General features: G+C 61.8%; 1 protein-coding gene across 2 annotated transcripts; it reads right to left on the bottom strand.

Annotated features, from left to right (window-relative positions):
- Positions 1-10548: 10548 nt before the first annotated feature.
- On the bottom strand, positions 10549-56160 carry WNT7B (Wnt family member 7B). Of its 2 annotated transcripts, XR_012375342.1 has the most exons (5): positions 55804-56160; positions 35194-35420; positions 19124-19395; positions 11595-13089; positions 10549-11178 (listed from the first exon to the last, which is right to left on the bottom strand). XR_012375342.1 is itself a non-coding variant. In XM_073882825.1 (4 exons), exons 1-4 carry the CDS (start codon positions 55884-55886, stop codon positions 12610-12612), a joined length of 1062 nt encoding a protein of 353 aa, XP_073738926.1. In that variant the 5' UTR covers positions 55887-56160; the 3' UTR covers positions 10549-12609. The 2 variants fall into 2 exon arrangements, 1 of the variants encoding a protein (XP_073738926.1); XM_073882825.1 differs by having other exon boundaries at positions 10549-13089.
- Positions 56161-68907: the final 12747 nt, after the last annotated feature.

Below are 68907 nucleotides of genomic sequence, written 5' to 3'. Positions count from 1 at the left end.
TACCAATTAGCATATGCCTAAAAGTTCTCAAAGCCTTCCTGCAACTTGTTTTTCCTGGGACGATCTCACTGAAGAACATTCGAGCGCAGTTTCCTGGCTTTGACTTTCCACCGGGACTTTGCTTCGGGACCTCCAGCTGAGTGCGGGGTGATGGGACTGGAGCTGGGCCGCTCTGTCCCAGGCCAGCCCTGGGGGTTTGGGAAGCCCAGCTTCAGGGAGCCTCTGTTTGGGGTGGAGCCAGGGGACCCGTGCAGCCTGTATGGCCTGGGGCAGACCAGGTCCCTCTCTGAGACTTGCACACCTTCCATGGAACTACAGAGTTGGCCTCCCTTCGTGGTTTTCCAACACTTTTTTTAAAAATTTATTTTTATTTATTTGAGAGAGGGAGAGAGCCGGACAGGGAGGGGCATGGAGGGAGAGGGAGAATCTTAAGCAGATTCTGTGCTAAGCACAGAGTCTGTTGCAGGGCCCGATCTCACGATCCCGAGATCATACCCTAAGTTGAAACCAAGAGTCAGATGCTTAACCTACTGCACCGCCCAGGCGCCCCGATTTTCTGACATTTTTAACAGGGGAGCCTCTTCGTCAAATTAACGCTTCTGTGGAAACCTATCAAAACCGGCCACAGCAGAGGTGCCCTGCGGCGGTGGGTCTGAGGGCCAGAGCCCCTGCACAGAAGCCGGGGCTCCTGGGGCACAGGAGAACAGCCACGGGAGGCACGCCCCACCCCACATCCTCCTGCTCTGCCCCAGGCCCCGTCACCGGGCCGCGATGACGAAAAGGCAGCCGTATCCCATCCAAGGGTGAGCGCGCTGGCAGAACCAACCAGAAGCCTGGGGGACGAGCTCCGTGAGAGGTCGGGGGAACAGGCCGCTTCTAAGTGTGGAGCCTGGAAGGATCTCGGAGTCGGTGGCCACCACGCTGAGCCCTGAGGAGCAGGAAGGCGGCCACAGCCATGCAGTGGTCTTTGAAAAGAGCGTCCCAGTCAGACGATACCTTTCACCCCCACAGGCAGGCCGGGGGACGGGAGGAATTCCAAGGGTCCTGGGCAGACCCTAACCAAGTTGGAGGTGAACCCGACAGCCCTGGGCAGGAGGGAATGGGTGGGGACAGAGCCGTCTCGAGAATGATAAGAGACACGGCTTACCAAATGTTTACTGAGGCAACACCTCGAGGGAGGACCCACGGAGCCAAGGACCGTGGTGACCCGCATGGCTTCTTGATGGCTCTGGAGTGTGAGGGATGCCAACCCAGGCCTGTTTCGCCCCATCGAGGCCCTCAACTGCCTGGTAGCCCGTGATGCAACAAGAGCTTGTGTTTCTCTCCAAACCCAAATTCTGGGTGCGGCAGTTTCTGGTCTGCCCTCTGCCTTGGTGGACTTCTCCCTGCTTTGCCCACTTCTCTTCCGGGAGGGTCTGTCTTCATGGAGACTTCACGGAGTCTATCAGCCTCAGGGACATCCAGGTTCTAATCCCAGAGCCTGTAAGTGTTTCCCTCTATGGGACATGTGATTAAGGGAGGGTTTTGAGACGGGGGATGACCCTGGATTGTCCTCGGGCCTCAAATGCCATCACAGGGGACCTTCTGAGAGGGAGCAGAGGGGGGTCTGGTGCACACGGAGGAGCAGGGCACACAGAGAGACGGGCAGATGTTGGCCTTGGAGGCTGGAATGACACGGCCATAAGCCAAGCATGCTGGCAGCCACCAGGAGCTGGAGCGGTCCTCCCCCTCGAGTCTCAGAGGGAGGCAGTCCTGCGGACACCTTGACTTTGGACTCTGGTCTCAGAACCCCCAGAAAGTAATTGTCTGTTGTTCAAAGCTACCCTGGCTGCTGTCATTCATCAGGGCGGCCCTGGGCAAGGCGCCCAGCACGCAGGGAAGCCAAGTTGCCATCCTCCTGGTGCAGCTCAAACATTCCCGTGCCTCTCCCTGAGGCCGTGAGCCCCCTGGGGATGTCCTCCTCACGTCTGCTTCCCTGGGACACAGCTCGGGAGCTGACAGGGAGCAGTCAGAATGGTGCTCCTCAGTAGGGCCGTCTGCCCCCCCCACACACACCGTTGTTAACGGAGGGGGCCGGGGGACTGCAGGGAATCCGAAGCAGGGGAAGGCTTCCGCAGAGCAGGAATTTCTAGAATGCCAGATTTCCAAGCCGGAGGCCCGTAAAGAGAGGGGCCGGCGGTCCAGGCCGGAGGGACACCAGGCTGAGCAAGGCGGGAGGCGGGAAGTTGCCTGGCTAGTTCCGTAAAGGACAGCAAGGGTGGGTGGGGCCCCGAGAGGCTCCTGGAGCCGCAGGGTGGGGTCCCCAGGAGGGAGCGCAGGGTGGGGCGTGTGGGGACAGGCGAGGCTTCCTCCAAGCCAGCGTGGCTCAACCAAGCGTGTGCTTCAGGCCCCAAACCCGCCACCCGAGCCCTTTTAAGAATAAAAACAAATATTTGTGTTGCATGTTGTGTGTGTTGGGGTCTAGTTTTCCTCTGGAGGCTAAAAATAGGTGCATCTCAGCGTCCCTGCGGGGATTCCTCCCCCTGCGCCCCACCCCGCGTTGTGCAAGGCCTGGCCGGGCGCCCCGGGGCTCGTGCCAAGTTTTGACTTAACTGCCAGTGACAGGGGTATGAAGGTATCAGAAGATGATTATGGGATGAAGGTACCCATTACGGCTGCGCAGGAGGCAAGTCCTCGCCGGCCAGCCACACCCAGGTGGGCAGGCGCCAGGGCCAGGGGCACGCACCCCTCACCCGACAGCCGTCACAATCAGCCACCCGCCTTTCAGAGTAAACGGACAACAATAACATGGCCTGATGGGGGTAGTGCAGGGCACCGGGTGCAGAGCGGGGCATCCCCGAAGAAGTGACCTCAGGGCCACCAGGAGGGAGGCCGGAGGGCCCCAAGGAGGGCGGAAGGGAGGGGTGGGTGAAAAGCCTGAAGGCCTGTGGGGGATGGAAGGGAAGTGGGGAAATGTGATTGGCCAGTTCAAGGGGTCTGAGCAGGGTGGGGGCCCACCAGACGGCCCAGGTGCCCCAGCTGCACAAGGCGGCATTCCAGGGGTACAGCTGGAACATGAACCTGGGGGTCCTTGGGGCGGGGGGTCGGCCAGGCTGCAGGGAGGAGTCCCGGGCAAGAGGTCCCAGGGAGTCCCAGAGGGACAGACGCAGTTCGGCGGGATGTGCTGGGTGCCTCTGGTGGGAGCCGATGGCCAAAGAGATCAGTGGCCACGGCAGCCAGAAAGACAGACAGCTTCCTGGCCATGAAAGCCCCGCGAAGGGGACAGGAGGGGACCCTGGGGTCCCTGAGGCCTAGCCTCAGTTGGGGGCCAGCCAAGGGCAAGAGGCCCCCAGGAGGAGATGGAAGGGCACCAGCTGAGGGGGACGCTTGAAGACCAGGGAGAGGCTGGGACCTGGGGCTTCCAGGCCCTGAGCCAGAATATAGTCCTGGGGACCTCCATAAGCTGTAAAGTGTAGTGACTACACGAGGGCAGGGCGCTGGTGTCTTCCCAAAGCGCTGCATATTTCTTAGCAGCCCCGATGCCTTCTCAGGTACCTGTCTTCCCCGGAGAGACAGTCAGGCTTTCACGTCAGGGAAGGATAGGGAGGGGTCTGCCAGGCCCTACAGCACCCCTCCACTGATGCGCCTGCCCAGTGAAGGGGCCCCTGAGCAGGTGGGAGGTGAAGGGGCTCCCCAGCATTAATGTTTGCCTGTCAGCTTGAGGGGCACGTTCGCCCCTCTGTTCCTCAGCTGGCCTGGATGGTGGGGGGGGGGGGGGGGGGGGGGGGGGCGGCTGCTGACTTCTGCTGACTCATCCCTGGCCATCCCGTGGGACCCTCCTCACAGTCCCTAGGCAGGCATTCTCGTCCTACCTTACGGAGGGGAAACCGAGGCAGAGTGGGGCTGAAGTCCCACAGGCAGGACGTATGGGACCCAGAGCCCCAGCGTGCTCCCAGGCACAGCTGCCCTGGCCACTCCTTTGATCCACAGGCTACACGGGGGTGGCGGAAAAGGGCAGGTGTTCCTCCAACATCCCTCTGAGCAGCAGGGGGGCCTGCGTCCTGGTTCCTCCTGATCCTGCACGAGCCCTGGGGTAAGTCCTTCCCCACTGCCCTCAGGGGACAGCCGGGGTGCCCAGCCTGGGCTGAGCCTGGAGTTGGCCTCCTCTGGCCTTCCCCTTTCTGGGGATTCCTGTCCAAGGCCTGGGACAGGAAATGCATGGGGAAATGCTGCTGATCTGCCTGCCACACCCACCCAGAATCCTCTGCTTCTCCCACGGCACTTCCCACCTGGACTAAGTCAGTCGCCCCCTCACCCTGTCTCCTTGCTTCCTGGCTACAGGGAGAAGCCCCTGAGACCTTTCCCAGCAGAGAATCCTATGAGAGATGAAGGTAGACCCATAGCCCTACCTGCCAAAAACCTTGCAGTGCCTGTGGCTGGGAGAAAAAGCTCAAGACCTCACAGGCGCCCATGACCCAGAGCTGCTGTCTGTCCAGCCACTTCCCTGCTCTCCCTTCCCTCACTCTGTTCCAGCCACGGCGACCCTGCAGCTCCCCCAGCCTGCCCCTCATTCTCCTTCCTCCACACCTCTGGCCTGGCTGTCCCTCTGCCTGGAAGTCCCTCCACGTCTTCCTGGTCTCCCTCATGCGCTGGCTCATCCACGTGGCCCACTCTGACCCCGCTCATCTGACGTAACCTGCCCTGACTTTTTCCTTCTGCCATGCCAAATACTTGATGGTTCGTGATGTTTTCCCATCCTCGGTAGACGCTTTTTGCCTAGTGCACCCTCCAGACCATCGGCTCCCCCCCCTTGGTGGCTTCCCCAGCACCTGACACATGGGGGTGCACAATATTTGTGGAATGCATGAACAAGGGTGAGGCAAAGAGCGTCTCACCTCCAGAGGGAACTCCAATGTCAGGGCAGCCTTCTCTGAGCCTGGCACAGTCCGCCCTCCTCCCCGACCCAGAACTGTGATGTCTCCCAACCACAGAACCTAGAGTCCTGGACCCAAGCTGCACAGCACATACTCTCCAAGTCTGAGAATCGTGGGATCAGAGTACCAGAGAACTGCATACCTCCCTCTCCATTACATGGAGATCAAACCATACTTGGATTCCTCCAGTGAGTGTCAGGAACTCCCTCTTTATATAGCTTTGGCTGTGAGAAAGTTCTCCTAATATGGCCTGAGGCCTGTCCCCTGCTGGGCCTCCCAAGGCTGTCCCAAAGTCTCCTCAATGAGGCGCTGGCTGACCCTGATGGCCTGCAGGCCCCTCCATGAGAGAGGGGCCCTTTGAGTAAGGGAGCACCCCACTCTGCATTGGGCACTCCCTTCGTTCCCAGAGAGAATCAGCTCAGCTATGTTGCCACCAACTTCCCCGCCTCTCCCAGAGTGCTTGTCACTGAGATTTAATCGATCTCTCTTCCCTGGGAACCCAGAAGGGGAAGCGGGTGTTAATCACCCCGCCCATGTCAGGACACATCGACAAGGCCATCCCCACTCTCTCAGCAGGCAGGGTGTGCCCTCCCAGATTGGATGACAAGGAGAAGCTCAAAATCCTGGTGTGGCCTTGTTAGCCCAAAGAGGCCAGCCCTGGGGGTGGCCTGCTCAGGGCTCACCCAGGCTGGGCCCATCCTGGCTCTGATGAGGACCCTAGGATCAGCCAGTCCAAACAGAGCAACTGAGGCCCAGGGAGGCCTCTCCTCGAGTGTTTTCACTGAGCCGGTGGGACCTCATAAAGCAGCCCAAGGCCTGGAAAACCCTTGGTAACCAACAGCCCTGGCCCTCTGTAGAGCCCAGCAGAAGGACGGGGAGGTGGCCAGGAACGGCCTCAGGAGGGCCCCCGGTGCCCAGCCCTCACTCCCCACCCCCTTCACAGCCCGAGGACCCTTATTTGAGATACTTTTCTACTGGAAAACCGGGGCTCCAGACAGAGTGTCAGGGAAGCCAGCTGGTATACAGGCCCTTTGCCCAGAAGGCATGGGATTCTGTTGGCCACACGGGGAAGGGTGCCCGGAGTGTTCCTGCCAGATGCTGAAAACTATGAGGGTCAAGTGCAAGGTTCCCTCGTGGCCTTCCAGAGCCTTCTGGAACCTTATCAGGTGTGGGGCGGCTCTTCAAGCTCTGTTCTCCCCCCTGCCCAGCCCCCCAAGCCCCAAGCTCCACCATCCACAGGCCACGTTAGAGCCTCTCTCCTCCAGCCTCGTGCCCGAAGCATCGCTTTTCCTTCTGCGACCCTCCCACCTCCTTTCTTTCTTCCCTTTTCTTCTGGGCCTCGGCCTGGACGCCAGCTCCTGTAAGGAGCCTTTGCCCTCCACCCCAGCGTCCACCCAAAGCTGGGTTCCACGCTCCTCTGCATTCCCAGACCCTACTGCCCTCCGCCGCAGCCCTGGGTATGGGGGCGCTGAAGGGGCCTGTTTGTTCACCCTTCTGTCCCCTATCCCAGCCTGGGACTAATTAAGAGAAGAGCTCATCTCACATTCAGCTCTGGAACCCCCGGGGCGTAGCCAAGCGCTGGGCACTGAGGAGCTCAGCAATGATGGACAAAAGAACGTGTGAATGGTTGGACGCCGTATCCTGCCCTGCTCGGTGGAAAAGCCGGGGGCTCAGGAACCAGAAGTGAGGGTTTGAGCCAGAAACCAGGGGACAGACCTTAGGCAAGGCCCCCCTCCTCACCAGCCCACATTGGGGTGGATGGAGTACACAGGCCAAGCCAGCGGAAGGGCCCCGGTTGTGGCCCAGCCCCAGCAGCTCAGACAGGGGGCTTCTGGAGCTGCAGACACCTGGAGAGGCCTCCCCAGGTGTCCTGCCCAGAGGTGCCAGCCTAGACCCCCTACTGGGTCGGTCCTGGAAGGACTGGCGTCCTAAAGGCCACCCTCAGGCCTCAAAGTGGGTGGGCTGGCCACCCCCGGGAGACCAGCGGCCCCAAGAAGGCCACCTGTGTCCACCGTCTGGAGGGTGTCCCAGAGCTGCCCTGTCGGCCACTGGCATCTGCCTGCAGGTGGAGTAAGAGGACCCCTGATCCTGGACCTGCACGGCCTGCCTCTGGGTTCCTTCCTTGCAAGGCCATGAGGGTTTTTTTTTTTTTTTGCTACCCCGTCCCAGACGGCTGCAGAATTCGTGCCATGTCCAAAGACACAGGGGAAGGGCCAGGCAGGGGAGCCAACCAGGCAGTTCCGGCCTTATCCCGGGCAGGCTGTAAGGGAGCCCCAAGCCCCAGTGTCTTCGCCAACCCCCCGACCACCGCCCAGGCCTCTGTTGGGCCCTGCAGTGGCTGCCAAGCCCACAGCCCTCTCGGGCCTTCCGAGACTCACAAGGGCCTGGGACGCCCAGGCCAGACTGCTGAGTCCCCGGGCCCTGCAAGGCCAAGGACTTGATGGGCAGGCAGGCAGCACCCCAGAGAAGGAAGGTGGACACAAGCTCAGACCCAGAGGAGGGAAGGGGCCAGGACGCGGCAGCAGGCGAGCTCCAGACTGACATCCAGCTGGACCTCTTGGCTCCTGGCTGTGCCCCATTCCTGGCTGGCCTGGTGCCTCCCAGGGGCAGCCCTGGAAGCCCCACTCAGAGGAACTCGCACTTTCCCCGTTTGCCTGAGTACGAGGAGCCCCGGCCTCCGCTCGCCTCTCTTCCCCAGCCCACCTGCCTCCCCGCTCAGGGGAGGTGGGAAGTTCACCCAGACGTGTAACCCGGATCCTGCCTGCTGCCTTCAACCTGGTCTTTCCAGTTCTGTCCTCGGCCAAGACAGAGCATGGCCATCACCTCCTCCCCAGGACTTGCCTCAGCCATTCCCTTCCCGCTCGTCTCTGTACAGCCTTGGGCAAGATCCCAGGGCCTCAGTTTCCCCTCACGGGAGGAGGCATATGAGTCGGGTAGAAGGAAGACCCTGGAGGACAGAAGTTCAAATCCTGATTCTGCCTCTGCCGGCTATGTGTGACCTTGGGCAGAACGCTTTTGTTCTCTGTGCCTGGGTTTGCCCATCTGTAAAATGGAGCTAGCCCTGACCTGTGTAGGGAAGGGGTATTGTGAAGGTGGTGGGTCGCTGTGAACCAGACCCCGTGTCCGGCATAGTGGGAGTGTTCAGGGTTCCATAAAGCCTCTCACTTCTAAGGCCCCTAGGCCTGCTGGGTGCAGGGACAGTCATGGCAGCGACACCCCTCTCTGTCAGGGTAAAAACTGGGATGGAGGGTCAAGGAGGGAGCAGGGCCCCAGCAAGCTTGCTGGGAAGGTAGGCATTATGGGAAGGAGGGGTGTGGGCAAGGAATGTGGTAGAAAGGCCATCCCGGTGGGAGGGCACTGCAGGGATGGAGCCTGGGCAGGGGCAGGAGGTGGTGTGGAGCTCCATGGGGAGCTCTGGGGAGGGCTGGCTTGCCAGCAGGGCAGGGGGCTCTGTATGGAGGCAGGGCGGAGATGGGCTGTAGGAGATGGACTCTGAAGGCCACACCAAGGAGCAAACCTCTACCTACCAGGGCCACGGGACCCTGTGAGCTCCCACCACAGACAGCATCGGGGTGGACAGCCTGCGCAGCCCTGGGCGGGGGGCAGGTGGGAAGTGGTCCTGGTGCTAAAGCTCAGCTCGTGAGCGAAGTGTGGGCAGGGGCACCCTGCACACAGAGAAAGAGGGAGCCGGGCCTGGCCGGGCATTTCTTGCTCCCCTATACCCATTCTAGAGAGGAAAACTGAGGCCCAGAGCTGTGCAAGCACCCACCCAAAGCCTTTTCCTGTCTTTCAGGCTGTCTCAGCCAGCAGCTGCACCTGAGAATAGGTGGCTGCTCAGGGCAGGGGAGCCAAGTGAAGAGCCAGAGCCCCTGGAGGTCAAGGCCAGGCATGAGCCCCCACTGTTCCCGGCGCCCAGCCTCCAGCGCCACAGAACAAGTGAATGCGCAAGAAATGAATGAAAGCCTGGTAGCCTGCCCACATCCGACACCTGCTTGGTGACTGCCTCTTGGAGCACAGCGGGAAGGCAAGTCTGGAGAAGGAGCGCCCCTGGCAAATGCGGAGAGGCAGGAAGGCACCTGGCATGCCCGGGGCCAGCTAAGTGCAAGGCGACCAGAGCCAAGGGGACAGGGACGCCACTCGGGTGGGAACGAGCCACTGTGGGGGCTGGAGGCTGCCTGGGGATGCTCCTGAAATCTTAGCCTCAGAGGCGGAGCCCGGGGCTGGGGGTCAGGTGGGTCCCCAGGCAGGCTGGGCCGTGTGAGCTCGATGCCTCAGGCAGGGCCCCTCGGAAGGATGTGCCGGGCGGCCCTGGGCGGCCGGGGCTGGGGTTGAACCATGGCCAAGAAGTAAGTACAGTCTGGGCACCGGGGCCGTGGCATTCTCGAAGCTCCTTCCTCATTCCTGGCCCTGTGGGAGTAGCCGGACCCCGGCGTTCTGCTGCAGCCACCGCTGCGGATTTGCTTACCGTCTCGCAGGGAACCGGGGCCTCCTGCCAAACTGCCCAGCCCAGGCCCCAGCCCCACGGGCCCCACTAACCCCCAAGTGCTGGCCTGGGCCACCTCCTGCTCTCGGATGGGGAAACTGAGGCCATATATCGGGTAGGGCCACCCTAGTGGCTGTCCGTGCCCGGGTGTCAGAAGGGAATGGGCTTCGGCTTCAAGTCCAGGGATTTTTGCATCTGTCTCCCCGTCTCCACACCCTCCAGGGACACGTGCTCCTCCAGAAGCCCACTGCGTGGCCCCTCCACTGGGATCTGGGTCTGGGGCCAGGCTCCGTGGGTGCCCCGGCGGGCACAGTGTGGACAGGGCCTTGTTGGATCAGCGGTTCCGCCCGATGCCAGGCCGCCGGGACAGCGGGCAGTGGCCAAACCGGCCCCGCCGCATGCCTTCCAGCCCTCGGCAGGAATGCCATTCATCCTCCTGTGCTCACACGGTTACCACAAGTGCCGAGGCCTGGTGGCACCCAGGCCTCTAGGGAGAAACAGCAGGGCCTGGTGGCCAGCCAGGGGCTGCCTAGCTCCCAGGGGCCTCGGGCTGTCTTCCCACGCCCGGAGAGGGCTAAGAGCACCCCAAGGGGGGCACTTGAGCCAACCCCCCCCCAGACACAACTGATGGACCCGTAGGGATCCTAAGACCTGTCGGGGTCCAAAGCAGAAGGGAGACACAGAGGGAAACAGATGGAACCAGGGCCTCCTGGCTGCGGGTCCCCCACCTCCAAGCCCCCCATTCTCCTAAGAACAGTCCCCACCCAGCCCCGTGAGTTGATTCTGGCACCAGACCCGTGGCCTCTTCTCCCCATACCCGGAGCCCAGGCTGTCCAGAGAGGCCTCCGGGTCTGTGTCCAGCCACCACCAGTGGCCCTTGCTGGGTGGGGTGGCCCCCAAATGTGCCTGGAGGCTTCTATGGCTCAAGGCCTCCCTTGGGACCTGGGCAAGGTGGGAGGACGGAGGTACATGGGCACAGAGCCTGCCCAGCCTGCAGAGAGAGGTAAGGAAGTCAGAAAGGTGGGGCACCTGAGGGCCAAGGCGCTTGAGACTCAGGGTCCTCCGTGGACAGCATGTACGTCCCCACCCCCAGGGGAAAAGAGCTGCAAGGGTGTCGCATGGGTTCCACACACACTCACTTCTGATTCCAGCTTTATTGGAGCCGGGCGCTCCCCTCCAGGGAAGGCAGGACACAGCCCATCCGAAACCCACCAGCTCTCCTCAAGTGGGAGCGCCACAGGGACACACGGGGCCCTGACCGCCGCCGCCCCACCTGGGCCACATTGACCCCCTCTCCCCCAAGGGAAGGGCTGCCGCTGACAGACTATGGAGGAGGGTCTCGGCAGAGGCGCCTGGACAGTGCGCTTGTCAATGGCATCAGGGGTCCCAAGAGTCCGTTTCAAGCAGAAGGAGGAGCCTGGCTCGGGGGAACGCACGAGGCTGTCCCCTCCCTCCAGTACCCAGTGTAGGTCACAATAATTTAAAAGACATGATAGACATTTCAACGCTATAAACAATATAAGTTAACCAGGTTCCTTGGCAGAGGGCGCCGGGCCCGTGGACTCAGAGTGTCCTGGGACCCGGGGAGGTGGGGGGGCCGGGGGCGGGTCATTCACCGTGGCCTGGAAGTACCCGGAACAGCAGCTGATGGGAGTGTCCTGGCATCGTCGGGGGCACATGGGGTAGATGGCAGGGCCAGGGCCCGGACAGGGTCACTCACCCCAGGCTAATGTCTAGCCCACTTGGCTTGTCAGCTGCCTGAGGACACATTTCCACAGGTTTCTGCAAGAAAATACCGTAAATCTGGGGCAGGGGGTGGGCACACGGGCAGTGGAGGGCAGCACACCAGAAGCCACCTTGCCTCCTTTCCGGCAAGTCACCCCCTCGATGCCTCAGACTCCCCGAGGGACAGTGGAGTGCTCACAGAGGACACCTCAGCCCCAAGTCCCAAGGCTCTGGCCTCTCCCCACAGCATGCATGGTTGAGACCTGAGCGGGGGCCCCTTCTCAAGTTTCAGGGTGAGCTGAACTTCAGGGGAGGGTGTGCACCCTGGGAGGGTCTGGAGGGCAGACACCTGCCGGGACAGCAGGCGGGGCCCTGGCCAAGTGACACCCTGGATCCGAGCTTTCCCAGCATCGGAGTCAGGGCCCAAGGAGGAGGACTGGACACGAGGCCGCTAGAGGAACCCCGGCAGGTACCTTTGGGGGTGCAGGTCCCCGTGCAGCTGACAGCAGGGGAGGAGGGGCACAGCCAGATCTCTCAAATCACGGGGGCAGTCTCATGCCACCATGGGGGTCCCCAGGGCACGCAGCCCAGAGTCATAACTTTAGGGTCTCTGGCTCATTCTCGAGCCCTTCTGGGCCTCAGCGCCTGCATCTGTCAAAGAAGGAAGACAGCCCTGAACCGTCCCCACCCCGCCATCCCACTGCCAGCGCAGGGCTGTCCGAGGGTTCCGGCTGGCTCCCAGCGAGGGGCAGGGGGGAGGGTGAGGAAGGGCGGGGAGGGGGCTCTGTAAACTGAGGCTGCCAGGCTGGCGGGGGCGCCGGGCGGGTGACAGCATCGGGGAGGGGACACAGCACTCCTGGAGCCTGACGTGGGTGACATTTTGCTTTGTGTGATATGACGTTCAAGAAGAAAGGTCCCTGTCCATGGCTCTCCTCAGAGGCCCTCTCGGGGCAGGGCCAGAGGGTGCTGTGCACGGGGATGCTCCCCCGGGCCAGAGAGGCGGGGAGAGGAAGCAGAGGGCCACCGGGGATGCGCTAACACGGAGTACAGAGTTAGGACTGGCTATGCCTTGGTGCTAAGAATTCTCTTCTGATACTAAGAACACATAAATAAACTTTGTCAACATCTGCCCAGACCACCCAGAGGCCCCGGCGGCTGATGGGGTCCCGCGTGGCGTCGGCCGGCCGGCATGGCATTTCCACGTCCGTCCGTCCATCCGCCCGTCGGTCCGTGCCGCCAGGTGGGGGAGGGGGACGCTCGGAGTCTCGTCACTCTGCTTTCCAGGAGGGTTCGCTTCCCCAGAGAAAAGCAGAGGAACTCCCTGGGCCCCAGAGGGACACCAGGGCCGTCGGCCTCGCCCTCGCGGCCGGGTCTGGGGCACGGCTCGGCCACAGGAAGCGCCCAGCGGGGTCGGGAGGAGCCCCTGGGGGCGGCGAGGGGCGCCCGGTGTGCGCGTGCGCGTGCGGGCGGGCGGGGCGGGCGCGGCGCTCACTTGCACGTGAAGACCTCGGTGCGCTCGCTGCAGGTGTTGCACTTGACGAAGCAGCACCAGTGGAACTTGCAGTTGCACTGCCACACCTTGGTGTACTGGTGCGTGTTGTAGCCACGGCCGCAGCACATGGTGTCGCAGCCGTCCGCGCCCAGCGACGTGCGGTTGCACAGGCGGCCCTGCGTGCCCACGCTGCCCGTGGCCGCGTCCTCCTCGCAGTAGTTGGGCGACTTCTCAATGTACACCAGGTCCGTCTCCATGGGCTTCTGGTAGCTGCGCAGCTGCTTGATGCGCAGGAAGGTGGGCTGCCGCAGGCGGCTGGCCCGCACCACCTCCACCTGCACGGCCGCGTTGTACTTCTCCTTGAGCATGTGGCCCACCTCGCGGAACTTGGGCAGCGTGGTCCAGCACGTCTTGGTGGTGCACGAGCCCGACACGCCGTGGCACTTGCACTCCAGCTTCATGCGCTCCTCCAGGACCTGCGGGCGACAGGGCAGGAGCTCGGTGTGCGTGGACCACCCCCCCCCAACCGCCTGGGCACCCCACCCCCACCTGCCCTTGCCTCCAGCCTGGCCCCGAGCCGGCACCCCGACTTCCCGCTGCAGGACCACGCCGGAGTGCCTCCCGCTCCTGAGCTTCCCTCTCCTCATCCATGTAAGGGGGCTGCTGACCGTGGGTCCCTACTGCGGGCGACCTTGTGAGGGTCCAATGAGGATGTCCAGGACTTGGCAGAGCACAGTATATGTTTATCAAATGTGGTTCCCTGAATTCTCACAATCCTTCAGGCCAATGCGCTGATGGGGAAACTGAGGCTCGGGAGCGTGGGGCTTGCACCCAGCCAGGTGGGGAGGAGGTGCCTGATGGTGATCCCGGCCCAGCTACAGTAGGTGCTTATTAACTGCAGATCCCCACCTCTCCATCTCTGTCCTCCCTGCCCTCATGCCCAGGGTAGGGCCCAGCATGTAGTTGGTGCTTAATAAATGGCTGTTCAGTGAAAGCGTGGTATTTGCATGGAGCTCTGTGCGTGTCTGCTGAAGGATGGGAGGGGGTGGATGAGCAGGAGGTGAGGGCACGGGTCAGCGAGGCCCAGGCGTGCCACCTGCTGGGAAGCCAGCCCCCGACAGTGTTGTTCTTTCTTCCCAGCTCCCCGAGGGCCCACGATGGGCGCAGCCGTGTGTTTTCCTTGGGCCTCCCTCCGTAGTCCCGGAAGGCCGATTCCCAGAGCCAGCCCTGACCCCAGGTACTCATTTACCTGGATCGAAAGGGCCCTGCCAGCCGGCCTGATTAAAGATGGGGAATCATTAGCTGCCGCCCCACAGCTGAAGAAGGGCCATTTGTCAGCTGTCCCGGCTCTGCTGGCCTCACTTGGGCAGCCCAGCCCTGAGGGAACTTGGCCACCCCCTGCCTCCTGGGCCAGAACCCCAGCCCTGGCCCAGACTAGGAGCCCCACAGTGAATGAATGAATGAATGAATGAATGAGCGGAATATCCCACAGAGCCAACCACTATCCCGATCACTTTCCCTGCCCTACCCTCATGGGCCTCTGGTCCTGGGCAAGGACCACAGGGGCTCACAGTCCAGCACGGGGAACGGAAGAGGAAGCCTACACAAACCGTCAGGTGGGGGCTCTGGGAGCCGCCCCCCGCCATGGTAAGGGGGGTTCCTGGAGGAGGGGTGCCTGCATGGAGTGTGGGTGGAGAAGGAGGAGCTACTCATTAGGCAGAGAGGAGGATGTTCCAGGAGGGTGCAGTGTAGACAAGGCCACGTGAGCGTCATGTGGGTGCTGGGTGGGCCCTGAGGCTGATGTCCTGGATCTGGGGTTGGGGGGGATTCCTGGTCCAGCATTCTGTGGATGATGTCCTGGGGGGGGGGGGCGCCCGGGGGGGGGGGGATAGGAGGGGGGGGGGAGGCTTATGGTCCACCAGGGAAGGACTGAGCAGGAGAGGCCCCCAGTGTCAGGAGGAAGGAATATTCCAAACTGGAACTGCAGGGCCACTGGGTGTCTGGGTTGAGGGCATGGACCAGAAATCTCTGGGGGTCTAGGGAAGGGTGGGACCCCCTCCAGGGGAAAGCATATCCTCTCTGCTTCCTGCCCCTCTCCCCTCCCTCACCCCCACACCATGTTCCTCTCTGCTTCAACTCTCCCCTCCCCAGAAAGACCCTGCCCCCACCAACCTGCCCTTCAAGGCCAGGAAGCTTCTCTTGCCCTGGCCGTCCTGCCTGCCATGTCCGCCCCTCAGGCCAAGAGCTGAGCAGATGGGTGCCCCTCTCAGAGTCCCCAGCGTGGGGGGCAGTGCACCCCCCCCCCGGCTGCTGGCCCAGATGATTCCTCCTCAGATAGGCCCTGATGGCCTGAGACCTGCCAGGGGTGTCCAGGCCAGGTGACCCAGGCTGCCCCCCACCTCACCCTGCCACCTGCCCCCACCTCCCTGTCCTCACCAAGCCCTCGCAGCCCTGCCCCCACCGCCTGCTCCGCTGTCTGCCCGCCCAGGCACATTCAGACCCTGCACGGCCAGGCCGGTGAGAATCGGCAGATGAAGCCGATTGGGCAGCTGTCTGCAGAGCAGGGAGCCGCATCCTCGCTTGGCTGGGTCCCCTGGGACCGAGCCTGTCCTGGGAAGTGATCACAGGATTCAAGAATGTGCCGTTTCCGTCTCCAGCGCCCTCAAGATAAGAGTGACAGCGATGGTGGCGCCAGCCCTGCTGCCCCAGGAGACCACCCTGGGAGGGTGCAGAGTGACCCGGCCTCGCCCAGGGGAGTGGGGCCTCGGTTTCCCCCGACCCGGGTCACGTGGGGGTGGAATGGGGGCCTCCAGGAAAAGGCCAACCCGGTATTCTTTCTGGAATAAGGGTGTGGCCCAGGCTCTGGGAACAGTGCTCAGTTGTGGCCAGGCTGAGGGTGGGGGGGTGGTCACAGTCCTGGCACCCACGGAAGCCACGTGACCCACCATTCCGGCAGTGGCCTCGGGCAGGTGGGAGGGAAGCGGCACACGCCCTGGGCCGTGGTATGCCTCACACATTTGTTTCTGGGCCCTCAGTGGTGGCCTGACCCTCCATGGGTGTGTGAGGCCCGGGCGGGGGGGTGGTGAGGCCCATGTCGGCTTCACCCTCTCGTCCAGGCCGCAGTGTGATGGGCATGGGCACCGAGTGAAGAGCCCAGGCCATGAGGGAGAGAGGGGGCCAACTGGCCCCAGTTGCCTGGGGGCCCAGAGTGGCCAGCAACTTCTCAGCCGGGGACTTCGCATGAGTCACCTCTCCCTGGACCCTGGGTTTTCATCCAGACAACAGGAATGATGTGCCCCTGGGGCAGGACCAGCTCGGAGCCTAGACGAGGTCAGGTAAGAGCTGTGGCCGCCCAAGGGGGGGGTCCTGCCCGAGCTCCCAGTGCTCGGGCCCTTGTCAGCGATGGCTTCAGACCTCTGTCACCCATGAGAGGAGCCCGGAGCCCTCCTGACGACAACCCCCAGGCCTTCCCAGCTGGGCAGGCTCCTGCCTTACGGGGTCGGTAGGTGCAGAGATCCGCTGCTCAGGCATCACTGCCTTCTGCACTTGCCGCCCCTCTACTCGGGACCACACAGCAGGGTAGCTGCTCGGTAAAGGCCACGCTGCCCACGAGAGGGCTAGGCAGGGCGGCCTTGGCCTAGATCCCGCAGAAGCCGGCAGTGAGCGGGTCTCCTGCTCAGCCTGTCTGACCCTGGCCCACCGGGGGCATGGTGGGCTGAATAATGTCTCCCCACTCGGAACCTCAGGATGCGACCTTATTTGGAAATAGGTCTTTGCTGGTGTAATTAAGGCTCAAGATGAGGTCATCCTGGATCAGGGTGTGTCCTAACCCCAAGGACACATGTCCTTGTAGGGACAGAAGAGAAATTGGGCCCAGAGCTGGAGACCATGTGCAGATGGGGGCAGACGATGATGAGGCTGATGAGGCCACAAGCCAAGGAGCCTCTGGAGCTGCCGAAAGGCAGGTAGGGTCCTCCCCCAGAGCCATCAGAGGGCGCGGCCCTGCTAACACCTGGATTTAGGACTTCTGGCTCCAGAACTATGAGAATAAATTTCTGTTGCTTTGAGCCCTCCAGGCTGTGGGACTTCATGTGGCACCAGTGAGCTTGCTTCCCACCCAACTTGCTGAACTCTGGCCCTGGAGGGCCAGAGGTAGCCTAGACAAACCATGATGGGGACCAGAAAGAAGATCCAGACTCAGTTGTTAGATCCGGACTCAGTTCTTACGGAAACCTCAAAAGCCATAGCCCCCCACCCCACCGCTACCACCATGATCAGAGCTGCTGGGAGCAGAAGGACCCCTGCCCCCCAGGGTCACGGCTGCCACCACCAGTGGCTTTCGCCAAGGGCTCAGGCTACATGTGTGCTCCACAGCTCAGGATCGGGGGCTGTGGGAAGGACAGCGGGGGAAGGGGACAAGGTATATTATGTCCACTGTACGGATGAGCAGACGGAGGCTCAGAAGAGGACTTGCAGACAGGCAGGGACAGTGCTAGCCCTGGCCCTAGAATCCTGGCTGCTGACCCCTCTAGAGCCCTTTCCTGAAGCCTCCCTGCCCTGCCGGGCCCTCTCCCCCACAACCTGCCTCTCCCCTACTCCCCATCTCTGTTTCCAGCTTCATGGTTCAAAACCCTCCTACACGCAGGCCCCCTGGCCCTCAAGCCACTAGCATCACTGCCTCAGGGACCTGCCATGACGCCCGTGGCCCAGAGGCCAGAATCCAGCGTGGCTGTCGTGGCCCCCTTCACCAAGAAGCCCGTCCCATGCACCAGCCTCCTCACCGGCCCCTGAGCCGGGCCAGCAGCCTCACTGCACCGCACATGTGACGCGAGGCGCACCCCCACCCCACCCACCCCAGCCCCCCAGCCCTGCCTCGGTTGTGCTGGTCCCTCCGCCTGGAGGGCCCTTCCCCACATCTCTGCTGCTTCCTCGGACACTTCTCCACAAGCACTAACCAGAGCTCAGGGCTCGGGAGCCACCAGGGCCTCTGCTGCCCACTGTGGGCCTCCGTGTCCTCATGCGTGAAATGGAGATAGTGAGACCTTCCTCCCAGGGGTGCTGGAAAGCCCCTCCTTGGGACCTAAGCTACGGCAGAGGCTCAAGGGGCGGTGGTCCCGTCAAGGGCTCAGTGCACCTCCTCCTCCAGGGAGCCCTCCTCATACTTCCAGGGACGTGAACCTTGCCTTCCTCTGCCTCCTCTGGCATAGATGGAGATCTGACTGTCCCTACAGGCTGTCTGCGAGCTCCTTAGAGGCAAGGACTGTGTCACTCCTTTTATTCATCCATCCGTCCAACCATTTGCCAACAATTTAATAACCACTGGTTGCTTACGACTACAAGATAAAGTCGGTCCCTCGGCCTGGCCTTCAAGGCCTGTCCCAGCCTTTGCTTACTTCTTGAGCAGCCTGCCCCTGCTCCGAGTGCCCTACTCCTTCTGCCTGGGCTCTTCTCAGCGCCGACGTGTCCTTCAAGGCTCTGCTTGGACATCACCACCCCCAGAAACTTCTGCTCCCTCCCCCAGGGTCTCCATGCTCTCGCAGCTCCTGGCCATGTCCTCTGCACCCCTCATGTGGACCTGGCTGGTGCCGTGGGAGTTCCTACGGCCAGGGCGGTGTCTCCCTCCTCCTTGTCTTCCCTGCCCAGCCTAGCTAACGCCTGGCACAGAGAAGGGGCAGGGAGTGTTTGTTGAGTGAACAAGTGAGCAACGGGTGGCCTCTGCAGTGGTCCCTGGGGCAGAGGGCAGGCACACCCGTCTCATGCCTGCAGAAACCCGCAGGCCCTGGTGCCCTGGGCGCAGCCCCCGGGGCTGGGGAGCCAGACCTGGAGAGGCGTTCCGCTCGGCTGGTGCCCTATCTCGGGCCACATCTTGCCGCCATGGCGGCCGCTCCTCCCAGCCCAGTATCTGGGGCCCTCATCTCCCTGAGACGGGGCCAGGCTCGCCCTGACTTCTGCCCCAGTGTGGTCCTGCCCGGACGTCCTCCATTATCGCCCCACCACGCTGCTCCGCCCCAGGTGTGAAGCTGGCAGCTCCTCGCAAGCCCCCCGCTTGGAGTTTCCACCCTTCCTCAGGCTGCTCCAGCCTCCTGGGAACATCCCTACCTCCAGTCTGTCAGGGCCATCCAAGCCAAAGGCGGCCTCCTCCAGGAAGCTCTCCCGGTGTGCTGGTACGACCCGTCTGGTACCAGGGCAGGGATACAGTACTGTGGCGCAGGGGCCACCCCCACCCTCGGCCCTGGTCTCCGCCCTGCCACCCAGCCGCTGAAGACCGGAGCCCCACTCCCAGCCTCAGTCTTCAGACCTCCGGAAGGGGAAGAGTCAGGCCCGCAACTTAGAGCTGCCGGGAGGGTCAGGCAGGACGTCGTGCCCGGTGCCCCCAGCCACACAGCTCCGGGGTCCCAGCCCCCAAGCACCACCCCCCTCAGAGGCTCAGTGCAGGGCAGAGCCCAGGTGGGGCCACAGCCGCTCCCCCTGCCCCGACCGCTCCCCCACTCCCACCCGGGGCAGCCCTACCTTTCTGCCGGCCTCATTGTTGTGCAGGTTCATGAGGCGCCGTGCGTTCTTCTTGATCTCACGGGCGTCCACGAAGCGCCGGGAGAAGTCGATGCCGTAGCGCACGTCGGCCGAGCAGCCGCCCCACTTCCAGCCCTCGGCCTGGTTGTAGTAACCCTGCTTCTCGCGGTCACACCCGCAGTTGCTCAGGTTCCCCTGGCTGCAGGCGGCCGTGACGGCGTGGGCCACGCCGGCCGCGGTGATGGCATATGTGAAGGCGGCCTCGCGGCTCCCTGCGGGGGGGATCGGGTGCGCTCGGTGAGGCCCCGCGGGTCTCAGCCCCGTCCTGCTGCTGGCCCGCTGTGCGCCCCTGGCCTGGGCGCTGGCCCTCTCTGAGCTGCTGACTCAGCAACGTGGGGCCGACGGATCCCATCTTGCAGGGCCGTGGTGAGGACAGTGCCCCAGCCCTGCCACCAGCACGTGAGACCACCGTCACCTTGTCTCCCTGTCCCAGGAGCCTGGGCTGGAGAGGTGTAGTTTCCCCAACCTTGGCAGAGAGCCGTGGCAGGCCCTGCGAGGAGGCCTGTGGGGTCTGGGCCCCGCCCCCCTCCCCTCTGCCCGCCTCTGAGTGCTGCTCTTCGAGAACCAGCCACTTGTGCTGATCTCCGTGGCACACTCACCCACCAGCCGAGAAGCAGGCAGAATCCACGCAGCTCGGAGTGCCCCGACTCCAGGCTCTTTGTTGCCCCCTCCCTGTCTCTGACCACCCCGTCATCCCATCACTCCGCCCCAGCTCCCTGGGCCTCTCCTCTCTTCCAGCACCCCTGCCTGGATCAGAGACCCCCCTGAACTGCCCAGATCTTGGGTGTGCCAGTCCTCCCCGGCTCCCTCACGCCCCTGCCACCAGCCCGGGGGCCCACAGTGCCGTTTGGGCACCTCTACCCTGCACCTTCGCTGCTTCCCCTCTGCCTGAGCTGGGAAGGGAAGGCCCTCCGTCCGAGCCCAGGGGGCTTCCCCGTCCCTCTCTCCCCGTCCTCTGCCCAAAACAACAACTCTTTCCTTCCGCTGCTGCTCATGTGCTCCTGGGTTCTCCTGGTCTTTTTAATGGAATTTCCTTCCCCTTCCCAAATCCTAACGACCTTCCAAGGCCAGTTCCAATGCCGCCTCTTCCAGGTAGCCTTTCCAGACTGCCAGCCAGCAGGGGGCCCTGGCTGCCCCGTGTCTCTCTCTCTCAGTCACAGATCTGACTCTCTTTGCACTTGACCCCGTTCACCTGGTTAGCTCTGTCGCTGGGCTGTCCTGGCCCCGTAGGGGCCCATGGCCTCCCAGATGGATGGGTCCAGCGCTAATCCATCTTTATTCTCCACGGGCTCTGGCTGCGCCCTGGGCATCCTGCCTCCCTGGCCTGGCCTCTCTTGCCCCTGAGCTCCGAGGCTCTCTGCAGGCCACGGGCAGGTTTGTGTGGCCCTGAGCGGCTGGCACTCTGGGCGTGGAGATCAGTGAGGTCCCTGTGCTTGCCCAGACCCCACGCCTGTGACCACCGCTACCCCCGTTACTGGAGCTAGAGTGATCGCCCCCAGACTGAGAGAGGGTTGAAGGTCAAGTCATGTCCTTTCCGTGAACATCCATTAAGCACTGCCTGCATGCCCCCTGTGATCGGCCTTGAATATGCGCTCTGGGGTCCACCTCCTCACCTACCAGCCTGCTGGCGGGGAGCTTCCCCTGGGGGGCCCTCCCTCTGTGAGGTTCCTGTTCCCTGGGGTTTCTCCCATCGGGGCTGAGGACCAGGGTAGGACCTGCTGGTCTTGGAGGCCCAGTGTAGAGGAGGCTTTGGTTGACCTCTGCTGCCAAGGAGGGGCCAGGGCTCCCTGGAAACGTCCCTCCTCTGAGAAGAGCTAAGGGAGAGTGGTGTTGGGCATTCCTTCCCCCCCCAAGCAAGACTAGGTTCTGCAAAGGACACAGGGCTGCCACAGCCTTCCTGTCCAGCCCCTGCCCCTCTCCGGGTGCTTACTGCCCACACCGGCCCCCCCACCCCACCTGGGGTCAGTGCACGACCCCCCACGACCTGCCGACCCGCAGCATAGGGTTCTGCCCCCCTGCCACCACTCCTGTGAGAAGCGTCTCTCAGCACAGCTGCCCTTTGGGGAGCACCGAGGAGCCCCCGGCTGGGCACGTCAAGGTGGGCTGGCTGGGAGCTCCCAGGCAGACACAGGGTCAAGCACAGGGAGAATATGGGGCTCACCCTCCCTGGCTTCAAGTTAGGTCCAGGTGATCTGAAAGGAAGGGCATCGGGTTACTGAGCTCCCTGCTGTTGCTGGCCTGCTGACAAGCTCACGCACATGGACGCATGAGGCTCACACGGCAGGGGAGCGTGCAGTAAACTATGTCGGGGGTTCCAGGAGAGAAGGTGACCACAGAGCTCTGCGGGAAGGGGCGCAGGGGTCAAGGAACCTCAAAGGGTGTCCCCACCTGCCTCTGTGAGGGGCGGAGTCAGGGAAGGCTTCCTGGAGGAGGTGACACTTTCGGTTAAGGGAGTCTTAACAAGAGGTTAAAGTTAACTCCCTGCAAGTGCATATGAGTGTGTGTGTGGCATGTGTACGTGTATGGCGTGTGTCTGCGGAGTGTCTGTGTGGCCTGTGGCCGTGTGCAGTGGGTGTGTGCACTCCTGGCAGTGGGCATGGCAGGACCAAAGGTGCCAAGGTGTGAAACAGTTTGCTGACCTGGAGCTAGAAGTATGAGCTCAAGCGTAAGAAGGAAAGAGGCCGTCGAGATCTAGGGGGAGCCAGTCGTGGGTAGCCGGAGACATCCCCTGAAGCGCACGGTGCTTTCTGTCCTGGTGCCGGGGCCAGGGCGGTGGACTTGGTGCCCGAGCCTGCTCTGGCTCTGGGAACGATGGAGAGAGCCGGCCCCAGAGCTGAGCTTCCCAAATCATTGCTCTCACTCACCAGCTCTCCCTGTGCGCCAGACACCCTCACACTCACGTGTGAGCCCCTCAGACTAGGGGTTAGCGGCCGGAGCAGGATCTGAACCCAGGCAGTGGCATCAAAACCCTCCAAAGCGAGGGAGGGTCTCTTTGCAGCTAAGCGACTTTGGGCAGAAGAGAGGACAGAAGAGGCACCGACGGGGGCCCTTGGGGAGGAAATGCCGCTTTTGGACGATCTGTGAACCTTGGGGCCCAGCGACTGGTCAGCAGGTGAACGCAGGTGGGAGCCAGCCTCACGGAGGGCACGTCCCAAGCTCGGCGCCTGGGAGGTGGGGTGGAACGCTCAGAGGATTGCGCGATCACACCCAGAGGCCTGGCCGACGGCGTTACCAGTCCCACGACCAAGCCCTGCCTGAGTTGGGACGGTGTGGGTGTTCCCTCGGAGGCCCTGGGACCTGCCACCCGACCCTCCTCTGCCCAAAATTCAACCTGGTGCCTCCCACGCCCCGCTGTCCCGAAGCCCCCAAGCAGGTAAACAGGCACAGAGGCCCGTGCGCTCGGAGGACATTTCTCGAAAGCCTCCCTTCCATCCATTGTGCGAGTTCCTGGCATCCCCTGGTTCATACCCATGCCCAGCAGACTCCCAGTTACTCATCAGTTACTCACAGGGTGGCCACTCCCACTAATTTCTTTTTTACTTGGTTTTAATGAGCCAAACCCTCTGTCTCGCCGTGAAGACAAGGGGGCGGTGATCGGGGAGCAAGTGGCGTTTGGGGGAGAATCACGGAAGGTGACATTAGGTCTTAGATCGGGGGCTTCACGGCCCCCTGCTCTCTGCACACACACCTCATGTCATTCACACGACAGCCCCACGGGCTGGGAGCATCACTGTGCCCACCCACAGAGCTGGATGCTGCCTCGTGGGGCTTCACAGTGTGTGCGGGCATGGGGGGTGGGGGACAGTCACTTCTGGGGCCATTTGCCAGCCCCCGGTGCACTGCCTGCGCATCCTCCTCCCGAGGAGAACGAGTGGGTGTTGGGTTTAGAAAGAAGCCCCTCGAACTTCTGGGCTTGCTCAGCAAACGCGGGTAGCTCGCCAGACCTCTGAGACGACTTCAAGCCCCTAGGATCTGACCCCACCCATCCCCACCTGCCATTCCCCCCAGCCTCGCTGGGCCAGGCCCCCCCCGGGGGGCAGATGCGGCTGCCTTCAGTGCACACCACTAGCCTTGAATAGAGGATCCGCCTGGTTCCCTGATGCCTGCCCAGGTGGGCGCTGGCCCGCTGCTGCCCAGGTCCACGCGGTCCACAGCTCCCCGCGCTCGGACACAGCGGGGATGCCCCTGCTCCCAGGAGCCCCGACAGGGTGAGGCAACCTCCTCTGCGCTCCTGCCAGTGCCCCTTGGGCTGTAGGGGTGGAGGGCTGGACCCAGGTCTGATGACTTTGTGTCCCCCCCAACATTGTCCCCAAGCCCTGCACACGAGCAGGTCTGGGGCTGGGCGCTTTACACACTTTGCCTTCTTTTACCTCCATGGCAACACCCTGAAATCAGTCCGGTTGCTCAGACCATCTCAGGGAGGGACGGGAACACTGAGCCAGCCTCCAGGCGGGAAAAGCTCCGCTCCAGGTGACGGGGACAGCGGCCATCTGAGCTCAGCAGCTGCCTCAGGTGTGTCTGGTGACGGGGAGCTGGGTAAAGGCTGCACGGGTGGTCTGCTTGCGTCCAGCAGCAGTTTGGGGGGGCACACATTATTCCCGGGAGGCCCAGGGCCCCTCCTGGGATCCAGAGCCCACCCCAGCACGGATCCGCACCCTCCGACGCCGGAGCCAGCATCCGCATCCGGCAGTATCCCTGGGAAATGCTAGAGGCAGGCAGGCTGCTCGTTGGCTGCCCCCACCTCCGTGGCCTCATGAGCCCTGGGTGGGTCCCTGCACACACTGGCCCTGAGGCAGTCACTGCTATTTCCAGGGCCATCTGCTTCTGGTGCCTGGCAGGTCAAGGCGAAAACCATTGCGAGAACCTGCAAGGCCCAAGGTGTCAACAAAGCGAGTGAAGAGTGGGACACTCAGGCCGGAATAGGCAGGAGAGCACTGGACCTGAAGTCGTACCTGCTGTGCAGCTCTGGGCAAGTCACTCACCCTCTCTGAGCCTGTGTCCCCAGCGGCCCAGTGGGACTCACAATTCTCACCTGCTCCACTGCCCCAGGAGCAGCTCTGAGAACAAACAGGACAGACGGGCATCACCCCAAATGGTGAGCAGGCCTGAGGAGGCTGGGGTTGACCAGGTAAAGCCCAGGGCTTCCAGAACAAGCCCAGACATCACTCTGCTTCCTCCCAGGGGCTGGCCCTGCCCCGCTAACCCCTCCCCAAATATTCTGGATAAACCCAAAATATCTGGAGCAACAGAACCCTCAGAAACCACTGCCACATGGGTAAAAACTGAGGCACCAGGCCCCGTTGGGGGCTACGCAGCTCTATTCCTTCTTTCTGATGGACTGTTCACAGCTCAGCCCTCGCTGACCCTGCTGGGATGCCAGGCTCGGAGAGAGCAGATGCAGGGCCCTGCCCGCTCCATGCCCTCACGGTGCCAGCCAGACCTCGATGCCCCGGGTGAGGGGACCTGCCCGGGGCAGTGGGACCTAGTCCCTCCGTCATCCTCTCACTCTGACCCAAAGGAGGGCACCGGGCACCAGGCAGATCTTTATGAGCAGCTGCCGGAGGGGACAAATGTCTCCTGAGCAAAGTGGGACAGAACTGAGCACTCCCTCCCCTCCTGGGATGGAGCTGGGGGCTGAGCCCACCCTCCCCATGCCCCAGATGCTCCCCCCACTGTCCACTCAAAGCTACCTGCCACTTCGGGATGTGGCGTACTATTTTTAGAAGGCCATAACTGAGCTCCTAATGACCTGATTAACTGCAGGTCTGGGGAGGCAGGGTGCGAAAGGCACTTGGTTCGCTCTTAGAAGGCAGGCCAAGAATCTGGGACCTCAGAGCTAAGGACCACCCAGTGCCATCCCTCTGTCTCCAACCAGGAGCCGGGGGCCCAGACAGAGTGCGCATGCTGCCCCATGTCACACGGCAGCTCGGGGAGTGGGGGAGTGCAGACCCGAAGTTCTGAAGTGACTCGGGGTTTCAAAGGTCTGGGGCCACACACACTCCAGAGGGGAGGTCAGAGTCTGACACCTGGAGTTCAAGTCTAGACCCTAAAATTGGCCAGTTGGGTGACTTTGGACCAGTCAAGGGGCCCTTCATGTCTCTGTCTCCCCACCTGCCAAATGAAGATAATAGCTCTGATATGGCCGAGTGGCTGTACCAGAGGGCCTGGGGGGCAGGCCTGACCCCCACGAATGACACGCCACACATGGGGTCTCCGTGGGTGTACCTCTGCGTGCATGCACACGAGTGTGGCCCTGGGCATACACCGGGGCTTACGCATGAATGTGGCTCCCATGAGTGTGAGCAAGCACGTGCACCTGTGCATGTCCCGGGCTGGTGGCCAACGCCGTTCAGTTCCCCTTGCCTCCCCACCAACCTGTACTGGCCCCTCTTAAATGTGGCATTTCCTTCTTTATTTTTAAAGATTTTATTTATTTGAGAGAAAGGAGAGAGAGAGAGAGAGAGAGAGAGAGAGAGAACAAGTGGGGGGTGGGGCAGACGGAGAAGCAGGCTTCCCGCTGAGCAGGGAGCCCGAGGTGGGGCTTGATCCCAGGACCCTGGGATCATGACCTGAGCCGGAGGCAGACACTTAATGACTGAGCCACCCAGGTGCCCCAATATGGCATTTTCTACAACTCAATAATAGAAAGGCAAACAACCCAATGACAAATGGGCAAAGGATCCGAAAAGACATTTCTCCAAAGACGGTATAAAAACAGCCAGTAAGGACAGGAAAGATGCTCAACATCCTGAGCCATCAAGGAAATATAAATCGAAACCACAGTGGGATGCCACTCCAGCCCCACCGGGATGGCTAAGACAAGACAGACAGACAATAATAAGTGTCAGTGCGGACGCCAGACACCAGAACTCTCACGTGCTGTTGGGCGGAGGGATGGAAAATGCCACAGCCATCATAGAGTTACTGCAGGACTCAGAAATCCCCTGCAGGGTGCAGCCCCAGGAGAAATGAACACACAGAAATTTCTATGTAAATACGGCAGCGGCGTTTGCAACAGCCGGTGCCCATCGGCAACAAATGGATAAACAAGAGGTGGGCTGGCCACAAAACAGAATAGTCCCCCGCCACAGAAAGGACTCAAACACAGACACACACTACAACAGGGAGAGATCTCAAAAACGTGTATGGAGTGAAAGACGCCAGCCACAAAAGGCCACCTAGTGTATGATCCCACTGATGGGAAATTTCCAGAATAGGTACATCCCTAGGGACAGGAAGCAGATGAGTGTTGTCAAAGGCTGGGGGCTTGGAGGATGACAGCTGAGGGGTGCAGGGTTTCTTTTCGGGGTGATGACAATGTTCCAAAATTGAAGGTGGTGATGGGTGGACAGCTCTGCGAAGAGACTAGAAACTACGGAATTGGACGCTTACACAGATGAATTGTGGGGTAGGTGGATTCTACCTCGATAAGCTGTCTTAAAAACACAGCACTTGATGGTTTTCAGGGGTTGCGCACAACTAGTCCTCGATTTAAACACCCATGGTTAGGATGCTGGGCTCAGAGTAGGCAGGTGACAGGCCCTAGGTCACACAGCAGGCCAGCCACAGAGCTGGGATCTGACCCGGGACCCAAGAGTCATGCTCAGATTGCTCCCTGCCCGCCGGACAGGGAAAGCACACTGTCCTGCCTCCCATCCCACTGACCACGCCTGCGACTTGGGCTGGCCGGCGCCCGCCCCTGCCATCCTCTGTTACCGTCCGGTGCCCCCAATGCCAAGCACAGCCTGCCCTCCAGCCAAACCCCCAGAGCCCCAGGGGTGAGGCCCCCAGCTCAGGGCCAAGCACACAGCTGGGAGGGGCTTCCCCGAGAGCATGGGCAGAGGGCCATGGTCACCACGAGGGCCATCAGGACAGGTGCCTGGGGGGTGACCAGGAGGGCCCCTCTTGGGGACATCCTGAATGATGAGAGACATGAGCCATGCACAGGTGCAGGGAACAGTGTGCAGGCAGAGGATACTGCAAGGTTAAGGCCCTGAGAAGAGAACAAGATGGGCGTGAGCAGTCTGACCCCACGAAGAGGGTGAAACATGAAATGGGCCACACCGCGTCGACTTGGGGAGCTCAGGGGGAGGGGGCTGGACTTTAAGAAGAGGGGGAGCCCCTGGAGGGTGCCGCTGTGACCGACATTGAAAGGGCCCCTCCAGCTGACTGTGGCCAGCACGGTGGGAGCAGGGCACAAGGGTCTGGGTAAGAAACACTGGTGGCTGGCCAGGTGGAGGCGGTGAGGACGGCCGGCTTGGGACACAGTCTGAGGGTGGAAGCAACGGAGCAGCAGGTGGACTGAGTGAGGGTTTCAGGAAAGACGAATCCAGAAGTCTCCCGAAGTGGGGCCTGGGCAGCTGGGCACCAAGACTGTGGGGCAGAGGACCAGGTTTGGGGGAAATCAAGGAGCTGCCTTGACCACAGGGAGATTGGGGCACGCAGGACACAGTGGAAGCGGAGGCTGGGCACTCAAGCCCTGCCTGGGGGGCCCCCGGCCCTGCTGCTCACCATCACGGGTGCCAACCCAGGTGGAACCAGGGGCCACCCAGCCCTTCACTCCCCTCAGCCTCAGTTTCCCCATGTAATACGGGAGTGAGGCCAGTGCAGCGGGTTCTAAACCTCTTTAGCAGGGAGCTTTTGGATCTCCCTGAGAAGCAGGTCAGAACAGGGAAGCCGGGGCTGAGGTGGGGTAGGGCCATGGATGGTAGGGATGGAGTGGGGACCCCGAGTCTTCCAGGCCTGAAGCCTGGCCACTGGGACACTGCGAGCTAGTGAGTGCACCTGAGCCCCCGCGCCCACCCCACCCGGCCCCCAGGCTCTCCCAAGCCTAGAAGTGGCTGTGAGAATACTGTCCCCACCTCCCGTCTATGGGTGGAGACGTTGAGGCGAGGGAGACCAGGAGACACCCCAGGCCAAGCGGCATCTCCTGGTGTCACCCCGGCAAGCAGGTGCAGCGCCCATGTCAGGTGTTAGGATGCACAGGAGCTGGGGGGAGAGGCCCGGGGGCCCAGGGTGGGGCCAGCGAGGCTTCCTGGCCCCTTGGCCCCAGACGGGGCTCAGTCACCGGCCCTGGGCATGCAACTGCCTGCCTGAGCTTATCCCAGCACACGCGGGGCTCAGGCTCAGGGGCTCCGGAGGCAGGGACAATGGGGGTCCGGCGACCCCAGAGACACCTCCAAGCCCAGCGAGGTCCCAAATCCCTATGTGTGCAGTTGAAGGTGGCCTGGGGTTCCCGCAGGGGCCTGGAGGGCCAGGGCTCTGCCGGGGGACAAGTGGGCGGGCTGCCTCGGACGCTCATGCCTGTCCCTGCACCTGTTAAAGAGAGGTAGTGAAGCATCCACCCGCAGGGGCCCATGCCGCGTGACTGAGTGCAGTGGGGGGCTCGCAGCAGCTGGGCGCGGGAGGGGCTCCGTGCCCATGGGCTGCTTTCACTCTGCGTCTCAGGACGGGCTGAGACCCCGGGCCTGGGGCAGACGTGTGGGTGTGCGTGTGTGCACGTGTGGGCGTGTGTGCACGTGTGGGCGTGCCTCTATGTCTGTGCTTATGTTGCCCTCTGTCCCTCTTTCTGTGTGTCTCTGTCCCCATCTGTCCCTCTGTTTCTTTCTGGCCCCACCCAGGCCCCCACCCCAGCTCACCTGTGGCTGAGTCAGTGTCTCCACACGAAGCTCTTCCCTGCCCTTGTCATAAACAGAGCATTGGAAAAAGCCACACCAGGTCCGAACACGCCGGCATCCCCGAGTGCCCGAGGCCTTTGTTCTGACCCAGTGAGGCCCTCACATGCCACGCAGCAGCCGTCGAGGTGGGGCGCTCCAGCTGGGTACGGGGGTCAACGGGTGGAGAAGGGGCAGAGCCTGGCTTAGGACCACATCGTGAGGGGCAGCATGAGCTGGAGCCCCGGGATCTGTGTCCCAAGCTGGGACGGCTGTCCAGGAGCTTCCACCCCTCCCCGGAGCTTTGGGGAGCCTGAGAAGGCCTCTCGTGCAGGCCTGGCTTCCAGCAGCCCCTCTTGTTAGGGAGGTCAGCCTCGGACTGCCTGCCCTCGTGCACAGTCCCCCGTCCCGGCGTGTGGGAAATTAGCAACTGCTCGTGTGTGAGGACGCGGTGGCGTCCGAACCCCTTCCTCCCTGAGGCTATCCTCTGGCCCCCTGGAGACTAGAGTCCTGCTGGGACACCGGGCTGGCCTGCCAGGTTCAGATCTCTAGGCCCTAGCGCTATGTGACCTTGGGTGTGTCATGAGCCTCCGTCTCGCCATCTATGATATATGGACAGTAGAACGTGGGATGAGCCGTATGGAAGGGTCCACCCACAGCCGGCCTTGGAGGCGGCTGCAGCTGTAACAGAAATCATCCTCTCAACACCGAAGCAGGAGGATGGGGCTTGGAGACCGGCCGAGGTCCGTCCGGGCCTTGACTTTCGGAGGCCGAGGGTGAAGGCCTGCCCACCCTGTGATCTGGGTCCTGCCTCCGTAGACCAGAGCCCAGAGCCCTGGACCCCTTGTCCACTAGACTCTTGGGCAGAACCCCAGTGTGGGCGCTCAGGAGGTGGAGGGCCTTCCTGCCCCAAATCCTGAGGAGAGACCCCAAGTTCTGGCTGAATCCTGGCCCCAGCCTCCGCCCACCGGTATGGGTGGGTAGACAGACCAGGAGAGCACGAGCCTGTGACCAAGTTACACAGCGGGCCCCGAGCAGCTAGCTCGCTGGCTCCCCCGGAGCATCCTGGGTGCAAGGTTCCAAGCCCAGGGCCAGGTGGTCTTCACTCCACCTCCTGGCGCCCTTTCCCAGGACTGACATACAGCAGGCGCTCAATGAATGCAGGCTGAACCCCAGGGGCCACCAGGACAGTCACCCTCACACTCCTGCCCTGCCCCAGGAAGCAGCCGGCGAGTGACCCTCTGCCCTCCGTCTGCTGTGCCCCGGGGCTGGAGGAGACAGTCGGATCTGGGTTCGAGTGTGCACGCCGGCCCTGCCCAGGCTGCGTCTGGACAAGCGTGTGCCCCTAAGCGCAGTGCCACCCAGCAGAAGTCTCACGTGAGCCACATATGCCATTTAAGGAACGGGAGGATAAGCAGGTGGACTTCATTTTGATAACATCATTTATTTAGCCAATATACCCAAACATTACCACGTCAACATGGGCTCGTTGTAAAGATCGGTAGAGGTATTTTACTTGCTCTTTTCCTTTGGAAGTCTTCAAAATCTGTTGTGTACCTGACACTTAGGGCATTTGTCCGTTTGCACCAGCCAGCCGTGGCCCTGGAGCCCTCGTCCCTCCCGGGAACCAATGTCACACCTCCCCTGGGCCCGGCCGGCAAAACCCCAGGCAAGGCGCCCGGGGAACACAGTCAGCCCCCTCCTCCAAGGATTCGCCAGTGGCTACTTTGGAAGCCTCGAGACTCTCATCCCTCAGTCAGAGGTAAGTCACTCTGCCCCCTCGGATTGTCCAGGAACCAACGGCCTTTGCTAAGCCCCTACTGCAGACCCAGCCGCCAGCCCCAGGCAGCCACGTGAGCCAGGATTAGGGGCGGCCCCTATGCCTGGTCATGTCTGGGGCTGCACATGATGGGCGGGACTCAGTGTTGCTTGGCAGCAGGGTGGGGGTGGGGGCGGGAGTGCACAGAGCTGCAGTCCCCATGCCCCCTGCCAGTGGGTCCCACGGGGCTCGGGGCTCGGGCGAGGGGTGAGGCCGTGGCTGGGGGGTGCCAGTGTTTGAGGGAAGTCCCTCTCCTGCTCAGAACCCTCCCTGCCTTCTGTGGGGCCCTCGGGGTCCCTGCGCCCCAGCTCTGCCCCCTCTTCTGGGCTCTGATCTTCCAGCCTTCTGGTTCACCCTCTTACAGTCCCTGGAAAATACCATCCGCTTTCTGGCCTCTGAGCCTTGGCACTGCTGTTCCCTCTGCCTGGAACCCCCTTCCCTGCGCTCACCCCAGGCTGGTCTGGGTCACCCGAATTCTCACTTGGGTCTCATCTCATAGGTCGCCCTGTCAGGGAAGCCCCTGACAACAGTCCCAACCCAATTACTGTGCCTGTAAGAAATGCTCTGTCTTGCTCTGGGTCACTGGGGGCCCAAGTTTCTAACAAGCATCCCTGGAAGACAAGTTCACCCCCCAGCTCTCGTGTCATTCCCCCCTACCCCAGGACAGAAGAGTTGAGGACACATTCCCCCCCCCCCAAGCTCATTGCCCCCTAACAGAAGAGATGGGTCAAGAGGGGCCTGGCCATAAGCATCTCTCGCTACATGGGGAAATAGGCCTGGGGTGGGCTCAGGTTGCCAGAGGGTGGGGGCCGCCAGACACGAGGTGACACCATGGGTGGGTCTTGACTCCCTGAAGGGAGCAGAGCAACTGGTACCTGGGGGGCCTCAGGGCAAAGCCAGGGCAGCAGCATCATTAGAAAGATCTAGCTCATGTGGCGTGGTGAGCTCCCCGTCCCAGGAGGTGTACAAGCAACAGCACCAGGTGCTGGAAAAGGGACTGGAACCTTGCACAGGGGTTCATTTGCCCATTGAGGGGTTTCCCTTCAGCTCTCAAGATCTAGGCACAGCCCAAGGTCACAGGCAAGGCCTGAAGGGGGCCGTCCCTCCGACCCAGGCCATCCCCCCACTTGGGGCCAATCATTAATTGGCATCGCTTGAGTGGCTGCTCCCACGAGTCCCCCGGCTGCCTGCCAGCTCATGGCCCGTCTCCCATCTCGTGCCCGGGGCAGCCGCATGCCTCTGACATGGGCTGGCTTTGCCACTCGGCCCCACTTCCTGCTCGTGACTCCCAGCCCCTGAGTTCTGGGAGGAGCAGGGGCCTGCTCAGACCACCATCACGGTGCCCACAGGACCCCGCAAGCCAGAGCCCTCCTGGCTGAAGTGGGAGCTGGGCCTTCCTTCACAGGGGCCAGCCTGGAGCCAAGGAGGGCTTTGAGGAGGGCAAGAGGCCTCAGCCCAGGTGGTAGGGAGCCGGCCCCTCCCACCCCCGGGGCAGAGTGAAGGGAGCGCTGAGGCAGGTGCTGAGCTGGCCCGGGGCTGAGAGACTCAGGATGAAGCTCCAGGATGTGTCTGGCCTGGCTGTGGACAGGAAGAGCCAGGGAGGGGTGAGATTTCCTTCTCCAGAGAAATCAGATGTGAATAAGCAGAGCAGAGGGGAAGGGCCTCCCAGGGTTACAGGCAGTGGGGGCAAAGTCCCAGAGGAGGAAAGGGTTGGCATGCTCTGGGAAGAGGAAGAAGTCAGCCAGGGTGAAGCCAAGAGAGGTGGGGGTGATGTATGACAGGGATTACCCAGACTCCAAGCTAAGGAGTTAACTTTATCCTGGAGCAATAGGGAGCTACTGCAGGTTTTGGAGGAAGGGAGTGACATGGCATGACCAGGGCTGGAGGGGAGGCAGGGGGAGGCACTGACAGCTGCCAGGGGAGACCCAGAGAGGCAGGCCCTGCAGGGGCTGTGGGGCAGGGTGGAGGGATGGACAGGGAAACACCGGGTTTCTGCTGAGACAACAGGAACTCAGGTCAGGGGGAAGGCCAAGAACAGCAGATTTAAGCAACAAGATGCTGAGCATGTTGAGCCAGAGGTTCCCAGGGAGCGGCCACACTGGTCTTGGTCCCAGGGGAGAACAGACTGGGGCAGGGCTCAGGGCTCAGGAGACCCAGCCAGAGAGACAAGAGGAAGCCAGGTGAGCTGGGGCCCCGGCAAGGAAGGGGGGCATCGGTCAGCCACGTGAAGGTCATTAACGGCCTGGACAGGGGTGGCAGGAACAAGACGGTGAGGGATGGGGGCGTATCGGGTGTAGACAGCTCTGCCGAAAAGTTTGCCTCTGAAATGCTCATGGAAGGGAGAGGAGGTGCCTTAGGTGGGCTCCCTAGAAGCAGAGCCTGAGACGCCTATTCCCAAGGGGAGCTCAGGGCATGAAGAGCACTGCAGAGCACCCCCCCACCCACAAGGGCAGAGTTCACACCCTCTGCACCAGTCCGTCCATGGCTGTAGCTGACCCTCCCTGCGGGCCAAGCTTGCAGACCCTCCCAGGCTCCTACTGGGCTGAGGGCTAGTCTCCAAGGAGGAACAGCTGTGAGCTGTTAGCCGTGATCCAGGGGACATGTGACGGCCAGTAAAGGTAATCTGGGTGGGGACTGGTGGTGTCCACTACGGGGGGACGGCGCGGGTCATGGGCTGGGGCCAAAGCCACTCCTCTTGGGCTTTTTATTGGCATTTATTGGGGACCACCGGTGAAGCCCCCCCCCGCCCCCCGCCTGGGACCTGACCATGAGAAGGGGCTCTGAGTGGCTGCGTCTCCCTCACTCCCTGTGTCTCGTGGTCCCGGATAAAGTCCGAGGCCCCCACCCCCTGCAAGCCATGGGACCATGTCCACTGCCCATCTCTCCACACAGTGAAGAAGCAAGGTGAATAGGCCAGGTGGCAGGTGGGGACCTGGATCTGAACCCAGCTCCGTCATGGGCAAACCTTGTGGCCGCAGGCGACCTCACCACTCAGCTGCATCCTGGGGGTGCTCACAGCGGCCTCAGAGCCCAGAGTCTCAGGGGTGAGGGGCTGGGGAGGCAAGCGGACCCCTGGCAGCGAGCAGGCACCAAGCAAGCACTGGCGCCGACGCCCCCCCACCTGCGGAGGATGGGGCAGGCAGCCCCGCCCTCCCCAGCTGGCACCTGCAGGGAGGGAGCTGCACTTGGGTGGTGGGGCCCCAGGGAGGGGGTGGTGCCACCCTCCCACCTGTGCCAGGTGCCACCCACAGGCTGCTCACCGCAGAGGGGCCCCGGGGGCTTTCCCCTGCGCCACCCCCAGCCCTATGCCAGGCGTTCCAAGCCCCGCAGAGCTTGGCTCTGGCCTGGGTCCCGGCAGCTGTGGCTCCTTGGCCCGCTGGGATCGGAAGGATGTGTTGTGCCTACAGGCTGGGGTCTGAAATAACAGGGCACCCCCTGCATGCCTGGCGCGGTGCCCCCAAGTTATCACGCCCCCATCTGACCCTCCTGGAAGGGCAGGTGGCATCGCCTCCCCACCCTCACCAGTTCAACAGCAGTTTATGCGTACCTACTGCGTGCTGGCCTGGGAGAAGCACTAGGGACCCAGATGAGGGCCCGCTCGCTCAGAGCTCATGTTACAGCTGAGGACACTGAGGCCCTGAGCGGCCCGAAGCGCCATGCCCAGGGTCACGCAGCTGGATTCCAATCAAGGTCGGGCTCTGGAAGTCCCACTTTTCCCTGTAAGCTCCCCCCAACCGGGCCTCAGTCTCCTTCTCTGTAAAATGGGCACCACGGGGCCTCCCTCGGGGCTCTGTGAGGGACACGGAGATGGAGCATGTGACCTAGGGACGGCACATGGTGCAGTGGGACACAGCCGGCAGAGACCTGGCCAACCCTGCTTGGCATCCTTCAGTTGCTGCCACTGCCCATAGCACTGGAGGCCCACCGCCTTCCCCAGCCCGACTCCACCTGCACACAGACCCCCCCGCCCCCCTGCCCTGCCCTCCAGCCCGTCAGACTCCTCGGCGCTCCCACACATGTGTGCACAGCATCCCACGCGTCTCTGCTTGCACTCTCCCTCTGCCTGGAACGCCTTCCACATAAATGGCACTATTTGCCTCCAGCCCCCACCCCCACACCAAAACCCCACGCAGGAAGTCCTGCTCTTATCCCATTTCCAGATACAGAACGGAGGCAGGGAGAGACGAAGAGGCGTGCCTAGTTCCGCTCGGCCATCGAGCAGGGCGCGTCTCTAACCGCTGCGTGGCGCTGCCCGCCCGTGGGCTCACAGCCTCGCCGGAGCGCCGTCCTCCAACCCTCCGGCCCGGCGAGACACCCCTCGGCCACTCACATGGTTGGGTCTCCCTGGGGTGCTGGGCCCCCTCCAGGCCAGGCTCGGAGAAGGGCGCAGGGCAAGCTGCTCTAACAGAGACACTGGGGCTGGTGTGGCCCGGGGAGCGTGCGCAGCCCCATGCAGCCTTCCGTGGGGACGGGGGAGTGGCCTGGCCCCTGGAGCCCCGACCGTGGCTGGGTCCCTGCAAGCCCGGAGGCGCCCTTACCTACTCGGAGCTCTTGCCCGAAGACAGTCTTCTCGCCGAGGGCGGAGCAGTTCCAGCGTCCGAAGCGGAACTGGTACTGGCACTCATTGATGCCCATCTGCGCCCCCTCCCCGATCACGATGATGGCATCGGGCCGGCTCTGGCAGATGGCGCGCTGCCGCGGGGCCAAGCCAGGAATCTTGTTGCAGATGATGTTGGCTCCCAGGGCCACGACGGACGACAGTGCTCTGCGGAGAGGGCAGAGGACACGGGCAGGTGAGTGGCGGCACAGGGCCCCTCGCCCTCCGCCTGCCGTCCTGCCTCGCTCAGTCTCTCGGTCAGCCAGTGGGCTCCGGGCGCCCACCACGTGCCAAGTTCTTCCTAGAGATTCCCTAGAGAATCCATTTCCCATGGACCAAAACGCATGATCCCAGCCTGAAAAGGCACTCACGCCCGTGCCTTCTCAGCCTCAGCACGGCCAGAGCCACGGGTCACAGGTCCCGGGAGTCAACAGTCCCACGGAAAGCAAGAACCCCAGCTCCCCGTGCCTCTGAATCAGACCCACAGACCCTTCGGGTCAGAGAACCTCGCGCCTGGGATTCGACAACCGTCAGCTCCAAATTGTCTGCAGCTACCCCCGAGAGCAGCCCCAACTCCTGACCCCTGGGCTTCCCCATCACTTGTAGCTCCTGGGCCGGGAAGGCTGCTGAGCTGCCTGGCCCCGCTGAGAGTCAAGCCCACTGGGTCCTGACTCCACGTGCAACCCGTCTGTAATCTTGGCAAGGTGCTCTGCCTGAGCCTCAGTATTCACATCCATGAAACGGGAGTATAAAACATCTGACGCCCCCCCCCCCCCATCACCACTTCCACCACATAGGCTCAGACCAGACAACCACAAGGAGAAAGGCGGCACCCATGGGGCAACTGCAGTTGTCATTCACTCGTTTCTGGACGACTGGGTAGACTCGGGGAGGAATCAGGAGCTGATGTGAATGGAGCATCTACTGTGTGCTGGGCTGGGCAGGGTCCTCTTTGCAACACTGTATCCTCAGAGTGTAATTCATCTGGCGCCCTCCCAAGACCGGAGGGCACTTGCCAGGCTCACTCTGCTCACTTGAGGTGTTACCGGCTTGTTTATTTTCTGAGGGGACCTACGGTACAGGTAACCATTTTGAAGGGTACAGTCTGCAGCACTTAGTCATGTTCCAAGATATTTTCACCACCCCCAAAATGAAACCCCATGCCCCTCAGCAGGCACTCCCGATTCTCTCCCCTCCCCCAGGCCCTGCAACCGGGAATCTGTGATTCTAGCTTTTCCATAGAGATGCAGTCACATAATATGTGCCCTTCCGTGTCTGGCTGCTCTCACTTCGCATCGTGTTTCCCAGGTTCGGCCACATTGTGGCAGGTGTCCGTGTTTCCGTCCCTTCTGTGGCTGAGTAATATTCCATCACGTGCAGGGACCACCTTCCGTGTATCCACTCACCAGTTAGTGGACATTGGGCTCCCACCACCTCTGGGCACTTGTGAACAGATCTGTTACAAACATGGGCATATAAGGTTTTGTCTGAGTCCCTGTTTTCAATTTTGGGGGGCATATTCCTAGGAGTGGAATTGCTGGGTCATGTGGCCGTTTGTTTAGCTTTTTGAGGAACCACCAAACTATTTTCCACAGAAGGGGCACGAGTTATTTGGTTTTGAGCACCCAGAGGAGGGGGTGGACAGCAAGTAGGGAAGGAGGTGGGGGCTGGTTTGGGCAAACCTATGGGCAAACAGCCGAGTTTCAGAGTGGCATCTGGCTTCCAAACCAGAGACCAGACTGGCTTAGTGAGGGACAAAGTGTGGGGATGAGGGAGACCACCAGGGGCTCCCCAAGCTGACATCCACGGCCCTGGCCTCCCAGTGCCCTGAGTTCTCTGCTCCTGCCCACTGGCCGCCAGCCCCTTTCTTGAGAGGAACAAGTCAGTGTTTTTCCAGGGCAGCCAAGCACCCACAGCCAGCTGGGAAAGTCCCCGTGTGGTGCGAGCCCACAGCACGTGCTGCAAGCCGGGCCCCCCGGCGACACTCAATCCCCATGGCCTGCCCGCCCCACTCACTAATCTGGCCAAGACCCCCCTGGGTCTCCCACGGGCACAATGGGCAGAAATGCCCGAGGCTGGCATGGAAGAAGAGCCTCTGGGCGGGCTGGGCTGGGAGTGGGCTGGAATCTGGGGAATTCAGCCCAAAGTAATTGTAGATGCTCAGAAAACCGACCCGGGGAACTGAGATGGATGGGAACCAGCCTCCAGGCCTCGGGACGGAGCCCACTTTGGATCCCGGATGCTAAAAGCAAGCTCCCCGTTCCCAAATTCTTCCAGCAGTCTCTAGGCTGCAGAGCCCCCCCCCCCACTGCTTGGGGTAAGAACCCTGTTGGGGGTAGGAGCTTGGACAAATGGGTTCTGAATGGGGGGACCCAGTGGACTGAGGATGGACCCCAGGGGCCGAAACAGTCCTGGTCTCCTGCCTCCAGGCAGACTCCCAGCCCCCGCCAGCACCCAGGTCTATGTCACTCCCCTGCTCAAAGCCCATCCAATAGCTCCCCAGGCTCCTTGGTGTAGAATCAGAGGCCTCCCGGGATCTGGCCTCCGACCACCCTGCCACCTTTGCTTGTGCTGGTCCCTCTGCCCGGGATGCCGTTCGTTCTCCCTTTTCTGTCCGGCAAACTCTACCTGCCTTGTGCCCAAGTGCAAGTCCCCTGAGCTCAAACCCCTTGGCCCCCAGGCATGGAGGAAGCACACGGTGGGCACCTGTCTCTCGAGTACCACCCTCACCCCTGGGCTCCCACTGTGGCCCTTTTCACAGCCTTCCCAGCAGACCACAAGCACCTAAGGACAGGGCCAGGTCCCGGCTAAATCTGGGGTTCCCAGGGCTGCCCCCTGTAGCTGCCCATGACTGTTTGTGGCGTTACTGAACAAATGAGTAAATACTCAGATAATGTCTGAAAGAGCTCCCGCCTCTTAATAACAAAAAGATAATCAATTTAAACATGGTCAAAGGACTTGAACAGGTATTTCTCCAAAGAGCCGTAAATGACCAACAATCAAGTGAAAAGATCCTAAATTCACTCATGAGGGAAATGCAAATCAAAACCCGCGAGGTGCCACCTCACACGCGCTAAGATGCCCCTGGTCAAAACAAGAGAAAGTGCCAGGTGTTGGCAGGCTGTGCGGAAATCGGAGCCCTCGTGCATCGCCAACAGGAATGCGGGCAGCCACCGTGGATGACAGTCAGGAAGTTCCTCAAAAAGTGAAACATAGAATTACCATAGGTCCCAGCAATTCCACTCCTTGGTCTATGCCCAGAACTGAAGACAGGTATTCAAACAGAGACTGTCCACAAGAGCCAGAAGGAGCAAAGACCCCGGATGTCCACCAGGGGCGGAAGGGGCAGACAGACTGTGGTCTATCCATACTATGTATGGAATGCTACTTGGTCATGAGCAGGAATGAAGTATGGATCCATGCTCCATGGAGGAACCTCAAAGCTAGTACGCTGAGTACACAGACACACAGACTACACATTGGATGATTGCATTTGCATGAAGTGTCCGGCAAAGGACAGAAGGTGGACCCGTGGTCGCCTGGGGCTGCAGGGAGGAGGCACCGGGAGCGCCGGCTTGGCAGGTGTGATGACAAAGTTATGCAGCCCAATTGAGGTGATCGGGAATGCACTTATACCCCTCTGAGTGACACACTTTCAAATGGTTAAAGTGGCAAATTTTATGTGTATTTTAAACACAATTTTTAAAAAGTCCATCTATACACAGGACTTCTGCACCTTGGACATCAGTGGGATGGGTAGCTGGGGACAAGAAGGGCCTTGCCCAGCTAATCCTGTTTGTATGCTTTCCCAGGACACGTGGAGCTGATGGAGCAGGGGGCACGGGGGCCCCCAGCCAGCCCCCAGCAGCCCGTGTGCGGGCCAAAGGTGAAGTAAAGGCGTCGGAGAAGACAGTCACACAGTATTTTGTGCCAGGAACATAAATACTGAGAAATGGCTAACTCAGAAGTCAATTTGAAACTGTCTCCCTTAGAGTGTGGGGGTTTATCCACTCACAGTTTAAATACACCCATTCTGAACACCAGCCGCAGACCCCGCGGGCCTCCCCTGGGTCTCAAGGCTCTCTCCTTACATCCCCATGTTGCAGCTGTGCAGACTGCAGCTCAGAGAGGCGAGGGGACGTGCCTGAGGCTGCACAGCCAGGCTCAGAGCCCGGTCCCTGATTCCAGAATTCAGGCAGAGGCAGCGTGGTGCCCCATAGCAGGGGCATACCAAGCACCAGAGCCTAGAGCGGGAAACAATGCCCACCTTTTCGTCTTGAAACACAGCTTTAAATCTTTCTCCTGCTCAAAATCCTCCAAGGTCACTCACGAATTCAGTTCCGGGTTGATGGACAGCTTCCACTGCTGGAGTTTGAGGTCTCAGCCACCCTGCCCCTTCCCTCCCCTACGGCCCACACGCTCGCAGCGAGTCTGACCACTGCCCTCCCTGAGAAGGCCTGGCCCTGCCAGCCACACCCCTAGCCTTGGCCACACTGTTTCTTCCACCTGGAGGGTTAGGCGGGGGCTGCAGTTATGGGAATCCTCGTTAGGGAATCCACCAGAGTGGAAAGGGGCAAAAATACATGGTAACTTGAAATTGGTGATCTGGGGGAGGGGCAAGGAGGGTGGAAGGTGGGGGGGAAGGGCAAGGGGACTTAGGGGGAGGGAGAGGAGTGGGGAGCAGGGAGGAGTGGAGGAGGGGCAAGGAGCAGCAGGGGAGGAGGGCGAGGGCAGGCTGCGTCCTGGAATAATTGGCAGTTTGGGAGCGAGTTTGGCATCTCAGCAAGCCGCCCTCAGGGTGAGCCTGGCTCTCACCCCCAAGCAGCAAGACAACCCCGGGTGGCTTCTCGGCCCGCAGCTGCCCACCAGGTGCCCCGGGAGAGCTAGCAGGGAGGTTGCGAGTGGCCCTGAGCACAGAGAGGCCGGGCTGGCCGCTCCGGTTTCAGTCGCTGACTTTTGCCGTGGAAAATTCTGCTCCAGGTTCATCTCCTTGCGCTATTCGGGGGCCTCGGGACAAAGGTAAGACGCGGAGGAGCGGGCAAAGCTGAAAGTCTGGAACTGTTCCTCAGCCCTGGCCTGGGCCAGCCCCACGAAGGGAGCCTGCAGGACAAGGGGCTCCTGTCTTGTCCCCGGGGACTGATCTCCAACCAGAGGTGCCGAAGCTGGCAGAGGACCTGCAGGGATGCGCTTCCCTGTTGTTTCCTGGCACTGGGCACGGGGTGCCAGCAGGGCCCGCCGAGGGACAAGACAAAGAGCTTCCTACCTGCCAGAGGCCCCAAGGGATCAGGGCTGCCTCTAGGACTAGGGGATGCCAGAGGGTGAGGGGCGAGGTGACCACTGCCAGGCGACAGATGGTGCAGAAGAAGCCAGGAAGGTGGGACGCTTGCTATGACATTAGCCGGGTACCACATCACCCACCGGGCAGCCCTGTGGGGCAGAGGGTGGGAAGGTGAGTGAGACCTCTGGTGAGTTGCTTAACCTTTCTGGGCCTTGGCTTCCACACGCGCGGAGTGGGACTCCTGATAACACCGGTCCATCGGGGCTGCTGGGAGGAGTACATGATGCGGGCCGATGACGAGAGGTCACCGAGGTTGGCCATTATTAACACTCACTGGGGACCCATCACTGACCTCCATTCACTGAGCCCCCGGGATGCAGTCCCTTGTGGGGATCAGGGACCAGCGTGCTTATCGCGAGGACCAGTGCCCACACGGGCAATTCGGAAGCCAGTGGGTGTCCACACCCACCACTGCACCCACCACAGTTGGGTTCATTCCTGGATCGGCCCTTCCTTCTGACGCAGCAGATGCAGTCCAGGGTCTAGACACCCCGGGGAAGCTGGTGCTCACATTCACCACAGGGCATGCACAGGTGTCTCCAGCCCAAGCTGGAACAACCACTCGGGTGTCCATCAGCAGGAGGATGACAGAGTTGACATATTCACACGGTGGGAGGCTACGAAGAGCTTACGTGTGACAACGTGAGTGACTCTCCCCCACTGCCGAGCGGAAGAGCCAGGCAGGAGAACATAAGCTCCAGAAGTCAGAAGTTACCCTTAGCTCGGAGGCACGGACAGGGAGGGGGCCCGAGGGAGCCTGCTGGGTTCCAGACTGTTCTCTAGCCCTAGCTGAGAAATGGTTTACGTGAGTGCCCACACACGTCAAAACGCATCAAGCTGTCCACTCGAGATTTCTGTACTTTATCTAAGTTATATCTCAACAAGAAAGCAAAATGTGGCAATACAAAACGTCATAGGGCTGGCAAAATCAGAATGAAAACTCTCGCGTTTTCTTATAAAAGTTAAAATAAAGAAAATACACGTAAGAAATACAATATGAATGTTAACAGTCATCCCCTCGTGCCTTGTCTGTGTGTGCCGGGCCTTGGGGGGTCCTAACCTCTCCTGCAGCAGGTGCTGGTGGAGACCACTGTGAGCTGGGCCAGCCACCCCCTGCAGACAGCGCTGGGCTGGGCCAGAGTGCAGCCCAAATCTGGTTAAGACCTCGTCTAGGTCAAGCCCCACTCTGGCCAAGGCCCGGCCTGGGGGCTCCAAGGGGCAGCCCCCCTCCACTGACTTCCTTGGGGAACAATATCTGGGTGACCTCACAGTCAGGGACCCTGAGGCTCAGCGAGGAGAGAGATGGGGGAGCCAGTGTCCCCCCTGTGCCCAGGACTAGAGCCATCCTATCGTCCCCCGTCTCCACAGAGGACACCGCTGCTTCACTCAGGAGGTCACAACCCTCCAAATCCTGTCCCGGGAGCCAAGTGTCTAACCTAAATCCCTCACGCCATTCAGAGTTAGTGCCTCAAGGCCGAGTGAACGCCTACCATGTGCTGGATTCTGGGATGAGAGTTTCCCTCAGTGGGAAGGCGTTTTATTATTATTACTATTATCGGCGTCGTTGTTGTTGTTCTACTGCTCCCTCAGAATGGGAACCAGAGGTCCAGAAAGGCCCAGCCACTTGCTGAGCAGCTCAGGGAGGGAGGGTAGGGAACAAGGTTTGGGACCCACACTTCCTGACCCCAGACGCGTCTGTGCCTCCTCATCCCTGTCCCTGACCCTCAAAGATAATTAGGGGGTGCTCACTTGTTTACCTGGAGAGCCAGCCTCCCCCACTGGTCCCTAGGGAGGGCAGGAGGCTGCCCTGGGGGCCAACCTACACCGGGGAGCCTTCACCAAGTGGTTCCTGAAGGAGGACCCCAATTCGTGCCAGCGGCTGAGTCACGAACTCTCTCCAAACAGGCCAGCCCCCGGCCCTGTTGCTGGCCCCAGGATGGCAGGAAGCCTTGTCTCATCCCCCACTGTGCTCCACTCTGGGCCCCGACCCTCAGTGGTCATCACGGAATGAGCGAATGAAAGAAGGGCAGAGTGAATGAGTGGAACGCACGAATGGAAGCATTCACACCTGCTGAGGGGGCCCCTTCCAGGGACAGCTACCCCAGCTGGCACAGGGAGCAAGATGCAGCTGAGACATCCTCAGTGGCCCGGGGGGCTGCGGGCTGGGTGGGCAGGCAGCTGGGGGCACTCATAGCATACCCCCGCCTTCACTTAGACTGCTACAGGTTGATTAAAAATTAGCTTTTATTCCCATTTTACGTATGATTGAGAAAATGTCAGCCTTCCATATGAAGGCCTAGCGCATCAAGTCGTGGGAGGTGGGCAGAGTGGGTCCAGGGCCTGTGGGGATAAAGCCACCCCAAGGTAGCCCTCAAAAGGGCTTTGATCCATTGGCATTACCAGGGACTGGACAAGTTGTGCCTTTTTTATTTAAAGAGCCAGAGAGAAATGCTGTCATCACAAGCCCAGGACCACGTGGCAGACCAGCCTCTCAGACCCCGAGGAAGCCTCGTGCCATCTGATCTGTGCACAGGGCCCTAAAACTATGGGCACCGATGTGGCCGTGTGTCCTGAGGAGGCCGCAGGACCCAGGCAACTCCACCTCAGTCCCATTTCTCTATACAAATTCCCCAGCAACCGACCCCACAAACCACAGGCCAGGATAGAGATGCCCCAGTGGAGGGGGAATTCCCCCCCCCCCCACATCAGGGCCCCCTACCCAGCCCAGCCCGAGCTCCTCTTCTGCACCTACTCTCTGGACTGAGCACCAGCTGTAATGCAGCCCACCCCCACTCCCAGGCTTCTGGGCTGGGGCAGCCCCTGCCCCGAACCAACCACAGAATCCTGGGAATGTTCCTAAGGCCAGGACCGGGGCAGCCCTCCATGGGGAAGACGCAGTATCCAAGTGCTTCCCAGAACTCAGACCTCATGACGGAGCCTGCTGGACCTCAACATCCCAGCCCCCTCCCCCATAAGCCACAGGAACCAGAGGGGGGCCACTGGGGGACCTCTGCCCCTCCCTGGGTCCCCCTCCCCCTGCTCAGGTGGCGAGTACCACTTCTAGGAAGGTCAGCGGTGATGAGAAAGGGCTTCCCCATGGGCAGCCCACCCTCCGCCTCTGCCCTCTGGGCCACCCACCTCCCTGCCCTGCAGAGCTGGACAGCAGCCCCGGAGCCTGAGCCAGCCCTCCCAGCCCTGAGCTGTCAGGGATGTGTGTGTCAGCCATGAGGTCAGCCCCAGGCACCCCCTTATTGCTCCTCCTCCATCACTCCGCCCTTGTACCTTCGTTCTCCTTCCAGACCCACTGACCTCCCCACGGCCGAGCCCTTCCTCCTGGAGACCTTTCCACCCACCCGCCCCCCAAGGGGCCAGGACTCGGTGCTTGATCCCCTCAGGCCTTTCTAAAGACATTTAAGGTAAGGTTTATCCACCCCCACAAGCTATGAGTTCCCCAGGGCAGGGATCCCCAACACGGCCCAGCACCCACCCCAGCCCTGAGCTGGCCTTGGACATGAACTCCCAGCCCAGCCCCAGTGCCCTGGGAGGTGGGGGCAGGCTGGTCGGGCCTGGGCCAGATCCCCTGTCTCCCTCTGGGGCCCCATCCCCGGCCCTGGCCCCGGCTGCCCAGCTGCCCAGAGCTCCTACAGCCCACGCTCCTGGCCCCGGGCGCTTTATAATTCTTCCTTCTCGGGCATCCTCCGGCAAAATATTTGAAGAATGTTCTAATTATCTGCGATCAGCCAGGGAGGCGGGCCTGGGTCCACTTGTCCAGGAAGTAACTCGGCAAATACCTAGGAAGATGGCAGCTGGCCCCCGCGACCACCCACCCCATGCCCCCCCCCCAGCTTCTCTCTCAGGTGGGCAGGGGTCAGCCCAGAACTTCCCAGCCACAGGTGGGCCGGAAGAGGCTCTTCTGCTCCGGAGCCGGTGGGAGTGCCGAGAGCCACAGCTGGTGGCAGCCTCAGTGCTCCTGCCTGTCAAATGGGGATAAGAATGTCTTCCAGGTCTCAGGTCACTCTGCAGACCGCTCCAGCCACCAGCACAGTGCCAGAGCTTGGCACCAGCGGGGTCCCCACAGCCCTCCTCCGTGGGGTGGAACAGGATGACACAGAACAGATGGGGCAGAGCTGGACAGGGCCACTGCAAAGGCCCGGGGGCGTTCAGCCCACCTGTCCTCCTGGTGCTCCTTAAGTCTGCTCACCTCCCTCCCCTGCTGGGGCTCTCGGCCCTGTTCAGTGGGCAGCATGGGGCCTGGGGACATGCCTGGGCCTGGGGAAGGCCGCCCTCACGGTCTGTTCTGAGGCTCAGTCTTCCCATCTGAAAATAGGGATGATCAGCCCTGTTTTGGCCAATGGCTTCTCCCCCTACTGGCCTGGGCGGGAAGAACTTGGAAAGGGTGGGGGGATGCCCTGCAGGGGAGGGACAAGCCAAAATGACCCCCCTCCCTGAGTGGTATCCCCCACCCTGCCCCACCCCCCCCACCCCTGCCCCGCAGCAACTCAGGGTGGACCTTGCCGGCCTCACTTTACAGATGAGGAATGGGCCTCCCAGAGAACGCCCAGAGGGAGCCGCATGGCTGGTGGGCAGGGGTTCCCCAGTGGAGGTGCCGAGAGAGGGTGGAGGCAGGAAGGGGCCCAGCTGGCAAAGGAAGCCATCCCTCTACCCCTCCCTGCCCTGCCCAGGCCTCAGTGTCCCATCTGCCTGTGTAGTGAGGGACCAAAGCGATACCTGTGGCTGAATCCTAAAGAGGGTTCTTGGGGCTTGGGGTCCTGTGTTCGAGGTCTGCTTGGCCGCTGACTCTCACTGGCCTCGGTTTGCCCATCTGTCCAATGGGGAGAAGAGCCCCTGCTCGCAGGTGGGGCTCCTGCAGGCTGGCTCCCTCCACCATGGGTCCTCCCTGCTGCAATCTTTCCAGCCCACTGCCCCGCTCAGCTCACTGCCCGCAGTGTTCCCGGGGAAGAGAGCGGAGCGTCCGCCTGCTCCCTCGCGCCCCCGGCGGGCGGGCAACCGCCCGCCCTCCCCACATAGCTGGCATTCCTGGCCTGGCATTCTGGGACCCCACCCTGGAGGGAAACCAGGCACTCCTGGGAGAAAGCAGGAGTGGACCCCAGTGGACAGGGGTCTTGGGCAGGGCTGAGGCTGCTAGAGGTGGGCAAGCACAGCCAGGGGGGCACGGGGAGCTGCAGAAGAGGGGGCACGGGGTCCGGAGGGTCCATCCAGCCCCCACATCTGTTAAGTCAGTGAAACCAGAATCTCATCCGCTCCCTGTGACCACAAAACCGCAGGTCATTGACCTCTGACCCCAGAAACTTCCAGACCTCTGTTGGGCATCCAGGGCCCATCATGACACTCCTGACTTCAGGCCACACTCACCAGCAAGGAGAGAGGTGCCCAGACCCCTCCAGCAGCCAGGCAGGATTCCAGGCCCAGCTTGGTGCCTCTTCCTCCGAGAAGCCTGCCCCTGGTCTCCCCTCTGTCCTCCCTCCCAACATGGTCACAGCTAAGCCAGCCTCCTGAGGAGGCTGCTGGGGGCTGAGGTTCGGCCATACCTGTCTGGCCAGGCCATGAACATACTTCCTGCGATTTCTGTGGACCTTCCCAGAATTACCCCTGGCCTTTCTCCTCACTTCCCGTGGTACAGGGGTGGACACTGACACCACAAGGTGCATGACAATTGAGGCCACATAGGGGAGGAGACCCCTAGACCTGGCCTTGGCCTAGGCCCTGATGCCCCAGATCTGTCACACCGGGGCACCCTGCAGGCCTGGGTGACCAGGACGGCAACCTGAAACCTCAGGACAGAGGGATGGACAGACAGGCGAGGGGAACAGGTGGGAGGAAGCCGGCACGGCATCTGGCCCATGGCCGGGCTGGGAGTCTGGGAACCTGATGGGTCGGCCAGCACCTCAGCCTTCCGGGCTACTCTGGACACGGTCTGAGCAGTGGGTGCAGGGGCTGAGTCCCTGTCAGCAGAGGACACCGGGCCATCACCTTGTGCAGAGTGCAGAGCAGGGCTGAGTTCCCAGTCCCGGGACCTGGCCTCAGGCCAGCATCCTGGGGGACCCCTTTCCAGGAACGGATGAAGGTGGGGGCCTGCCTGGGCCACGGGGCACCTCAGAGCAGAGCCCAGCCCCAGCCAGGCTCTCCCCAGCTCTACAGCCCTGCCCCCTGCTCTCACCAAACCTGGGGACCCCTCTGGGCCAGAGCACCCCAGGCAAGGCTCCTTCACCACCCACGTCACTTTTTAAGCATCCCACTGCTCCCTCTGAGAATTCCTGGGCCACCAGGGCACCCCAGCCAACTGCCTTGGCTAGGATGCTTTATGGGACAGGGTGCTCACTCCCCCGCCCCAGGAGCAGCCCGCTCCGCCCTTCATTAGTCTTGGCTGTGATGAGCCACATGATGTGGCGAGCGGTTATGGGGGCTTGCACCTTCAGAACCCCTCCCTGGGCTCAGCAATCCCGCCTCCCACCACATGCCCTCACTAAGTGGCCCGGAGTCCTGAGCACCACCCCTGCCTTCCGCAGCCAGCCTCCACCTCTCGTCCGAGGCCACACAGACACCTAGCAGGGATTAGGTATCAGCGCCAAGAGGAGGACCCAGCCCTGCGGCCTTTCTCCCCACTTCTGGGCTCTGCCCCAGGCCCTAAGGACGTGTTTCCTCAACCTCCCCCTGTTGCTCTCCTCCTCCTCCCCCTGCAGGAATGTCCACCTCTGAAGGAAGGCAGTGAGAGGGAGCCAGGGGTCGCTCTGGGCTCACACTCAGACTCGCCTGGAACCCTCGGCTCTCTCCACTCCTCTAGAAGGGGCTGGCAAACAACCTGCGGCCCAGGTACCCTGGGGCAGACGCTGGGCAACAAGGAGGACGTCCCCAGCAATGCAATCATCACACCTCACTCCCTGCCTCTTGGCTCCTGGAGCTGCCGTTAGGAGATAATGGAAGGGGGGTGGGGGAGTCCACCCTCCAACCACCGCTCCAGCCACGGCCTGGAGTGAAGCCCTGCCTGATCGCAAGGCCAGGCAGGCAGGGTCTGCGACAGAAGACACACGGGAGCCCCGGGGCAGCTCTCAGCCCTCTGCCCAGCACCCCTCCCCAGACAATGACCAACAGCAGGCTTGACCTGGCATAACTTGGGGTCCCCCACGTCCTGTGCTGAGCTACTGGGCACAGAGTGAGCAACCAGAACCAGGCTGCTGACTCCGTGCCCCCCAGGCTCCCCGATGTGTACTCCTTGGCACCTCCTTGGCACCCCCCCCCCACAGGCTGGCTGCTGGTGCCCTAGCCTGTGTCATGGGTGTAGGCATCGTGCTCCACCACGGGCAGTGCCACCAAGGGGGGCAATGACTCTGCCAGGGCTGTGAGGGGGGCTTGGCCCATAGGTGTGGCACTCGAGCCCACCGTGGGGCCTGACATGGGTGGATGACCCACAGGACGGGCCCCCAGGGAGGAAGGGGGTGTGGCAGGTGGTAGACGTGGGCTCCTTCCAAAGGGGGGCGTGTCGGCAGCACCTGGAAATTCCCGGTGCTCCCCGCCAGCAGTGACGTCACCCTGGGCAGACCTGAGTCAAGGAGTCAGGAAATCACCCAGCCCCCTAGCCCACCCTGTGCCCACCCACGCGCACTGGGGGCCGGCACACCTGGGGCCAACCACTGGGCCCGTGGGTCCTGACCAGGTCGATGGGCCTCGCTGGGACCGACACAGGAGCCACCATCCGACCATCCAAGAGGGTGTTTCCTGGGCACCACCTCAGCACCAAGTGCTGCACTGAGTGCTAGACGGTGGGGGGCGGGGGGGCAGGGAGGAGTGACCTACTTGCAGCTACTACCGCAGGCCCAGCCTCCAAGTGTGCTGACGGCACCCCCTCTGCCACACTCTGCCCCCCATCCACCCTGTGGGTCCTGCCTCAGGGAAACCCGTCCCCTGTCCTCAGCCCCACCCGCATCGGACATGGGCGGCAGGACCAGCCTCCCCACCCCCGCCCCCCCGGTTCCCCTGCTCGGTGCACTCATACCCAGGGGCCCTCCTTAGCGCGGGTGAAGCAGCTCATCCCTGCCCTGCTTGAGACCTGCCCTCCCGTGGCTCCCCAGGCCTGGGGCTGTGCTACCACCACTGTGACCTCACCTCCCACTGCAGCTCCCCGGGCCCCCTGCCCGCCCTACGGCTGCCCCTCAGCCAAGAACGCCACTCTCCCCAGCACATTCTTTAGGGCCCAGGTCGGAGGCCACCTTCTGTGAGGGGTCTCCCCTGATCCGCCGTCACTGCGGATGGGTCGGGCTCCTGCTCTGTAGGACCCCACAGGGCTTTGTGTACATGACGGGGAAGGAGGGGCGCCTCCCAGTTACACCCGCATACACGGACAGCCTTGTCCGCCTGGCTCGGGGGTTGCAGTTGCTGCTAAGAAGGGCAAGCTCGGAGTAGTGTGGCAGGCCCGGCAGGAAGGGCAGGCGGGGACAGAAGGGGCCTGAAGCACTGAGACTCACCACCCACAGCGACAGGCCAAGGCAGAAAACGGGAGGGTTGTTGGGGCGCCTGGGTGGCTCAGTCGTTAAGCATCTGCCTTCGGCTCAGGTCATGATCCCAGGTCCTGGGATCGAGCCCCGCATCGGGCTCCCCGCTCTGGGGGAAGCCTGCGTCTGAACCCTCTCCCACTCCCCCTGCTTGTGTTCCCTCTCTCGCTGTGTCTCTCTCTGTCAAATAAATAAATAAAATCTTAAAAAAAAAAAAAAAAAGGAAAATGGGAGGGTTGCCCGAAGTCCATGGTACATGGCAACTATACACATGCTGGCCCAACTCAGAAGCTCATGAGGGGCCAGTGGGGACTACCTTCTCTCTCTGTGCTCAAGCGAGTCTCAGGGCCCCTTGGACTGGGGCCCAAGGCGGAGAGAAATCTGAGGGCCTCTTGGTCCCTTCACACGCCTGGAGGGAAAGGTGTCCCTCTGGTTCCAAGTCTAAACATGTGGAGGTGGGGGCAGGGAAGAGAGAGAGACAGAGAGAGAGCCCTCGCTCAGAGCCTCATGACTCCTGGTCCCTAGACAATTCTAACCAGCCGGAGTAGTCGGTTTCTCTTACAGTGAATGAGAAGACAGACAGGCCTGGGTTTGAACATGAGCCCAGCCACCTTGAGCGTGACCTAGGGAGTTACTGGGCGCTCTGCCCCTCACACTCCTCACTTCACCCCCCCCAAGTAGGGGGCCCCTGCTTAGCTCCCCCTTTCAGGCAGCCAGGGAGGAAACAAATTCAGAGCAGACCCCAGCTGGTGTGCACCCCTCAGCCCCGTGACAGAAGACCTCTCCAAGACAACCTGAGTCTTCCAGAAGTGGAACGCAGAGCCGTCAGGGGTCTGTCTGGTGGGCAGGCAGTTCCTTCTGGAGGAACTCCTATTCAGAGGGGCTTTTCGTCTGTTTGCCACTTGGGACAGTGAGGGCTGAAGTCTCAGCTCTAGACCCCTCAGCCCGGTGGCCCCCCACACCCCGGCAGCCCCAACACCTGCTTCGGGGCGGGCAAGCTGAGGCACCGCCCACCCTTGTTCCAAGGCTCCTTCCCCCCGGGGCCCTGCTCACTCACAGCTCCCACTGGGCACGCAGCAGGACTCCAGCACACAGGGCACCTCTGGTCTGAGAGGCTGTGGAGGAGGGTCTGGACCAGGGGTGGCCTAGGGGGGGGAGCGGTGAGGTCTGAGAAGCCCTGGAGGCCCCTAGTCTGATCAGGATGGGACTGCCAGGGGATGCTGACGTAGGCCCTTCCGGACCACGGCTGATGCCTGGGGAGCTGCTTGCCGGTTCGGCTGGTGTCCTCTCCGTCCTGCTATGGGCACCTCGCGGGCTTCGGGATCTGCAGGAGGATGGCCAGTTGGCTGCATAGTTCTAGTGTGTTCCACTCACATCCTCCGACCGAGTGCTTCGTGGTGTCAGCAGTGCTCAGAGTCTGACTGCTCCGCCTCTGAGGCTATGGGATGACCTTCCCGGGGCCTCCACATCCCTAGTCACAGAGCGGGCCAGCCACACCCCGTGGCTGCCTTGCACGGAGGACGCGTGAGTGCTGGCCTCCTTCCAGGCAGGGCTCTTGCCCGGCATCCCTGGCCCTCAATCCTGCATCTGCTTGTATGCCTCCAGGGCTGGAGAGCTCACCACCCCCCTGCCAACCACAGGGCTGGCCCAGTGGCCCAGGCCTGGGGCACCCCCCCAAGTCGGAGGCTGAGGATACCCCACGTTGAGGGCAGGACCGGGGAAGGGGGGGGCCGGGCAGGCTGAGCAGCTCTGTGATGGAGACAGGGAAGATGGAGGAAGCGCACCTGTGCCCACCCCCACCCTGTTAGCCAGCCCAAGGGGAGGCCCCAGACCCGCGCCAGGGAAGGAGGACAAACGGAGGTTTTGTCCTTGACCAGCGGGCGGCCAGCACCACACAATGACCCTTTCATCAGGCTGAGGGAGCCCTGGGTCGAGGTTTCATCTGACAAGAGAGAGCTCCGGGCCTCTCGTCCCTTTGCTGGGGAAGTCGGGGCGGGGGGGGGGGGCGCAGGGGGGCTGAGCCCTCTCTGAGCCGGACCCAGAGCCATGCAAAATGGAGGCTCCAGGGCAACTAGATGAAGCCCCTCCATCTGCCCCGGTTGGGGGGAGAGGTCCCGAGAGTCCAGGTGACTGGCCACGGGCCTCACAAAAAGGGGCCCTGTTCTGGGTACCCCCCAAACCCGAGCTGATGGGGGGTCTGGGTCTGGACAATCAAGACCTCCACCCCATCCCATTCCCTCCCCTGCCACCACCCTCGGGGTCTCGCCCAGGCTAGCCTGACAACAGAGCCTTGGCCCAGACCCCCAGCAGGAGTTCTGGGTTCCCCACAGGCCATGTGGCCCTGGCCCCCTGCCCCCGGAGGCTGGCGTGAGGCTCCGGGCGACATGGTGTGTGATTTGCTGGGTCTGTGTCCACAGCGTCCCTAGAGGAGCAAAGTGTGGGAACACTGAGAAGTCAGGGCCTCAAAAATCGCTTCCCTTCACGGTGGTCCCCTCCCCGCAGAGCATCTCGCACCTGCCAGGATCACCCCTGGAGGCCCCAGGGGCCCGGGCATGCCTTTCTCTGTTGGACCACCGTAGGGCGAATTTCTTCCCAAAGGCAGTGGCAGAGCTGGTTCCAGAGCCGGGACGGCCATTTCCCTGGGTTCTATGTGACCTGCAGAGCGCCTCTCTGCTCACCTAGGTGCCACCTCCTCTAGGAAGCCCTCTGAGACACCCCACAGAGTTCAACACTCTCCCCTGAACAAATACAGCCACCAGTCCTCCCTCTGCACCCCAGCTGCCCAGCCTCCCTGCTCCTAATGGCTGAGAGTGACCCCATCTCTCGAGCACCCACTGTATACCAAGAACCCGGCGGGGCACATCTCTGCATTTGCTCTCCAAGTCCTCACGGCCACTCCAGAAGTTTGAGTCCCACTGGCCCTGGCCCCCCAGGGCACAGCTGAGTTACAGAATGCACCTGGGCAGCAAGAGGAGGAGCAGGGATGGGAAGCCCAGAGGAGGGAGGACTCAAGGGAAACTCGGTCAGAAAATGAGCCTTTCCCTTGCGGGGGCCTCAACATGGCTGCAGGGCACACCTGGGCCTGGAGGAAGCACATGAGCACCCACCTCCCCTCCTGGCCCTTCCTCCCCACACACATAGGGTCAAAAGTAACCTCCAGAGCGCACCATCCGCCCTTGGATTAGCAGTTGATGAGCCGTGCCCACGTGGCAAAAGCTCTGGGAGCACTTTGTGATGGGAGAAACTCCATTTCTGCAGCCCAGGCCAGGGGTCCCGGGGAGGTCCCCGGCGCTAACCCCCTGGATACGCCACTGCATGGAGCCACACGTGCCTTGGAGTCTCGGTGGCTTGTGGGCCCAACGTGAGCCTGCAGAGAGGAAGCATCTCCATCTCCCGACCACCGATGAGGAGACTGGGGCTCAGAGAAACCCCTGGACCCGCCCAAGGCCACACAGCAGGGCAACTCCCACACCTGGACAGACACAGCCTGCAGGCTGGGAGCTGCTCCTCCCAAGGGGAAACCAATGCACACTAAGCTGGGCGGTCCCGTTCTGCTGCCACACAGGCTCCAAGGCCAGGGGAGGGGGCCTGATTCAGCAATGCCCGCCCCCCGGGGTCGTGCCCACAGCGTTTCTGGGACTGCGGTTGGCACCACCAATAAAGCCACAGCGGTGGAGCCGGGAAGAGGCCCAGCCTTGGCAGGGCAGTGGTGAGCGCCCCCCCAGCGCCCCCCACAGCCAGGTGGTCGGTGAGTAACCGCCCCGTCACCCATGACTCACTCAGCTCCCCAGAGCGGGCGGTCACCATGAGAGGCTCGTCCCGGAAGACCTGGGGGGATCACTGTAGCCAACCTCCACATCTGGGAGAGGGAGGCCCAGACCGGAAGGGACCTGCCCAGGACAGGAGGACAGCCTGGTCCTGGCACGAGGCCCCCAGACCAGCTGACCAGCACCACAGCCCTCTTCTTGGCCTGCGGCCCCTCACCTGCCCTCCCTGGGGCCCTCGCTGATCCCCCACTGGCCGTGGAAGCTTCTGCCCTGACAACAGTGGCGCAGAGAAGGGTACGGCTGGCCAGAACTGCCTCACAAGGCCAGCCAAGCTCAGCATCAGGCGGGGGCTCAGGGCCCTTCCAGGCCAGCACACCCGTCCGACCCAATCAGTGGCAGGGGCCCAGGCATGCATCTGGGATTCGCTATGCACGGACCACAGCCCAAGACAGGGAGCTGGGAGAGCAGCCCAGATGAAAAGGGCAGGATCAATTGTCCACCAGTGTCTGTGATCCCAGCAGTGGGATGCCTTCTGGAAAGTTCTCTGAGGCAGAAAGGAGCCTCCGCCCAGGGCCCCTCTTGCCCCTGGCATCCTCAGATCCCACAGGGCCAACCTGCCTAAGTATTCCCGGGGTAGTGAGGTGGGCTTACTGTTGACCCCCAACTGTTCTCAAAGCCCTTTTGCAAAGGCCGCCTCAGCTGCACCCGGATATCAGTGCCGAGCCACCCACGAGGGTCTTCCCACCATTCTGACTGTCATCTGCAGCCCCGGGGCCCTGCTCTCACCGGTGGCCTCCTCCAGGGGTAGGGGAAACCCCAGAGCTCCTTCTCTTGCTCCTGGGAGCAGCTAACTGAATCTCTCCCCAGGAAAGCCTGGCATCAGCACTTTCTTTCCCCCGGGGTGGAGAGGGGGGCTGATGGTCAGGCTGGGCTGGTGCTGGAGCAGGGGTCGCCGAAGGCAGGGCAGGGGGCAGAGTCTGCTTTGCTGCCCCCCACCACCTACCCTGGACCCCCGCACTGGCCCAGGAACGTTTGGAAAACTAGCGCCTTTGGAGAATTTTTCCCAACAAAGCTGTGGCAGTGAACACGCAGGGAGCGAGCCCATGTGGGCACAGATGGTAATCACTGCAGGCCTGGATTGGGGGAGCCAACCTGAAGGAAAACTTGGGGTCTACCTACGCATACTGGCCACCACCTGCCCCAGAGCCCCTCACTGCTGCCTTCGTCCCGCTCTCTCCAGCTCCTGAGCCCCTTGTCCACCTTCTCCTCTCAAATTCTTACTCCAGACACCCCCTGGAGGACTCCTGGTTTCCTACCCCTGGACACCTCCCCATTAACGCCAAACCTCAGCCAGCTGGCTCCAAAAATGGTTTCTTAAGGCATAGTAGCTGCTGATTCTCTAGCTTAAGATTGAGATGCGGGGATTTTCAGGGGGAGGGGGAGGCTTCCCGACCTCCGACCTCTGACCTCTGAGAACCGGAGGCTGGGATTCCAAGGCCCCCTTGGTTGATCCATTTCCCAGGAGGGCTGCAGGAAGCAGGACTTTCCTAGCCTGATTCCCCAAAGATCAGGCGGTCCCAATCCGGCCCCTTTCCTTGCCTGGGGCGGCCTGTTCCCCCCCCCCCCACCTTCCCCAGGCGATGCCTCTGCAGCCGGGCTGCCCGCCGGGCCTGGAGCACTCTCTGCGCCTGGACCTTGTAATTATGTCCCACAGCCCGGGAAACCGCGGGCCTCGCAGCATCTGGCTGCGGTTGCGAACTTTTGTTTCAAGATGCGCGACTATTTATAGAAGGAAAACGGGTAGGATAGTAATTTCCTAGGAGCTGGAGGAGAAATTGGCTGCGCCTCTATTAAAAGGGGGTGGGGGCACGGCATTTATTAGGATTGCGGGCGCGCGGGAGGTGGGGGTGGCGCACGGAGCGGGAAGGCAGCGCCTGCCCCCTCTGGCCGCGTTAGGCGACCCCGGACGTGGCCCGCGTGCAAAGGAGGGGGGGGGGGGGGGAGGAGGGGAGGAGAGAAGGGGAAGGAGAGCTAGCTCTGAGGTTTAATCAGTAGCATCCAGCTTAAATTCCCCCAAACGGCGGTTCCATAAATCAAACTTCTTTTTAAATCGGAGGCCAGCGCATATGCGTCCCATTAGGAATCGGGCGAAGCCACTGCTGCGCCGACGCGCCCCCTCGGCTCCCTTGGCCCGGCCCGGCCTTGCCTGGAGCTTCCCCGGAGCCCGGTGGGCGCTGCGGGTCCCGACGCACACGCGCGCCCACGCTCCGCGCGCTGCCTTGCTTGGCCAGGACCCCAGGGCGCATCTCGGCCAGCCGCACGCGCGCTGCGCGTCCCCCTCGCCCCCAGGTGAGGAGCAGGCAGTTGCTGGGTCGGGCGGCTCAGCGCGGCGGGAAGGCGCGAGAAGCCGCAGCCGCCACCGAGGACAGCTTGGGCGCTGTCTGGTGGGGCGCAGAGGGCACGTGTGCGCCGGTGTGTACGCGGGGGAGCGGGTGTGTGCGTGCGGCTCTCCCGAGGGCGGCCCAGGCGGGCCGACCCCGTGGATTTATATGGGAAGGGGATCCCGCTGGTCCGGGACTCCCGGGGGGACCGCGCAGGGAATCCCCGCGCCGCCGAGCGCCCTCCCGCCCTCGCGCTCGGTGCGCGCAGTCTGGTCCACCCGGGCAGTAGGGCCTCTGGCGGGCCACGCTCTCTCTGACCCCAAAGCCGTAACTTCTCACTGCTGCGGCCGCCCCCCACGTCCTCCACCTCGGCGCCTTAGGCAGACGAGGAGACCCAAAGTCCCAGCCTACCGAGCGCGTCGGGCACCCGGTGCCCCGCCCAAGGACTCCGCTGCCGAGTTTCCTACCCGCCTGGCCCCTGCGCTGGAGGCCGAGGAGAGGGCTTCCTCCACCACCACCCCCTCCCTGCCCGCCCCGCGTGCGGCCCGCGGCACTCACAGGTAGCTGCCGCTGGACAGGATGAGAAAGATCTGCGGGCAGTACACGGAGAGGAGCGCGCCGCGCGGCGACAGCAGGAGCATGGTGGGCCGGCGCTCCTGGAAGGGCTTGGCGGGCCCGGCGGGCAGGGCGCCTGGGCCAGCTGAGGCCGGGGTCTCCGCGGCCCTCCCCGAGGTGGGGCGGCGACACCAGGCGCTAGGGACCCGGGCGCGCGGGCCCCAGCGCAGTATTCGTCCGTGCCCCGCCGCCAGGGCCGAGCATCGCGCTGGGGCTGGGGCCGGGGCCGCGGCGGGCGCTGGGGCTGGAGTGTGGAGCGAGGGGACGGGCAGTGGGCAGCGGGTGCGCCTCGGCGGCTGTCTAGCCCTCCGTCCGTCGATCGGTCGGAACCGGCTCTGTCGCTCGCTCTGGCTCAAGTCTCCAAGTCTCTCGAGGCGCGCAGCTGCCATTGGACGGGCCGCCCCTACATCCGCCTCCTCTGCGGGCGGGTTTTTTAAAGGGGAGGCTGACCGGAGCGTGCGACAGGAGCCGCCCCCAGGGCTTGCCCAAGCTACCTTGGCCCCTGTCCCCCCACCTCCCCGCCCAACTTCAGCGAACCGCACAGCTCTGGCCTGCTCTGGAAGGTGCACCTGGGGGGAGGCACCGCCGCGTAACCGCGCGGGGGCGTGCGCTCCTCTTGGGGGGCTGTGCTCGGGTAGTCTGTTCTCGTGTTCGCATGCATGTGCCTGCACGTGCCTGTGTGTGCCCGCGGGAGCGTGGGCGCGTCTGTGAGGACGCAGGTGTGTGCGCACAGATGCACTGTGTGTGCTGCCCCTTCGGCTGCGCGCGCCCCTGGGTTTGGTTAGGCTGGCTGTTGAGTCAAACACTCTCAACCTAACCAACCAGGCCCAGCCAGGCAGGGTTCACCTGTGCACATGCGCACTGGTGTCTCTGTAGGGTCCTGCCTCAGTGCCTTTGGAGAGGCAGTGAGAAGGCACCCCTAATTGGTTCACAGAGGCCCCCAACTTTGGCTTCCCCGTCTCACTTCATTTGCTGTCCTTTGAGGGCTCGGTTGGGATAGGTGTAGGGAGGAGCAGCTTCACAAGGACACACTTCCTAAACAATCCTTCTTCTTCCAGTGATTTTTTTTTTTAAAGGCCAGAAACCCACCTCCTATTTTGAGGTTTTGAGTCCCACTTCTTGTTGTCTGCCAAGCCTGGCTATATATGAATGATCTTCCAGATACAGTGTACACCCTGTCAGCTGGGGCGAAAGCACAAGGCAGGGATGATGACAAGAGAGGTCTGTGCAGATATGGCCAGTGGTCCAGGGGTGGGGCATTTCCCACCTTCTAGACCTGGCATGCAGATTCATGCCCAGCATCCAGAAGCAGGGGGCTGCCCCCTTCACCTTCATCCCACCGGATCCCTCTGCCTCTCCCAGGGTAGGAATGGAGCAGGGCCGATCCTGGGACTTTGTAACCCCATTCCAGTGGACAGAGGATGCCCGGATTCCAAGGGCTTGTCCCCGCCCTGGCTTGGCCTCCCTGAGGGCTGCAGCCTGGAGGCTGTTCAGTCCAAAAGTGAGGAACTGTGACTCCCCAAAGCCATCTGTTTTGAAATTGCTCAAAATCCAAGGCAAACCGACTCTTGAGGCCCTGATCCCCAAAGGGATTGTGAGGCCGGAGTTCTCCATCCCTGCTGGTCTGGGAGCTTCCCCCAGGGGCTACATGTCTGTGTGGTGGCTGCGTGTGCACGAGTGGGGGAGGGTCCCCATGCACATTCATAAACGTACACACACAGGTGTGGGTTGGGGGGAGGGCATGATCATGGAATATCCCCCCAGGGCATGCAATCTCTGACGTTTGCTTGGAACGTCTATGGCCCCAAAACCCACTACCTGGAGGAGTCCCCAGGGTGCTGATACTGGGGTCATTAATAGTGAGGAAAGCTTGGCTGTGCTCACAGGTGTTTATTGGGCCCCCCTCCCCCCAGGGTGCAGGCACCCAGGACGAATCTTCACAGTACCCGGTGAAGGACGTGCTACTGTGATCCCACTTCTCAGATGAGGGAGGCAAACTAAGAGATTAAAGCCTCCAGCCAAAGCCACCAATGAGGAGTGAGGGGGAGAAATGAACCCCAAACCTCATCTTTACTGCACTGGACTCCCAAGTCACTAACCCCTCGGGTCACATCTGGGCCCAGCTCCCCCCTCCTCCCTGCCTTGTGTGGCCAAGATGGCTTGTAAAGAAAGCAAGACCCCTGCTCCAAGGTGGGCAGGCAGGTAGCGGCCGAGGCTGAGCCCCGTCCCCTTAGCAGATCCCATGGTGGCTCCCTGGCTTTCCCGGATGTGGTTCCACAAGGTGTTCGGAGACTAGGTTTTCTCCTCTCCCCCCAGGAGTGTGTGTTTTAGGGGGCACAGCGGGGACGGGGGGAGCTTCCCACACCAGGACTCCTGAGTGGAGGCAGAAGACAGCACCTGGCTCTCTTGCCCTCTCCCAGAGAGGCAGGCACACAGGCCAGGTCTCACTCACTGATCTCTCTCTACTCAGACATGGGCCACCACCCTGTTTAGGATGGCCAGAGCCACGGTCCCATTTACAGAGGGGAGAGGGAAGCTGCCTTGTTTCCGCAGGTTGGTAGGTCCATCATGTAGGCCTCTGAGCCCTGCAGCCAGCCCTGGGAGCCCAGGTTGGGCACCACCTCAAGCTCCTTTTGCTGCCTGGGGTGGGGAGGGAAAAGTCATAGAGCACTTCCCACAAGCTGGGGGGGCCGGGTGGGGGGTGTTCTTTTGGATGACTCCTGTTGAGAAACTGGTGCTGGTGCTAGGAGGAGAGGTCAGTGGTGGAGGCCGGAGCCAGTCCCAGCTCTGCCTCTTACTCTCGGGGACAAGTGACTTGGCCTCCCTTGCTCAGTTTCCTGATCCTTAAAACGCGGACCTAAATCTAGGATGGCCAGGAGCAGACAAAGCCTTAGACCAGAGAGAGCCTCATTAGGGGCTGCCCATTACTTTGGGGGGTACAGCGAGAGGAACTGCAGGGGCTGCTGGAGATCCAAAACAGTGCGTCCCTCCCAACCCCCACCCCCTGGCGGACTCAGTGCAGGCACCCTCACCTCCACAGACAAACACCCAGGGACACAGCCTACACAGACCCACAATAAACAGAACCACCAGCAGCGGTAGGCATGCCAGCCCAGGCCTGCAGCACTGAGGCTAGGACAGGGTCTTTCAGCCCTGCCTTTGCAGCCCCCGGCCTCAGTTTCCCCATCTATAAAATGGCGGAGGGGGCGACAGAAGGACCGGCAATAGACGAGATGATTATCAGGTGGTGCTTCTACCTCTCAGCCTGGGAAGCCGCGTCTCCGCCTCCCGCCGGGCTGTTTGCCGGCTCTGCTCTGGCCAGGGGCCGGCCTGCCTCCTGGCCGCCGGCGGCGCACAGTAGGGGCGCAAGGCGCGGCAGGGCCCGCGGCCGTGGGCGCCCCCGAGCGACGTGCACCGCACCCCCTCACGGTCACATCGCTCCCCCCACCCCCACTTTGAGCAAGGCCGAGACAGATTCTGTCTAAAGGAGATCGCAGCTCAACAGGTAAGGACTCGGCTGGGTTCAGGAATGTGGAAATACGACTCGGAGCAGCTACTGCTGCGAGCAGCTAGCGCGGCCCGCCGGGCGCCCGCCCGCCCGCCCGGCCGGCCGCGCGAGGGGGAGCGCAGCGAGAGGGGGCCGGGCCGAGGGCCCAGGGCGGGCGGGGGCGCGGGCCCCGGACCGAGCCCGGGGCGGCCGGGCCCGCCGCGCGGCCCATCCCGAGCCAGCCGGACGAGTTGTCAAGGCGATTTCAACACGTCCGGGTGATGGATAGGGTCGAAGGGCCCAGGCAGGTGCCCCGGCCTGCAGGCTCGCTGCCGGGGTGCTCGCCCCCCCCGCCCGCTCAGGTCTTCCCGGCCGCCCGACGCCCCCGGCTCCTGGCCCCGGCGCGCCCTCCAGACGGCGAGCGCTCGGCCCGGGCTCGGCGCCCAGCGCAGCCCGGGGGAGGGAAGGCGCGTCCCACCCCCAGGGCCTGGAGCCCAAACAGGTGAAAGTACGCGCTGGGCACGCTCGCCGCTACCCGCGAGCCTGGCCGCCGCCGTCTGCGCGCCCTGCACTCCTTCCACCAGCCCTGGACTCGGCGCACTTCGGGAGTACGTTCGTGGGGCTTGGGGGCGTCTCTGCTGGGCCGGGGCGAGGGTCCGACACACAGGCCAGCCCCGGATCCCCAAGAGCCGCCTGTGCCCCCTCAGGCCCCACGTCTCTGCTGCGACCCTCTGGAACCGGTTCCTCCCGGCTGCCCCTACCCGGGGCTGCGGCCCCTGCCCACGGGGATACTCACCCGAGCTTCACGTAGAGGACGCCAAAGCAGAGAAACACGTAGAAAATCCACTTGCGAAAGTTTCTGTGCATGATCCAGGGAGGGGGGCTGCGCCATAGACAGCGGCGGCCGGAGGGGACGCGCGGGCCGGGTGGGGAACTGGCAAGGGCAGGGGGCTTCGGTGGACCGCTCTCAGCCAGCGCTGCGGCTCGGGCGGCCGGCGACGCGCGGGCACTCGGCGCGCGCTGCCACCATGGTGAGCCCGGGGCGCCGCCGCCGCCGCCGCCGCCGCGTGCGCCTGGGTAGTGACCTGGGCCGGGAACCGCGACCTCGGAGCTGGGCTGAGAGATCGCTGGGCACGACGAGCGCCGGCGGGGGCCGGGCCGGAGCACTGCAGGCGGGCGGGCGGGCGCTGCCTCCACTGGGCGCAGCCGCCTGGGGCCGTGCGCGCCTCGCCGAGCGCCGCGGCGGCCAATGTGTCCGCACTTGTCCGCCTCCCCAGGTGACTCGCGGCCCCGGCAAGCGAGCTGCGAGAGAACGAGCGCGCCCCAGGTAGGAGGATCCGCCTCCCGCCCGCCCTCCTCGCTCGCCGCGCGCTCTCTCTCCCTCGCTCCCGGGCTCTCCCCTCCCTTTTCTCCTCCCTCCCCCGCGACACACAAACACATCCACCCCCCCCCCCACACACACACACCCCTGCCCAGGCCCGCTTCCTTCCGATCGGCCTCCTGGGACTGGTCAGGGGGAGGGAGATTGGGTGCGCGGAGTTGGGGGGGCGGCCCGCAGGGGAGGGTGCGTCTCTGAAGAGACACCTGCGGTGGGGCTGGCCGCTCCTCTACGCCTGCAAGGGTGGGGGTGGGGTGCAGGAGAACGTCCCGTAGAGGTGGTGGTGGCCACTGGGCTTCCAGTCTCTAGTGGGGGTGGGGGTGGCAGGGCGGAGACCACCCACCCCCATAGCCATTCTTGGCTCGCTTCCCCTCCCCCCAGCAATTATACGCTTGGGGTCCTCCTGGGCCACACCCTTAACCCAAGTATCGCTGCCTCCCTTGCAGACATGGATCAGAGCCCTCCCCCAGCACCCAGGGTCACCCCCACCTGTGCCAGAAAGACTACCTCAGAGGGGACAGGGAAGGGACAGACAGGCCTGGCCTGATGCAGGCGGATGGCTCGCATGCCGCCCTGCCGAAGCGTTTGGACTAAGCACCATGATGGGGACGGATAGGAGGATGTTGAGGGGCCCAATTGGCTTTGGGAGAGGCTCCTCGCCCCCAGGGGTTCCCTGCTTCGCCTCTTCCACTGCCTCTGCTCCGTCTCCTCTGCAGTGCCGGGCTCAGTGTTCACGTTAAGAGCCCAGAGCACGAGGTCTACCCGGCCGCGGTGCCTCGCACACCCAGAGCGGTCCAGTTTGGCACAGCCCCAGGAAGCTCTGTCTGTCCTGAGGGGCAGGCCGGTGACCCGCCGCCTTAACAGCCATCCTGGCCAGGATCCTCTGCTGTTCCGCGGGTTCACAGCCCTGAACGCCCTCAAGCGTGCCACTCTTGGGCGAGGGGATGGAATGGGGAAGCGCTTAATTGCCGAGGACCAGCCAGACCCGAGACTCGCTGGGGAAGGGTAGGGTGGGGGCAGTTGTTTCGAGCCACCCTGGGTCCCACCTAGCCAAGCCGGGGCGGGAGGACTCTAGCTCAGAACCCACCTACCCGCACCCCTGCAGTCCTGCTCAACTAAGTGCCCCATTCCCTCTTAATCCTTTTCAATTCCCTAAACCTTTGCCAGGACCGCCGCGCAGGCCATTCCTTGGCCCCTGGATCCGAGGCCCGGTGGTGCCCGGTGGTGCCGCTGTACCGGGCCGGGTGGATGGGGAGGGTTCCCAGATGAAAAGGGCGTTGGAAAGTAACCACAGGCAGGGAAATGGAGGCACAGAGAGACGCGAAGGGATCGTAGCAGCCTCACTCACAGTGCGGCCTGAGCCCCAGCGCCCCGGACGTCCCGTTCAGTGAGAATGGGAAACTGAGCGCTGGAGCCGGAGGGTAGGCGCGGAGCCCCACGTCGCCGGCCTGCGGCCGGAGCGGGGCCGCTGGGGGTGGGGAGCCGCGGGAGGAGCTGCGCGCGCGGGCGGATGCTGCCACCCGGCGGCGACACCGCGGACGCTCGGACACGGGCCGCGGGCACTGCGGGGCCGGGGTGTCGCGGGCCTCCGGCCCACGCTGGCTGCCGGGCTGCGAAGTGAGGAGTGTCCCCGACCCTATTCTCACAGAGTCGGGGGACCACCCCGCGTCCCCACAGCCGCCAACCCCAGGCTCAGTGTCCGTTCATGGGGCGAATCCTCAGGAGCTGTGGGGCGGTGGTGGGGCTTCCCAGCTCAGGTCGGGGCGACCACGCCGGAACCCCCGGCCCCGCGGAGCCCCCGCCGCCCACCCCAATCCGATCCCGAACCGGAGGTTGGGTTGGCTCCGGAAGCAGCCGGGCAGGGTGGGGCGGGGAGAAGGGAGGGTTAAGGCGGACGAGCGGGCAGGACGCCTGGGTTCGTTCTTGTTCTCAACCTGTCTCTGTGCCTCAGTTTTCCCGGGTGGACGGGACGTAAAGCAGCGCCTTTCCAGATGCAGAGGGACGGTAGCGCAGCGTCGTGCTGCCCCCTGCTGGCCGCGGCGGGAGGCGGCGCCGGGGACAAAGGTAGGCGGAGCAGGGCTGAGTTCAAGACCTATAAGTCGCTCCCTCCACAGTGTGTGATTTCTCCTCGGTGTCTTCAGGGGAGTCTCTGAATGGCTTCAAGATTGGGAGAAATCTGGGATGGTAAGAGCTCTATGATTCCCCTTCCTCTGTGTGTGTGTGTGTGTGTAGATAGGTGCACACACTAACACACATACCAAACTAGTTCCTGCCCCAGGGCTTTTGCACTGACTGTCCCTTCTAGTGCGGTGCTCTTCCCCTGGTTCTGTGTGACCCCAGCGTAAATATCGCACATCGCAGGGGCCCACTCATTCCTCCTCCCAAACATATTCACTGGTATTCTCTATCCTAACAATCTACTGTTCTCTTTGTGACAGAGGACAATATGCCATTACTTGTTCCCTGTCTACCACCAGCCTGTAAGCTCTATGGAGACCATCTTCACATCTGCTTTGGTCTTCGCTCACTTAAGTGCTCAATAAGCAATTGTCAGATGAACAAATGATTTTCCAGAAGGCAGCCGGCATCCATGACCCATGATGTTACAAGCCATGGAGAGCAGGGACCTGACATTGACTCCTTTAAACCTTGCGATCGAGCTCAAGCACCGTCTCCAGAATCGACCACACCCCCTATTGCTGCCTTTCTCCTGCCTTGCTCTTGCGTCTTGTTACTGGCTTCACTGACAAGTGTTTTCTGAACCCCCACAACTCAGGTTACACTGAGTGTGTGTTGGGCAGTCTAGATAAGGAGCAGATGCCCGACTACAGGACCTCACGCGTCCTTGTGCAACGGTGCTATCAGACTCATTGCACAAAATGAGGAACTGAGGTAGAGAAGGAAGTGGTTGGCCAAGGTCACACCAGTTGGTGAAGCTGGGACTCGAACCCAGGCCCGTCAGGCCCAGAGCTTGGGCTCCTTCCATTGCACATCTCAACCGCCAGGGAGACTTGGCCTGTGCCTCATGGAGTGGAAGATATGGGGCAAAGCACCCCCATCCTGATGCTGGGAGTCCCCAGTTCGATGGGGGAGCACAATGTGGCGCGAGGCCAGAGGACAGCAGGTCCTGAGGAAGGTACCAGCAGCACTGGGCAAACCCCTGGGGTAGTGAGGTGCATGAGAAGGGCCTGGAAAGGAGTGGATTTGTGGTAACAGAATTCCTAATGGCCCCCCAAAATGTCCCGCCCTAATCCCCAGGACCGTGAATATGACAAGATAGCATGCCCATTCCCGTACATGGCAAAGGTGTGACGAGGCTACGAATCAGTTGACTTTTAGTCTGTCAAAAGGGATCATCCCGCTGTACCTGACCTAATCCCACCCACCATGATAAGCAGGGAATATTCTCGTGGCCTCGTGGCAAGGAATTCGGATGGCTTCTAGGAGCTCAGAGCAGCCCCCCGGCTGACAGCTGCAAGGGACCAGGGACCTCAGCCACCAGCTAAGCCCCTGCCTTGCCCACATGTGGGTTTGCACATTGTGAGACCCGAAGCAGAGAACCAGCCACACCTTGCCTGGCTTCTGAGCACAGAACTTTGGTGTAACAAACGCATGTTGTTTTAAGGTACTACATTTGCGGCAATCGGCCACACGGCAATATGAAACGAATACAGTATGATATGGACATGCAGAGAGAGGGAAGCAGAAATCCAAATGATCGCACAGTCTGAACAAGGGCTGCTGGGTGCTGGGAGGTCGTGAAGCAGAGTAAAAGATGAAGCCAGGAGGAGACAGGCGCTCAGACACAGAGAGGCCAGAATGCCAGGCTGAGGAGCATGGACTCAATTTCATGGGCACTGGGGAGCTATTGAAGATTCATGAGGGAGAGAGGCCCACCTGAAGTGGGCCCTGAATGCAGTGTCCCAAGCTTGCCTGACCAGCCAACCCCAACCCCTGAATCCAGACCTACTTCTGCAGGATGTCCTGGGGAAGGGGCTGGGGATCTTCATGATGAGTAAACACTCAGGTTGCTCTGGAGATCAGCACATTTGGGAAATGCTCCCATTGGACAAATGTACAAACAGTTGAAAATTCTGAGTCCATATCCCAGATCTTCTCTGTGCACAAGGTTTTCCAAAGCCCCTGTCAGGGGGTAGGGGAGAGTTGTGGGGAGGAGCCCCCCCTTTGTGGGAGGGGCAGAGCACCCTCTGGTGAGTGGGAACCAGAGCCCACCTGGGAGAAGAGGGTGTGGGAGACAGATGAGCTCCAGCAGAAGCCCAAGAGAGCCTTCCGGGGAGTCCTCCTGACTGCCCCCTGTGTGCTGCCAAGGGCTCCCCTGGAAAAGGGCAGACAGAGCTTCCCCCTTTCCCAGGGTGAGAATGAGGACCCCACTGCCCACCCAGAGCTTGACGAGATTGCATGGGGTGCCCAGAAGCCCAGAGAACTAGAAGGAGTGAGCACCTGGAGCCAGCATCTGTTCACCAAGAATAAAATGTGCAGGCTATCCTGTGACTTCTGATCTCTGCAGGGGTTTTGAATCCAGGATGTGAGGCATTTGCTGGCGGGCTCAGGGCCACCTTGGAACAAACTTGCTGTTTGGCTCAAAGGTGGTAGGGGTCGGGTTGGCCCCTGCAGAGGGAAGCATCACCAATTGCTACCTTGGTGACTGGGGGTCCTCCACCTGTCTCAATAATCGGGTCAGTGTCATCACCTGCACTTACAGGTGCTGGGCAGACGGAGGAGCAGAGAGAACCCCGCCAACCCCAGCTGAACTGTGATTCGAGAGAGAGAGAGAGATCAACCTTTACTGTATCGATCCCGCGTGATGGGGACCTCGTCTGTTATAGCAGCTGGCCTGACTTAACGCTGACTAATGCAGACCTCGCCTGGACAGGTGGGCTGACTCCCCCTCGATGTGGCACTTGAACACGAAGAAGCAACAACTCAGCCTCAGGGCCGGGAACATGGCCTAGCAGCCCCTGTTCAGACTTCCAGCTTCCAGTCGCTTCTGATGAGCCTCTCCCACTGCCCACTGACACAACTACCGGAATACAGAAAATAAGTCTTGCTCCGAGCAAAGCCCCCATTGTGAAGCGTGGCTCGTAGGGGATCCACCTGTCAGTAGTCAGAGGCCTGCACCTGCCCCCAAGGGAAGTCGGATTGTGACAGCAGGAGGGGAAAAGAGGGGAAACTGTCCCTGCCTAGTTTTGAGGCTTCCCAACCAGGCTTTTGCAACCCAAAGGGAGGGTCTGAGAAAAGCAGAGAAAGAGTTTATATTGTGACAATACAATTGAGAGAGACCAGGCGCCACCTACTGGAGGATGGTCACTTGGCCTGGGTGAGCTGGAAGAAGAAAGGACATGGGACCCTCAGGATTTGGGCCTGGAAAGGCGGAAGGGGGGCAAGGACTAGGGACCAGCATTGGGAGGACACTTGGGGACAGCGGGGGCCAGTCTTTGAAGAGTTGCCTGGACATGATCCATCCCTTGGAGGCTCAGCCAGTGCCTGAGGATGGCCATCATTAGGACGCCACACACTTGCCCGGGTGGAGGAGCTATGGTTCGGATGAATGACCCAACCATCCCAGGACAGAGGGGGTCCCCAGGATGAGAGACTTCCAGTTATAAAGCCATATAGTCCCAGGAAAACCGGGCCACGTTGGTCACCCTAGCTGTAGCACCTCTTTTTCTCATTGCTATGGATCCAGAACCTTCCATCAGTCCTCTGCAGCTGCAGCACATAATCCATGAACTTTCCATCGGAAAGACGTCTGTCTGCCTGGGACCCAGGATTTCCACTCCCTACCACATGTCCCTGTGCAAACACCTTCCCCTCCCTCTTTTCAAAGCCCCAGGACACTCAGAAGCCCCTCGGGACAGAGGGTGGGAGCAGTCATGGGCAGCGAGTATGGAAAGAAAGAAGGAAAAGTGGCCATATTGGTACTTGAGTGGGAGCGGAAGGCAGCCAAAGCCCTCCTCGGGCAAACGCACGGCTCCCACCCCGAAAGGAAAGATGAAAATGGGTGACCCAAGTCCTGAGAGTAAGAATTTTGATGAGAACTGTATTAATCCAGGATTCGGCAGACTTCTGCAAAGGGCCAGACAGCAAAGCATTCCGGCTTTGCAGGCCCACACACAGTCTCTGTCATGCAGTCTTGTCTAATTCGTTCACTTTCTTTACAGCTCTGTAACAGCGTAAAATCCACTCCTCGCTTGGGCATTTGGCCCCTGGCCAGAGCTTGCTGACCCCTGTATTAGCCAGGACTTTTCCCATCGCAGATAACAAAAGCCACACTGTAAGGAATGAAAAGGGAGAACCACTGATCCTCATAACTGAAGCGTCCAAGGCAAGGACGGCTTCAGGCACAGCTGCATCCAGGGCTCAAATGAAATTACCAGGGATTTCTGTTTCTCCTGCTGTCCGTCCTGCTCACCTAGAAGTTAGCCTCAGCGTCAGGCAGGCCCTCTCCACCTCACCCAGCAGCCCCTCCCAGCTCAGGCCTCTGTCTTTGCGGCTCCACAACGGCAGAGGAAAGAGCTTCCTTTCCCACCTTCCAGCAGCGCATCAAGATGGACTGTCACTGCCTGTGAGTGGTCTGGCCTGGGTCACAGGCCTGTCCCTGAGCCAGGCACCATGCCCAGAGCGGGAAGCACGGGCCTGGGTCCCCTGGGGTTTTGGAGTCCAGGTTAGGGTTGTTCTCATCCAGATGGCACAGACTCAGAAAGGGGAAGGGGTGGCCCCTTGAGGAAAATGGAAGGAAGCGAGCGAGTGCTGGGCAGGATGAGAGCCAGAGTCCACCACACATTATAAATGTTGCATTTAACACACACGTATAGGACAGGCTCCATTCATTCGTTCAACCTCAGTGCAGCCCTGGGGAGGGCTTTCCACTACATTTTACATTTTACAGCCCAACTCTGACCACTGACCTCTCGAGCTGTTAGGCTGGGTCAGGCCATGAAGGACACTGAAAGCCAGGCCAACACCTTGGACTCTGTCCTAGGCAAAGGCCGAACACTATGCACCCGGCTGCCCCAGTAAGCTGGAGGTTTTCAACAGTGGCACCATGGATGTTTGGACCTGGATCATTCTCTGTGGTGGGGGCTATGCTGTGCCCTGTAGCCCCCACCCGCCAGACCCGTGTATCACCCCTCTTCCCATTGGGTCTCCAGTCATTGCCAATGTCCACTGGGGGAGGTGGGGGCAGAACGGGCTGATACAAGGCTTGGACTTTCCTGTGTGGAGGATGCAGGTTCCACACCCACTGCCGCCCCCCCCCCCCATGCTACTTACTGTGCTTCTCTGGGCCCCTCTAGGCCTTCGATTTCACAGCTTTGGGTCTGGAGGGTGTGGCCCCAGCTCCTTAGCTTAGTGCAGGAGACCTTCTCCCCAGGGTCAGGTCCTGCACTGACCTGCCCAGTCATCCCGCTGGTACCATGTGATCCACTCAGACCCTAACAGCAGTGCTTAAACAAGATACGTGTGTATTTTTCTTTCCCATAAAAGAAGTTGAGATGTAGGAAACGTAGGACTAGTATAAAGGCCGTACATGTCATCCGGGACCCAGGCTCCTGCCAGCTCCTTGCTCTGCCTTCTTGAGCATGTGTCCCTTCACCTCCAAGTGCAAGACGGCTGCTAGAGCTCTGCCATCACATCTACTTTCCAGGCTGCAAGATGGAGGAAGGACCAAAGAAGGACATGCCTTGCCTGATTCCTGGACACACCTGCTTACTTCTCACTGGCCAGAACTTGGTCACGTGCCTAGTCCTAGCTGCAAGGCAGGCTAGGAAATGTAGTCTTTTAGCTGAGCAGTACTACACCCAACTAAAATTAGAGCTGTTATGAAGGCAGAGGGGGAGATGGATATTGGGGCACACAATCACCAACCTCTCTCCACCCTGTGACCTACTCAGATGTCCCCAGCCTGGATCCACCCAGCCTGTGGGCAACTCATTATTCAGACCTCCTCCCTGGGGGGTTCAGTTCTGCCTAGCCTGCAGCCAGGTCCAGGAATTTTGTGCTAAAGAATAAGGGAACAGGTGGACACCCCCCCACCCCTACTCCCAGCCATTCCTGTTCTCCAGAAGAGTGTTGAGTAGGACCCCCGCTGGGCTGATCCAGTCAAAGCCATTGACGCCGGCAGGGCTGGGGAGGTGCAGGAGAGAGGGTCGTGGCTCTAATG

This window comes from Callorhinus ursinus, unplaced genomic scaffold (assembly GCF_003265705.2).
Source record: "Callorhinus ursinus isolate GAN/ISIS: 27379988/994484 unplaced genomic scaffold, GSC_fseal_2.0 scaffold48, whole genome shotgun sequence".
Taxonomy (NCBI): Eukaryota; Metazoa; Chordata; class Mammalia; order Carnivora; family Otariidae; genus Callorhinus; species Callorhinus ursinus.
This window is presented reverse-complemented; position numbering and strand designations above follow the sequence as displayed.

Excerpts from the sequence above, each read along its gene's own strand:
- WNT7B (XM_073882825.1), bottom strand. The coding sequence starts at position 55,886 with ATGCTCCTGCTGTCGCCGCGCGGCGCGCTCCTCTCCGTGTACTGCCCG. Across the intron at positions 35,421-55,803 it reads CTGTCCAGCGGCAGCTACCT|AGCACTGTCGTCCGTCGTGG; the intron begins GTGAGTGCCGCG and ends CCCTCTCCGCAG. Across the intron at positions 13,090-19,123 it reads ACAATGAGGCCGGCAGAAAG|GTCCTGGAGGAGCGCATGAA; the intron begins GTAGGGCTGCCC and ends TGTCGCCCGCAG.